General features: G+C 39.1%; 2 long non-coding RNA genes across 5 annotated transcripts; one reads left to right on the forward strand and one right to left on the reverse strand.

Moving 5' to 3' along the window:
- Positions 1-23,146: 23,146 nt before the first annotated feature.
- On the reverse strand, positions 23,147-48,954 carry Gm36488. Of its 4 annotated transcripts, XR_001784252.2 has the most exons (7): positions 48,502-48,954; positions 46,033-46,240; positions 45,858-45,945; positions 35,248-35,349; positions 31,992-32,130; positions 31,313-31,393; positions 23,147-24,162 (listed from the first exon to the last, which is right to left on the reverse strand). It is a non-coding gene; the product is annotated as a predicted gene, 36488 (long non-coding RNA). The 4 variants fall into 4 exon arrangements; XR_001784253.2 differs by lacking the exon at positions 23,147-24,162 and having other exon boundaries at positions 30,364-31,393; positions 31,992-32,126; XR_001784250.2 differs by lacking the exon at positions 23,147-24,162 and having other exon boundaries at positions 30,364-31,393.
- Gm36438 lies at positions 47,522-57,686 on the forward strand. The gene is made up of 4 exons (XR_881134.1): positions 47,522-47,683; positions 48,523-48,646; positions 54,105-54,222; positions 57,114-57,686. It is a non-coding gene; the product is annotated as a predicted gene, 36438 (long non-coding RNA).
- Positions 57,687-72,089: the final 14,403 nt, after the last annotated feature.

Below are 72,089 nucleotides of genomic sequence, written 5' to 3' on the forward strand. Positions count from 1 at the left end.
ACCAGGGTCCTATTTTTCAGTACCCATTATTTTTTTGTCCACTGTACTAGCTTCAAAGGCTTCACTGTCATGTTGGTGACAGTTGGCCAGAGTTCCAATTGCCCACACTTTGAGTTCATCAACAGTGGGTAGGTGAGGTGGCACTAATTTTCAAGGCTCTGTTAACCACACAGGCTTTTGCTTTAAATGATGCCTGGGGTAAGTTTGGGAAGAATGAGATACAAAACTGCAAACACAGAATGTAGATAATCAGTGTTTGTTAAATGTCTCATCAATGTGGATGAACAGGTAATAGAAGGAAGTGAAGGAAGGAAAGATTTATTTGGGAGTCACCATTTGCTAGGATGTGGAAGACTTGCTGGGTGACTGGAGCAGGAGGCACCTGGTCACATTGTACCCACAGCCAGAAATCTGAGAAAGATGAGAACTGGTCCCCACCCTCTTGCCTTTCATCAGTCCAGAATCCTTGCTTAAGGGACAGATCACCTACATTGAGGATCAGTGCCCTTCAGTTAAAGGTCTCTGAAAGCATCTTCACAAACCTTTCAGGGGTCCACTTCCCTAGAGTCTAGACCCCATCACATTTACCATGAGGATTACCCATCACAGTGACTGAAAAAGAACAAAACTAGCCAGCAAAAGTTAGAGCATACAGTTAAGGTTTCCCTGTGTTTGTTTCATTATGTAACTGGTGTTAATTTGGTGTGTCTTTCTTATACACTAGCCTAGAAATGGTTTTGACAACTAAACTACAATAATAAAATATATGAGTTATCCTTTTTATAGCCACATCAAGGCTTACTATGGGCTTGAAATAAACTCTGAACCAATATAATTTTAGTGTAGAAAGAATTGTCTTACGGAGTAATAAGCTGAGATTTCATGTGCCAACCTGGCTATGTCCACAGCCTACAGAGAGGAAAGTCAGACATCTTTGATCTTAAGTTCCATAATGAAGTGATATGCTGATGCCAAATGCATTGTTTCCTGAATTCTAGATGTTCTTCTGAGAGGAGCTTAAAATCTACATCTACATATATTTCGTATGACTACGTAAGTCTATATGTATGACTTGGGGTGTGGTTTAATGCTTGCCTACTGGTTTAATAACAAATGAAGTGCAAATGATGTATATTCCTCTCACTTTTCTGGTCCATCCATCCTTACAGGTTGTTTGGCTTGGTGCATGCAAAACAACACAACAGAGTAGAACCAATTAAGGCTACAAGGCTAAAACCTGGACCATAAATCAGACAGTTAAATGAATCTGCCATTTAGGAAACTTTCACAGAACCACACAGGATTATTCAAGCTGTGCCCCTTCCAGTAAGTGGATCTGCTGCATGCTCTATTCATCAGAATGAATCTTTGCCCTCATTTTTTTTAAAAGGCCACCTTTCAAACAGCACTTTCCATAACCTGGTAGATAGGACTGTGGCATATTAGAAATTCACAACTATTCGACTTGATAATGTAGTTAAATCAGTAACAATTTCACAATCACCCTTAGAACAACAAAAGGCATACTAAAGTTAAAATTCTGTGAGGTTCTGGTAGAATAAGATAACAACTAGAGATGGTAATTTCCTGCCTTTCAGTCAATCCAATGTAGTTTGTGACTTTTGTCTAGCATACCCTATTCCTCAAGCCAGCATTGTGGCACACTGATTTTTAATAGGCACATACTTCTTTAGCTTTAGTTCAGAATAATGGATGTAAAATTTAAAAACTAATTAATCCTAAAGTTATTAATGAAATCATTACTATTATTTTTGTGGCATATGTATCTACATTGTTCACCCCACCTTGAGACAAGAGGAAACTTTTGGAGCTAACGTGACAAAATAAATATACTAATAAATTCTAAATGAAGAGATTTGGAAAGCAAAATTCAAATCAAAAACGTTTACTTCTCTTTTGCTGCAGAGAACACCCACATCACTGTCTACATCTTTCTATACATGAATTTTAAGTGATTAAGAGATGTCAAATGTTATTCTGAGGTGCTAGTAACACAGGATATGAAAATATGATTCCAGGCTCCCAATAACATTACACCTAGTGAAGTTAGACCTGCTTGTCAGAAGGGGACTAACCCACCCTGTTGTGGGGGCTAGAGCAGTCTACAGGAAGGCCTTACTGCAGGAAAGGGACTGAGCAGGAGCACTCTCTGGAGGAAGCTGTGTCAGCTAAGGTCTGAAAGGTGTACTCATGTTAACAAATGTGGGAGGGTTTTGCTACAGGTCCAGGGGAGTTAAAGTCATTGTTGAGGCACCAAGAGGAAGTGAAGTTGGAAGAGTAAGCAGAACCTAGTCTGAAGGAAGTCAACATTGCCCTAAGGTGTTTGGATTTTCACCCTGAATAATGACTCTGGAAACAGAGTAGAGTAAGGTTGGTTTAAACTGTGAAATGTAAGAGCAGTTACAGATTGAGAAAAACATAAACAAATACAAGCTGTGGCATTGGGAAGGTGTAGGAGATGAAATTAAGGGATTATAGCTGATAGAACTGGGTAGACATAGTTCATTCCTCTTTGCCTGTTTCCAGGAGATAATCTCCTCCTTTAACTTGCCCTATCACATTAACTCCAGCAAAATTGGATGATATATAGTTTATAGAGTTATCATTGACTATAATGTAATACTTAAAAGTATATTTAAACACTTGTCAAAGGGCTGTGTATGTAGGTCAGTTTGTAGACTAAGGCTAGATGTTCAGATTCTTAGCACCACATAAGAACAAGAAGTAGATGTCTCACACCTGTAATCCCAGTCCTTTTAGAGGGAGCCAATCAGAAATCAAAGTCATCCTTCATTCTTGATTAGACAATAAGTTTGAGACTGGCTTTGACTGCAAAATATCTTGTCAAAAATAAAGTGGAATAAAATAAAACCCACTGGTCAAACATGTGAAATGGGACAGAGATGCAAAAAGGACACAGAAACACATGCATTTTGAGTAATGCAATTGCATTATACAACTGAAGGTGAAGTTCTATGGACCTGTGCAATGGACCATCACTTGAGCTCAAGCGACTAGAACAACAAGAAGGTATTATCAGGCCTTTGTTTTTCAATTATCATCTCTGCAGAACTTCATTTTAGTGTCTATAGCTGCCACTCAAACTTCAAAATAAAGTTGGGCAATCAAGACAAATGAAGGAAAGTTTGTTCTATATGTTCAACATCACTGTGATTCTGCAGAAGCTAACTACAAGGAAAGTCTTTGAATTTCATTCCAACAATGTTACAATTATCCTGCTGCTTCCAGAATGAACATATGATTACTATTAAACTTTATTCTCCTGGAAAAATAATTCTCTTCAATCATGTAAATGTTCTTGACTTATAGCCAAAAGAATATGTTTCAGTAGTTTCTTACAATGCATATTTCATTATGTATTAATGAATCAAACCAATCAATGTTCTAATAAAACATTAGCTGACTTTTCATAGATCCATTCATCCTTCTAAACATGCAATAAACTGAAGCCAGATCCACATAATGACTAGAGATTAAAAACATCACAACTCATAAGTTCAGCCAGATGTCATTTTAACATGTTTCAGTAAGTATGCGTACCGAAAGGATGTTGATAAAGTTCCTAAAGTCCTGCACCTATGGTGCTATCCTATGAACTTCCGCTGACATTCCATCTTTGTTGTAACAAAGTGATGACATCAGGCCAAATGGTAAATTAACCACATACTTGGAAAACGATGTGGAAGGAGCCAAGTAAAAAGGAAATATGTATTCTTAATCTTTAGTTCATAGCTACCTTTTTATATGTGGAACATTCTCTTAGTAAACTGTAGCAAGTGAATAGAGACGAAGGAATGGCCATGTGAGACAGATGTGGAGGCGCACACTCTAAACCGAGCACTGATGAACCTGAGACCAGAGCACGATGACTTCAAGGCCATCTAGAGTGACATAGTAAGCGCAAAACAACTTCAGCTACATAGTTAGGCTTGTTGTCTCAAAATACAGAAGAACATTTTTAATTTATGAAACAGTTTTGAAAAATTAATTTACGTATTCACTTTACATTCTGCTCACTGCATTATCCCAGTCATTTCCTCTAACAATTCCTCTCCCCATCCCCTACCCCTTCTCCTCTGAGTGAGTGGGTATCCCCCACCCTGACACTTCAAGTATCTGTGAGGATAGGTGCTTCTTCTTCCAACTGAGGCCAGACAAGGCAGTCAGGCTAGAAGAACATAAGCCATGTACAAGCGAAGTTTTGAGATAGCCCCCCTCCAGTTGTTTGTCACCCACATGAAGAGAAAGCTGCCCTTCTGCTACATATGTACCAGGAGGTCTAGGTCCTTCCCCTGTACACACAATTTTTTTAATGGCACCCAGTTCAAGTAAAGAAAAATTTACAACAGACACCTGAGGCTGACTTTTCCCAGCCTTGAAAAATTAATATAGAAACCACATTAAGTAGGTTTTAAATTGTACCATGTACTGGAAATGAAACGTATATTTATCAAAAATCCCTTTGCAAAATCCCATTTTTATTATAATATTTAAAATGCACCCAACTTGATCAAATGATTTACTGCCTTCTGAAATCCAGTTTTATTTTAAACAGTCAATGTTTGTATACAGAAGGTTTCTCTGACATGATATGCTTCAATCATGAAAGTCCAGCCTTCTGATCTCCTTTCCAGACCTTCCAAAGGCTCTCTCTGCCTTTCTAAAGGCTGGCTCTACCCTCACCCAGAGTCTACTGTAACAGTTGCATGGACCCTCTTAAGCAGGCCAATTTGGGTGTCAGCAGCAGCTCTTTTCTGGCACTTGTTCATCTTTAGAGCAGGACACAGAGGAATGAAGAAAACCCTCACTGAACAGGTGAAAATGGCTTGGTTAGAAAATGAAAAGAAAGGGAATCTAAGGGAAAATATAACTGTCCGACAAATTGATAAACATCCCATGTCCTTTTTATTTCTCATGAATAAACATTTCTTTCTTCTACTATAATAATGACAACTCTTAGCTCTCTGAGCTCACAAGAGCCCCTGGAACACAAGAGCTGTTTAATGAAGTAGCTCCCTTTGTTATAAATCATTCATGGGTAAGAGACTCTTAGAGGACTGACGGTGTTATTCACTTTGATAAATCTCATAGAGATACAGATTGAACAACAGGCTCATAAAAAAAAAATGTACATGATGAAGTACAAAAGCCCAGAACTACTTGTCTAGATTGCCACAGTATGTCCAAGATGGAGACTGAACAACAGTGAAGGCTGATTAAATGTGCCAATGATTCCACTGGGTAGACCCAGTGGCTCTCCTCAAAAGAGAAAGTGGGTTTCTATATAGACTATAGACTTAAGGGCTTCAGGACAAGGTCATACTCAGAGAAAGTCTAAGATCAAAACTGTATAATCTATTCCACTCATTTTCCTTCCAAGAAAGTAAATGCAGGTCTCTAAGCAGGAATTCTGCAAAGGAAAGGACTAGTCACAATGAAAGCTAAACCAAAGCATTGCTGGAATGTTCATCACGTTACAAGGACATTGTTAAGACTTTGAGTTATGTCATTTGATTCTCAAAATAACTCTCTGAGATATGCATTACTACCCATCTCAGGGGCTAATTAACCTGCTGAAAGATTTACAATAATAAGTTGTAGAAGTGGCTCTCAACTCAACATCACTGACAAGAGGACCCCATGTTCTATATCTCCCTTTTATCCTGTCCTCAGATGGCTCCAGGGAGACCTTTTACTCCTTGCAAACTATAGGGAAAACCTATAATGTGAATCCTTCTACTAGGAACTTTTCTTTTATTCTTATTAAATAATGTATCTGTTTAACCATAAAGGTTAACTCTTAGAATTAAGTTAATACTTAACACAATCAAGAAATTTCATAAGGTTCATGAAAGATGAAACTGCTTTAAATCACATTCTCAATGTCACACTCTAGAAACTTGAAGGTCTAAACAATTCAAGTAGTCTAATATAATTTGTTTCGTACTCCCATGTGCATGCATATGCTCATGTCCAGGTGTCTCGGTGTCTGCATACACACATGTGCCTGCAGAGGTCAAAGGGCAACCTCAGGTATGGCTCCTTGGATGCTCATCTCTTGGTCTTTGGAAGACAATTCATTTCACTAGCTTGGAACTTACGGATTATGCTAAGCTTTCTGGCCAGCAGGCCTCATGGATCTTCCTGCATCCATATCCCTCACATTGGAAATAGAAGTCCACACTATCATGCTCAGCTTTTTAAAAAAAATGTGGGCTTTGGGGGGGAACTAAGCTCAGGTCAGGTACTCATGTTTGTAAAGTACACACTTTACCATCTGAGCTGTTGCCCCAGGGTTCAGGTTCTTTTCAATGGACTTGAAACTTCACCAGAAGTACCAGCTGTACCCATGGCCATCCACCTTGTTTCAAGTATTTAACAAAAGAATCTAAATATCTGATCTGTCATTTCATCTTCAATATTGTTCTGTAATTTTCTGCTTTTCACTGGATGGAGAATCTTCATGCACAGGAGTTGTGTAACTTATTCAATGGCTAGCAGGTGGCAGGGCTAGAATTCAAATATTTGTCTGTCTTCTCATGTATCATCTGTGTAATGATGGGATATTTCTGCCTTAGATGACAATTAATCAACTCTTTCATTTTAATTAATTAGCGAAATAAAAATCATATTTCCCCCTATCATTGGTCCCTAAAAATACTGCTCTTGATTTAAGTAAATAGAAAATACTAAAATGAAGTTTGGATTTCTAAAGAAGAATAAAATACTTTTAAGGAAATTTTTTTTAGTTCTTCTCTTTAAGAAAGAAAGAAAGAAAGAAAGAAAGAAAGAAAGAAAGAAAGAAAGAAAGAAAGAAAGAAAGAAAGAAAGAAAATTAGAGAGATGCCATAGTGCCTGTGTGGCAGAAGATGCTGCTCACGGCCAACTGGTTCTAGCCACAGATGCATTTCAGAGAAAAGCCAGCACTTGGGTAAAACATTTTTCATCAGATCACAGCCAAGCATCTCATTTTTTTTTCAAGAAAACCGAGTGCAAACTGTGTTTGTTTTTGAAATTATGATCTCTACTTTAGCAGTGAAATTCCACACACCAAAGTGTGAGCTTATTTTGATAAAACCACATTTCAGATTCCACATGTAGCTGGGTATGAAATCGGGACATGTGGTATGGGGTTTTCATAAAAGTCAAAATCTGATAATTAGCACCAAAACTGTTCTTTGAAATCTGAATGTATTAGAGATAATAGAAATAAAACCTTGTGGAGATGCCAAGAATTCCTGGTCTTAAATAATCCGATTAATTACCAAAAAGCAGTGAAGTGATACACAATTGAAAATCTACTAACCCTACTGGTTAATAGGAAATGAAATTGTGACATAACCAGACAAGGCTTCCAATGCAGGGATTAGAACACCAACCCAGCCACAAAAACTACAACCTACAATTTGTCCTGCCTGCAAGGTGTGCTGAGGTAAAGGAGGCACAGAACTTATGAGAGTGGCCAACCAATTATTAGTCCAACTTGAGACCCAAGCCACAAGAGAGAGCCCAATCCTGACACTGCCTAGAGGCCAAGAAACCAGAATGTAGACCTAGGATAGAAATGTACACAACCAGAAAAAAAAGTCAATGAAATGATTCCTAATGCTATTCTGCTGTGCTTAAAGATTGGTATTCCCCATAATTGTCATCAGAGAGGCTTCATCCAGAGACTGATAGGAGCAGATGCAGAGACCCCCCCCCCAGCCAAATATTATGCATAGCTAGAGGAATCCTGCATAATAGCGGAAGGAAAGGTTATAGAAACTAGAGGGGTCGAGGACACCACAAGAACTTGCCCCAAAGAATCAACTAGCCAAGTCTCACAGGGGCTCACAGAGACTGAACAGCCAACCAGGGAGCCTGCATGGGACTGACCTACATCCTCTACATACATTATGGTTATGTAGCTTAGTGTTCTTGTGGGACTCTTAACAGTGGGAATGTGCATATTGGAGTGTCTTTTGCCTGCTTTTGAGACCCTTTTCTTCCTACTGTATTGCCTTGAGCAGACTTGATATGAGAGTTTGTGCCTTATTTCATTGAGTCTTGTTATGCCATGTTCAGTTTGTATCCCTGGGAAGCCTGCTTTTTTTCTGAAAGGAAATGGAGGAGGAGAGGGTCTGGGGAAGGGGGCAGGAGGGACTGGGAGGAGAGGAGGAAGGGAAGACTGGCATTGTGCTGTGTTGTGTGAGAGAAGAATAGAAAAACAAGTCTGAGTTCTCTATGTGGGAATCAAAGCCAGGGTCACATACACTCCAGACCAGCACTGTACCATTCACCCCTCAGTGTGACACTATTTAAGTTTGGTATTACTTTGTGGACAGCTCTTGGCTTTTCCTAAATTGTTTACTTTTTTAATTGTGCGATTTTGAAGTTGATCATTACCTACTTGCAAACAATAGAGCTAAGCCCTTTTGCGTTGATGAAAGTTCCACTGCATCTCAGTAGGTATCACAATAGCAAGATACAGGATGTGGTCTAAAGACACAGGACGGGATGCATAAGGAGAAGCTAAAATTCAAAGTTACCTGACCTTCTATGATGAGTGGTTTTGTTCCACAGTTTGACAGCATTTAAAACTGCCTAGGACACACACCTCTGGGAACATCTGTGACACCCACTTCCAGAAAGGATTGACAGGGACAGAAGACCTGCTTCTAAGTGCCTTCTTGCCTTTGGTTCTTCCTCCTGAGTGAGGTTATCTGTTGCTGCTGACACCACCCTCCATGGACATCAGACTCCAGTTGTTTTGGCAATATAACACTGACTTACTACCAGCAATTCTCCAGGGAGCTCCAGGCCATCAGCGTGCTGGACTGGAAGTGCTGAGGCAGCCACCTGCACAGACTTGAGAAGTTTCCCGGTTCTCAGCCCCTCCTGTGTGCAGAATGCCATGGTTGCACTATAAGGCCCCTTATCATGCTCTAAGACAATCTAAAATAAACTTCTTTTGATGTGTGTGTGTGTGTGTGTGTGTGTGTGTGTGTGTGTGTGTGTTCCTTTAAAGAACCCTGCTGAATATACTCTCTAGCTGGGATGTGTTTGTGTCTTTATTTTTAGGGTTTGACTGCTTGAGTGTATGTTTATATCTTAATTCTGTCAGCTTTAACAGTAGTAAAAAAATAAATAAATAAAACAAAAATCTACCTTGGCAAGTTTCCAGGCCAAATTGGTAACTGGATGCTGGATTCTGTTGATTTCAATAGCTGCATCACCCCCTGTTCTCCAGCGCACCCCAAGCCTGCATTATTATTTAGTAGAGGAGTTGTAGGGTTTAATGCTTTACGAATTGGCAGCAGATTGCACCAGCAGTCCCTAAACAGCAGCATGCTGTATTTATTTGTATACTGCATTTCTTCAAATGTATGTAATTTTATCTTGAAATTCAACATTTGTTGGAGATTACATAGGGAATGATTCTGTTTAAGTCAAAACAGCAGTCAAAACAGGAACAATGCTATATTATAGCTCAGATGTGAACTAAATAGCTGATACAGATTTTTTGGAAAACAACCAAAGTCTCGTGTTTCAAATATTACACCCTATTTTTATAGAAAGTAAGTCAAACCTTTAGTTATGTAGGAAAAACCCCTTCAAATAATTTTATAATGAAATATCTCAAAACAGTTTCTTAAATCATAGCACTGCCAATGAAGTTAAGAGTGATGAAATATTAATAGTCTAACATATGCATGAGGTATATTTAAATAACTGACTTTTTAAGACATTGAACATGAATGTATATGTGTGCACATTCACATATACATATAGAGTCACACATGGCTTAATTATAAGAATATAATAAGAGAAATGCATATTAAGTAATATGTTAGAACCACATAGAGTATACTTATATAAATATAGATAGAACAGCTTATGGACAGTTAAGTGATATGGACAACCACCTTGCACGGGGGCTATCATTGAATGAACATTGGTATGTGGCTCATATGACAAATTTATGCATTGTGTGTATAAGGAGAAGACATCAGATTTTGTTAGGTTGCAAGTTGTTAGATACCAGTCTGGACAGATGTCTCACTGAGTAAGGATGCTTGCCACAAAATCTGATGCCCTGGCTGCAGTCCCTGGAACCCCTGGATGAAGAAAACCCACCCCATCAAGTTATGTCCTAGCTTCCATGTACATTCTATGACACCTGTATGTATGTACATAAATAAATAGATAGATAATTTTTTTAAATCTTAAAAAATTAAAGACCTTTTAACACCTAAAAGTTTAGTTTTTTTAAGTTACTTATAAATGAATTATAAAAACACAACTGGTTTACTTTTAGCTTTTGAAAGGCAATAGAGTTAGATTTCACTAATTAAAGGAACATAGAATATCTATGTACAGGTTCCAAATTATGTTTCCCTCCCAGATTACATCATTCCATATTTTTCATAGCAAGTTTGGACAGAATCATTTAGCTGGGCACAGTGCACAGGAAATTATGCTAAGCTGCCATCTGGGACTATGAGAACAGAATGTGGAGAGCCAAAGACCACTAGCCAAATGGTGGTCCCACTGCCCAAACATCTTACCGTGTCTCCAAGTGGCCTTGTAAGCTCACTGCACTCCTCTGGGTGAGCCATACAACAGAGTGAACAAATGGTCAATGGTAAATAAAGAAATGGATAGATAAATAAGTAAATAAATAAGAGCTGGCTTTTGAGCTTTTTCAGCAGAGAAGGGGGTCATTGGCACTTCCTATCATGGAAACCTGTGCTAATAACTTCACCATCTGCTCTGTCTCATTATCCCTAAAATAAATACGTTGTTCTCTAGATGGTCTTCAGCTGAGTTTTGTTCATGAAGTGTTTCTTATCACCCATTACATCAGGTTTTAGAAGAGCTGAGATGAAGAAGACATAGCCCTATCCTGCCAGAATTTACGGCCTAAAGGAGAAGGGATACATAAATAGATCAGTTTGAGATAAAGTAAGGTCAAGACGCACACAAACACTTACAAGGCTGTACAGAAATCTATCATTTAGTTTATGAATCTTGGCGATCATTGGTTCTTAATACTCGTTTTCCCTCAATAAAAGAGATTCTGTGTACTGACCTCAGGGAGGATGAGGTATGTTAAGATGAGCCAGGGAAAGGAGATGGGACAGAATCCATGGTTTCTGCTTCCAAGAGACAAGGAGGAAAAAAAAAAAAAAAAAAAAACAGGAAAGGGAAGCCAAGAAACCTCACATTTAAATGACTTAATTATCTCTACGGGCTTGTGCAATGCTGACGCGATTTATCTGTCCAAGTAGCCTCCAAGGAAGCCCTCTGTCCCCTTCCTAATACATATTCTTTTGCTCTCAACAAATGATTGGATAAGTTTGATATTCATAAAAGTGGTCAAAGAACTGAAAAGGAGTGTGTGACCTTATCCCAGTCAAAATAATCAATTTATTGATGAGTTTGTATGCATAATAAGTTTTTTGTCTGCTAACCATTTCATTTGGAAAATGCTAATGTCCTTTAAATTAAAATACTAGTAACATGAGATTTTTTTTACATTCTATATTTTAAAAAAGACTGCTGCTTATGACCTATTTGCTTTGTAAAATTGAAAATAACTGTGAAGAGCCCCCTGTGTGGTGACATAGCTGTATGCTTTTGCGTCTTTGGATTACTCTGAACAGTGATACACACACTGATAATTTATGCTGCCAAGATTTTGAAGGCAAAATAATACTTTAAATATGAAGATTGGAGGTTTTCCTGCGAATAGGTTGGGATATAGCTGATATGATTCCAATACTCTTCTTCTGCAGTGTGTTTGGTTCAGTGCTTTAAAGTGGAAAATATATATATATCTAAGAGTCAAGGGGAAAAAGTCCTTGCCAAGCAGATGTTGGTAAATTGCCAGCTGAAACAAAGTTGTGATGCTTGGTGACAACAAGATTGGTTTCTAGAGGATATTTAGAAAACAAAGGGCCTGGCTTCACTATCGTTTCCCCCGAAGAAGAGCCTGGCTGACGTGCTCTAGTGCATTACCAGCTCGTATCTTGCTTCTGAACATCTGTATTCCTAGTCTCATCCATTTAAAAATGATTTACTCATTGTACTTTGTGGTTTGCAGAGATCTCGGCCAAGACAGAACACCTTCAGCTACCTGTGTTTCTGGTGTCCTGTTCTGAGCTTGCTCTGCCATAGACCTTTAAAAGAATCCAAGGAGTCTCACCTCTAAATTCCTTTTTCTTTGTACAAACAAATTCTGTATTTAAATTTCTTCTAGTTGCTTTTATAGTCTATCCTTATCTAATCAAGGGTAAAAGGAAATGCTGACGAATGTGTCTAAAGCAATGAATGTTTTCACCTCAGTTACTCAGATAGTTGAAAGCAAAATATATTTAGGGCTTATAGTGTGCAAAAATTGATTTACATCTCACATCATTGCATTGGGACAGAACAGTGGCTCACAACTAAATGTTTACATCAAAGTCATTTGGGAAATTTTTCTGAATACATGATCAAGCTCCAATGCTGTGAAAGCAGATGGAACACGGGAAAGGTTATTTTGAAAAGGGCCTTAATCCTAATTATTAAAAGAAACATTGGTCTAGAATTGTTGAAACAAGTGAATGTAATGGCATTACCAAGTATACTCTTAGTATATGAGATGTCATGTATTTTCCTAAATACTAGCCATGAAGACTGAGTATGAGAGTGCATATATATATATATATATATATATATATATATATATATATATTACTAGATACACAAATTAATGATTCAACTCAAAGGTAAGAGAGAAACTATAAAACATTAGCTAGTGAAGCTAGTGAAAGATTCATATTTAGAAACTTGGTGATTCAGTTCTGGAAAAATACCAATTTTCTCCAATTTGATAAATATAATCCAAAATATTTCAAAATATATTTTGTTTGTTCGTGATTTCTGTGATCTCTCAAGCTGTTTATAAAATATCCAAGAGAAGCCAGACCCCCCTTTGAGGGAGAATCACTCTTCTGCTCTCCTGATTAAACCTGACTACTATCAGGTTCTGAGAACACAGACTAGGACCTCTCAGCACTGAGGAGTCAGAAGACTCATGGCCAATCAGCAAAGCTATTCATGTAGTAAAACTTCAGGCCAATGAGCAAGAACACATCTTCCTTCCATGATGAGGTTCTGGAAGTTATGTAGCAGCTGTTAGAAATACATCATTGTCTCAGAGGGTGTGACCCCAGCAAGACTGCATAATATAAATCCTCTACTATCCACACGTTCCATGGCATACTGAATTAAAAACCGGCTACATTTGAGCATATCAGTGCAGTGTTACAAGAGTTTCAGAATACCATCAGAGAAAAAAATAGATATATTAAATATAAATAAAACCTATCTATTGTACCTTGCCATCCTGCTCAGAGGAGCAAGGCTGGGCATCAAAAGGAGCATCTACATCTGCTCCTCTGTGATCCTCTCTCAGGGTAAAGAGGAAAAATTAGAGGACTTCACTTCTTTATCTCTTGGGAAGAATGACTAAGGAGTTTATCTCCCTTGACCCTACCAAGATACATAGAAGATCAGCATACATAAGTAGCTCGAGAAAGCTAATAACAAAGAAGAGAGGTGGGGATTCCCCAAAGCAGTAGTCAAAACTCAATAAAGGAAAATGTATTTTTGGTAGTTAATCTTGATGTTCAATTTGACAGTATATAGAATCCTCTAGGAAACACTCCCAAGAATATTTGTGAGAGTGTTCCAAGAGAGGATTAGCTAAAGGAGGAAGACTCACCTTGAATTTCAGTGGCATTGTCCTATGAGTCGTAGTTTAAGATCAAATACAAATAACAAGTCAAAAGGAGCACAATGGTCATCTCTCTTTCTGCTTCCTGACTGCCAATACAGTGTTCCTGGCTGCCTCCCCATGCCTCCCCACCATGCCTTCCCCTCATAATGGCCTGTCTTAAAACACGAGCTGGATAAAAATCATCTTCATTCAATTTCCTTTAGGTCTGGTAGTCATAACAATTAAGAAAATAATATTTTTAAATGGTATCAAAGATTAGGGCTCTTTTTATGATAAGTCTGACAGGACTTGCAAGAGTAGGGTTTGCAGAACTTTGGAACTGGTTTTGAGAGGAGATAGTTTGTAGCTATGGACGAGAAAAGGCCTAAAGTGCTATACTCAGAGCTTAAAATTATAGTAGGCATAATGATGACTACTTTGCTAATAACGATGCAAATAGTGAAGACTATCCTCATGAAGTTTCATCAGGGAATAAGCACTCCCACAAATGAGAGTAGCATTGCAAGAAGGAAACTCATATGAGGAACTACCTTCCTCAGATAATTCTAGGAGTATCTGTGGGGCATTTTCTTATTTATTGACTGATACCTGAGGGCCCAGAAGACCTGGAACTGTATCCATAGCCTGGGTTGCATATTAAAGCAAGCTTAATAAGCCATAAAGATCAAACCAGCAAGCAGCAGTTTTCTGTGGTCTCTACTTCAGTTTCTGCTTCCAGGCTCCTGCTTTGTGACCCTGCCATGGCTTTCCTGGATGACAGAATGTAACCTATAAACTATTAGATATTTAAAGAAACTTTGAACTGTCTCTCCAATATATCTGTTGGTCAATGTTTATCACAGAAACAGAAAACAAAGAAGGAAAGAACTTGGTGCTACTGGTGTAAATATTGGACCTGAACATATTTATAGAAGTTTGTGGAAGAATCTTAGAGTTTTGAGCTAGAAAAGGTCTCCAAGCTTAATGCACAGAGCTAAGTGAGTTGTTATGGGAGGTTGGGACACAGAGATTTTTGAGAGAAACACAGACAATGTGTTCCTGATTTGAAAAGTTTCAGAGGGAAGCAATGACTATGACTTCATTGAGAATGTTCATGTGATGTTTGAAATTGTGAATCTGTAAGAGTGAGAGCTTCATTTTGCTGAGGCAGTGGATGCTGGTGTGTTGAGATGGAAAAATCAGTTATGATTGATAAGAGATTAGCATCATTAAGGTGAAGTCCTCTGGGAAATACTCCCTCAGCATCAGTGCACAGATGCAGACCAGAAAGGGGCCAGACTGCATCTCAAAATGGCAACTGGTCTTGCAATAAATTTTCCACTGGTTTTGAAAGCATGAAAGTTATAGGTTTGAAAGTTCCATGGACAGAAGTTGAGACTTGGCACTAGAATAGGCTAGAGGCCATTGATGGAAGGTGCTGTGAGAACTACAGGTTGAAAGGGGCCAAGGAGAAGAACTGAGGCTCAGCACCATGTGGCAGCGTCAGAGTTCCTGAGGAGACGCCAGGGGTCAATTGGTGAAAGAGCAGCTTCAAGTACAGTGGAGATCGAGTCTTACCAGTGATGTCAGGATTATGGAATAACCACCAAGCACAGCAGCAGATGTGGAATGAAGCCAGCTTGAGCCAGTGAGACAGGATGTATGGTGCATATGGCAAAGAAAGAAAAGTGGAGGTGCCTAGACTTTTGGAGCCCTGAAGATCAGGAAATGAGTCCCAGATGTCAGACAATGAGCTGTAAGATTTGAAGATAGTCTTTGGCTTTGCTTAGATATGATTATTCTTTATGTCTTAGCACTGAAACATCCACATTTTGGTCTTCCTTCTTCTTAGAGTGCATATAGTCTGTGAATTGAATCTTGAGTACTCTGAAATTTTAGGCCAATATCCACTTATCAGTGACTACACACTATGTTTTCTTTTGTGACTGGGTTACCTTACTCAGGATGATATTTTCCAGTTCCATCCATTTGTCTGCAAATTTCATGAAGTCATTGTTTTTAATAGCTGCATAGAGGTCCAGTGTGTAAATGTACTACATTTTTTGTATCCATTCCTCTGTTGAGGGACATCTTGGTTGTTTCTCGTTTCTTGCTATTATAAATATGGCTGCTATGAACATAGCAGAGCATGTGTCCTTATTATATGTTTGAGCATCTTATGCCCAAGAGTGGTTTAGCTGGGTCCTCAGGTAGTACTATGTCCAAATTTCTGAGGAACCAACAGACTGATTTCCAGAGGGGTTTTACCAGTAATGGAGGAGTGTTCCTCTTCCTCCACATCCTCTCCCCAGCATCTGCTGTCAGATGAGTTTTTGATCTTAGCCATTTTGATTGGTGGAATCTCAGAGTTGTTTTGATTTGCTTTTCCCTGATGGCTAAGGATGTTAAACATTTCTTTAGGTGCTTCTCTGCTTTTCGAGTTTCCTCAATTGAGAATTCTCTGTTTAGCTTTGTTCCCCATTTTTAATAGGGTTATTTGGTTCTCTGGAGTCTAACTTCTTGAGTTCTTTGTATATATTGGATATTAGCCCTCTATCAACCAATCTGTTGGCTGCCATTTTGTCCTATTAAAAGTTTCCTTTGCCTTACAAAAGCGTTGCAAATTTGTGAGGTTCCATTTGTCAATTCTTGATCTCAGAGCATAAGCCATTAGTGTTCTGTTCAGGAACTTTTCTCCTGTGCCCATGTATTTGAGACTTTTCCCCCACTTTCTCCATTAGATTCAGTGTATCTGTTTGTATATGAAGGTCCTTGATCCACTTGGACTTGAGCTATGTACAGGGAGATAAGAATGGATCAATTTGCATTCTTCTACATGTTGACTGCCAGTTGAACAGTACCATTTGTTGAAAATGCTTTCTTTTTTCCACTGGATGGTTTTAGCTCCTTTGTCAAAGATCAAGTGATCATACGAATGTGGGTTCATTTCTGGGTCTTCAATTATATTCCATTGGTCTACCTTCCTGTAACTGTACCAATACCATGCAGTTTTTAATCACAATTGCTCTGTAGTACAGCTTGAGATCAGGGATGGTTATTCCCCCAGAATTTCTTTTATTGTTGAGAACAGTTTTCTCTATCCTGGGTTTTTTGTTATTCCAAATAGATTTGAGAATTTCTTTTTCTAACTCTATGAGGAATTGAGTTAGAATTTTGATGTGAATTGCATTGACTCTGTAGATTGCTTTCAGCAAGATGGCCATTTTTACTATATTAATCTGCCAATCCAAGAGCATGGGAGACATATAGATCTTTCACTTGCTTTGTTAGAGTCACACCAAGATACTTTAAAATATCTGTGACTATTGGAAAGGGTATCATTCCCCTCAACCTGTTTATCCTTTGAGTGGAGGAAGGATATTGATTTGTTTGAGTTAATTTTATATCAAGCCATTTTGCTGAAGTTGTTTATCAGCTATAGGAGTTCTCTGGTAGAGTTTTTTTGGGTCACTTAAGTATATTATCATCTCATCTGCAAATAGTGATAGTTTGATTTCTTCCTTTCCAATTTGTATCTCTTTTACCTCCTTTTGTTGTCTAATTGCTCTAGCTAGAATTTCAAGTACTATATTAAATAGATATGGAGAGAGAAGGCAGCCTTGCCTAGTCCCTGATTTTAGTAGGATTGCTTCAAGTGTCTCTCCATTTAGTTTGATATTGGCTACTAGCTTGCTGTAGATTGCTTTTACTGTGGTCAGGTATGAGCCTCAAATTTCTGATCTTTCCAAGACTTTTACCATGAAGGGATGTTGAATTTTGTCAAAGGATTTTTCAGCATCTAATGAAATTATTACATGTTTTTTTTTCTTTGAGTTTGTTTATGTAGTAGATTGCATTGATGGATTTCCATATATTGAACCATCCCTTCATCCCTGGGATGATGCCTACTTGATCATGCTGAAGGATCATTTTGATGTGTTCTTGGATTCTGTTTGTGAGAATTTTATTGAGTATTTTTGCATCAATATTCATAAGGGAAATTTGTCTGAAGTTCTCTTTCTTTGTTGGACCTTTGTGAGGTTTTGGTATCAGCGTAACTGTGGCTTCATAGAATGAATTTGGCAGTGTTACTTCTGTTTCTAATTTTTGGAATAGTTTGAAAAGTATTGGTATTAGGTCTTCTTTGAAGGTCTGATAGAACTCTGCACTAAACCCATCTGGTCCTGGGCTGAGTTTTGGCTGAGAAAATTTATGATTGCTTCTATTTCTTTAGGGGTTATGGAACTGTTTAGATGGTTTATCTGATCCTGGTTTTACTTTGGTATTTGGTATCTGTCTAGAAAATTGTCCATTTCATCCAAACTTTCCAATTTTGTTGAGTGTAGGCTTTTGTAGTAGGATTTGATGATTTTTTAAATTTTCCTCAGTTTCTGTTATTATATCTTCCTTTTTATTTCTAATTTTGTTAATTTGGATACTGTCTCTGTGCCCTCTGGTTAGTCTATCATGTTGACTTTCTCAAAGAGTAACCTCCTGGTTTTGTTGTCTCTTTGTATAGTTCTTTTTGTTTCTACTTGGTTGGTTTCAGCCCTGAGTTTAATTATTTCTTGCCATCTTCTCCTCTTGTGTGTATTTGCTTCTTGTTGTTCTAGAGCTTTCAGGTGTGCTGTCAAGCTGTCAGTGTATGCTCTCTCCATTGTCTTTTTGGAGACACTCAGCACTATGAGTTTTCCTCTTAGCACTGCTTACATTGTGCCCCAAAATTTTGGATATGTTGTGCCTTCATTTTCATTGAATTCTAAAAAGTCTTTAATTTCTTTCTTTATTTCTTCCTTGACTAAGTTATTATTGAGTAGAGCATTGTTCAGCTTCCATGTATACTTGGGCTCTCTGTTGTTTTTATTGCTATTGAAGACCAGCCTTAATCCATAGTGATCTGTTGGGATGCATGGGATTATTTCAATCTTCTTATATCGGTTGAGGTCTGATTTATGACTGACTATATAGTCAATTTTGGAGAAAGTACCATGAGGTGCTGAGAAGAAGGTATATTCTTTTGATTTAGGGTGAAATGTTCTATAGATATCTGTAAAATCAATTTGGTCCATAACTTTTGATAGCTTCACTGTGTTTCTATTTAGTTTGTGTTTCTATGATCTGTCAGATGATGAGAGTGGTGTGTTGAATTCTCCCACTGTTATTGTGTGAGGTGCAATGTGGCTTTGAGCTTTAGTAAAGTTCCTTTCATGAATATGGGTGCCCTTGCATTTGGAGCTTAGATGTTCAGAATTGAGAGTTCTTCTTGGTAGATTTTTCCTTTGATGACTATAAAGTATCCTTTCTCATTCATTTTGATAACTTTTGGTTGAAAGTTGATTTTATCCAATATTAGAATGGCTATTCCAGCTGCTTCTTGAGATCACTTGCTTGGAAAAAATTTTTCCAGCCCATTACTCTGAGATAGTGTGTGTCTTTGACACTGAGGTGCATTTCCTGTATGCAGCAAAATGCTGGGTTGAGTATATATATATTCATTCTGTTATTCTATGTCTTTTTATTTGGGGAATTTTGTCCATTGATGTTAAGAGATAATAAGGAATAGTGATTGTTGCTTCCTGTTTTGTTTTGTTTTTTTTGTTGTTGTTTTTTTTTTGTTTTTTCCTTTCTGTTATTTTTATGTTTATGTGGCTATCTTCTTTTGGGTTTGTTGAAAGAAGATTACTTTCTTGCTTTTTCTAGGGGGTAGTTTCCCTCCCTACTTTTAAAAGACTTTTCCATATATTATCCTTTGTAGGACTGGATTTATGGAAAGATATTATGTAAATCTGGTTTTTTATCATGGAATATCTTGGTTTCTCCATCTGTGTTAATTGAGAGTTTTGCTGGGTATAGTAGTGTGAGCTGGCATTTGTGTTCTCTTAGGGTCTATATAACATCTGTAAAGTTTTATCTAGCTTTCATAGTCTTTGATGAGAAGTCTGGTGTAAATCTGATAGGTCCGACTTTATATATTACTGGAACATTTTTTCCTTGCTGTGGTGTTTTGACTATTATGTGTCAGGAGAAATTTCTTGTCTGGTCCAATCTATTTGGAGTTCTGTAGGCTTCTTTTTTGTTTATTGGCATCTCTTTCTTTAGGTTAAGGAAGTTATCTTCTATAATTTTGTTGAAGATATTTACTGGCCCTTTAAGTTGGGAATGTTTACTCCCTTTTATACCTATTATCCTTAGGTTTGGTCTTTTCATTGTGTCCTGGATTTCCTGAATGTTTTGGGTTAGGAGCTTTTTGCATTTTGCATTCTTTGACTATTGTGTCAATGCTTTCTATGGTATCTTCTGCCCTTGAGATTCTCTCTTCTATCTCTTGTATTCTGTTGGTGATGCTTACACCTATGACTCCTAATCTCTTTCCAAGGTTTTCTATCTCCAGAGTTGTCTCCCTATGTGATTTATTGTTTCTATTTCCATTTTTAGATCCTGGGTCGTTTTGTTCAATTCATTCACCTGTTTGGTTGTGATTTTCTGTAATTCTTTAAGGGATATTTGTTTTTCCTCTTTAAGGGCTTCTACCTGTTTACCTGTATTCTCCTGCATTTCTTTAAGGGAGTTATTTATGTCCTTCTCAAAGTCCTCTATCATCATCCTGTGATGTGATTTTATATCAAAGTCTTCCTTTCCTGGTGTGATGGGGTATCCAGGGTTCACTGTGGTGGGAGAACTGGGTTCTGAAAATGCCAAGTAAGTAGCCTTGGTTTCTGTTGCTTATGTTCTTGCCCTTGCCTTTTGCAGTCTCATTATCTTTGGTGTTACTCGATCTTGCTGTCTCTGACTGTGGCTTGTTGGTCCTACAAACTTGTGTGTCTGGGATGAATTTGGGTATCTCCCTGTGGTACAGGGTCAGCTCCAGGTTGCAGTCAGAAACCAGAAGGAAAATGTTCCTGTCTGTTCCTTGGTTCCTGTGTCCTGAAGGCTCTGGAAGGGTCCCTCTTAGGCCAGCAATTTGAAAAGAAGTGATGGTCTTGCCTGTGCTCACAGGTGTGTTGCCATTCCTGGGAGACCAGCTTTCTGGGAAGCATTTGAGCATGCAGGATCAGCTATGGAAGCTGTGGCACAGGATCAGATCTGGGTGCAGAGGGAAGCTGCAAGGCTCCTGTCCCAGGCCATTCATCAGTACCTATCTCCTGAGAGTTCTGGGCAAGTCCCTCTGAGCAGAAGAGGTGCTAGTATCTGTGCTCACTGGCTTGTCCACACTCCTGGGAAATCAGCTCTCTTCTGGTAGTATTTGGGTATGGAGCACTGTGTCACAGGATCAGCTCTCTGGTGTCTAATTTCTTAAGTTTTTATATATTTTGGATATCAGCCTTTTGCTGTATATAAGATTGGTGAAGATCTTTTCCCATTTTGTCTTATTGACAGCATCCTTCACCTTACAGAAGCTTTTCAGTTTCATGAGTTTCCATTTATTAATTGTTTATCTTATGGGCAGAGCTGTTTGTGTTCTTTTCAGGAAATTGTGCTTATGCATTCATTCAAGGCTATTCCCCACCTTTTCTTCTATCACATTTACCTGATGTCCCTCATTTCAACAATGGGAAAAAAAGTGGTATATTTACACAATGCAGTATTACTTAGCTATTAAAAACAGAGACATTATAAAATATTCAGAGAAATTGATAGAACTAGAAAAGATCATTCAGAATGAGGTAACCTAACCCCCACAAAGACAATCATGGTAGCTCATTTATAAGTGGACATTAGCCATAAAGTACAGGATAACCTTACTACAGTAATATTTCCAAAGAAGCTAAGGAGGACCTAAGGGAGGATGCTTGAATCTTACTGAGAAGGGAAATGAAATAGACATAGGGACATGGAAAAAGAAAGGTAACTGGGTGGGACAGCAGGTGGGGAGAGGAATAGAAGGGATTGAAAACTGGGATTGTGAGTGCATCTCTAGGATGAACTAGAAACCTAGGAAAAGAGAAAGTCCCAGAAATCTATGAGGGTCAGCTGAGCTAAGACACCTAGCAATAGAGGTGGGATGTGGAACCTGAAACAGTCTCCTCCTGTAACCAGATAAGACTTTCAATGGAAAGCTAGGGAGATAAACTCACCCAGAAACTTATCAACACATAATTTATCCTGCCTAGAAAATGTACAGAAATAAAGAGGGAACAAAAGTTGAGGGAATAGCCAACAAATGACTGGCCAAAGTTGAAACCCATGCTATGAGAAAGAACCCACCCAGACTAAATAATATACTTGCTGACAGGAACCTAGAATAACTGTCCTCTGAGAAGCATCACATAAAACTTATAAAAACAGATATAGACATCCACAGCCAAACACTAAGAAGACTCAGGGAATCTAGTAGAAGAGGGCAAGGGAGAATGGAAGGAAGCAGAGGGATCAAGGGCACCAAAAGAAAATCTCCAGAATCAACCAACTTGAGCCCATATGGGAATCACAGAGACTGAACCACCAACCAAAGAGTATACATTGGATAGACCTACGTCTCTTACACATATGTAACAGATGTGCAGCTTGGCCTGCATGTGGGATCCCCAACACCTAGAGGAGGGGCTGTCTCTGACTCTGTTGCCTGCCTTTCCCCTAACTTGGCTGCCTTGTCTATACTCAATAGGAGATGTGTTGTGCCTAGTCCTACTACAATTTGATATGCTAAGGCAGTTTGATGTACATGGGAGACCTCATTTCTCTGAGGAGCATGAAAGGGGGACATGGTTAGAGAGAGGACCTTGGAGGAGAGAAGGTAAGAGAAGCTGCAATTGAGATGTAAAGTAAATAAATTGTTTAATAATAAATAATTTAAAAGAAAGTTTCTTGAAAAAAATTTGGAAAACTCTTACATATAAATGAAATGCTTTTGTGCTATGAGTGCTCTTGAGACTTTAGAACCTAAGGTAAAACACTATACTTCAAAATTAAGACATGCGGGTGTCATATTGACAAGAATTGGACTTGAGAGAGTCAGTCTTGATTGTTAACTTGACAGGATTCAGAATTGTCCATAGCTACAGCTTTGAGAGTTATCTGTGAATGTATTTTCAGAGAAACTTAATGAAGAAGGAAGACATACTCTGAATAGCTCCATCCCAATTGACTAGGATCCTCGAGTGGGTAAAAGGAGACAAATGAGTAGAGAAATAGCATTCATCTCTCCCTCCTTCCTGACAGCATATGACCAGCCACCTGACATCTTCTTTAATAAGCCTCCCTATCATAATGGGCTAAATCCATAATGTACTGAAATAATAGACTAAAAACTTTAGTATGTTAAAGTAGATTTGGACCTCAAATATATGCAGTACAAAGTGGCCAAATAGGTCAAATTCAAAGATTTCATCAAGACATATATACAATGAACTTTTTTTAAATCAAATATATGAAATTTTTAGTGCAGCAAACATCAAAAGAACCAGATACCAAGAACAAAAGGGATGTAAGGTTAGTTCAATACAGTCAGATCAACCAACATGATATACCACACCAACAGAATGGAAGACAGTAAATTATGATCATTTCAGTAAATGCATAGTAGAAACACAAAAACTGTCTTCTTTTTATGGTTTAAAAAGCTAGACAGATTCAGAAAGAAAGGACAGAAGTACAATAAAAGCTTCATATGTCAAGAAAACAGACAATACACTCAACAGATTTTATTAAAAGGGGGAGTTTTAGAAATTCCATTCTTCTAAATTCTTTTGACCATAGATTTGGAAGTCTTAGCTGGAATAATTAGACAAGGAAAGAAAATGAAAGCAATTACATAAAAAAGGGAAAAATAAAATTGTTTCAAAGTACAGTGCTTATTTAAAATTTTATGAGAAAGAGCATTTTAACTGTCTGAAATGTCATAAAAACTCCAGACAGACTTTGTCCAGAGGGATCTGGACAGACCTGCATACCTGGGAGGTTCTTAAAACTTATTTCATCAATATTTTATTCAACTCTGCAACAGCATACCCAGGAGATACAATTTCAAAGGAGGAAGAACAGTTTTAGTTCACTGTTTCAGAGGGTTCAGTCAAAGGTTACCTGGCTATGACCTTTGTATTCTGAACAATACAGAATATCTGTTACCAGGAATGCATGTGTCTTAGGGTTTTATTGCTGTGAACAGATACCATGACCAAGGGAACTCTCAGAAGTTCAGTCCATTATCATCAAGGCAGAAGCATGACAGTGTCCAGGTAGACATGATACAGGAGGAGCTAAGAGTTCTACATCTTCATCTGAAGTCTGCTCGGAGAAGACTGGTTCCTACATGGCTAGAAGGTGGGTCTCATTGTGACATGCTTCCTCCAACAAAGCCACACTTCCTAATAGTGCCACTCCAGAGGCCAAGAATATTCAAACCATGGCAACTTGATGGAGAAGACTGTTTATTTCTTTGTAACAGAGATGGGGGAGAGGGGGGAGAAGAGAGGAGAACAGAACAGAAGATAAACAGAAAAAAGATTTCACCTTCAAAAGCATTTCCTCATTGTTGTTAGGTGGACCAAGCTTCTTACATGAGTTTTTTGCAGGGATATTTTCTATCTAAACCATAGCAACCAGAGAGGATATGGGTCCTCCCACTCCTTCCTACATACCTGTTATCTTCAATTCTCACATATCTGTACATCTATACTCCTGCTAAAAGGTTCTTCATATGAAACTAGTAAATGGAAAATATGTTTCCCTACCTTTTGTAAGGCATTCTAAGAAGTTAATTGAACTAGAGTGAGACAGTTGCAGACTCTGTAACCAATCAGTCATAAGACATTACAGGCCATTCCTGTTCAAAGTGGGAGTACTCCTACTTAGTTTTTGCTTGTGAGATTTGATTCTATCTCCAAATAGTTGGGGTTAGAAGAGAATTGAGTTAGATGATCAAAAGCGTTGCTGAGTCTGTAGAGAGCCCAGCCCACCCCAGTAGCACTCCTACCATATCTACTATAACCAAAGAATGAGCATGTGAAAGTAGAGTACAAATGCGCATTATTTGACCCTATCACATTCACTCTCCTTAGCCAGCAGCAGTTCTGACGCCAGCATTTATGAACACTAGTCCCAGCTCTGACCCTTACTCACTAGTTCTGGACACCGTCTTGGTACCCCTCTCTTTCACTGAGTTAGGAGCCCAGGGGTCACACAAAATGAACCTCCGCAGGTAAGCCAAGTTCTCACAACTGCAACTGACACAAAACTGCTATTCCATAAAAATTAACTATTGTCATTTTTCATCTGCAAATGTGTATTAAAAGGAACTTACTTGTTAGGAAGTAGGATACATTAGTGAGCAAGACAAAGGCCATCATTGACTTTGTGGGGATTTCAGTGCAGGAGACTGGGCAAATACACAAACAAAATACATTGTATTTTGTTCATTGTATTTTGATCACTCTAGGGTTTTGTTTTAATTGGGAAGCTGTTTGTTCTTCTGATTCCTAGAAAATACCTAACCTGGCAACCAGGCAGGGCTCATGTAAGATACTATGCTCCCTAGCCTGCAGTGCTGAGAAAAAGTGACAACTAGGAAGAGTAAATTGCTTTTCTCTTCTATTCCATTTATTTGTTCTGTATTATTGTGAACAATATATGCAAGAGCCAAATATAATGGAAGGTTGTTTCTAGGACAAGCAGAAAAGGAAGCAAAAAAAAGGTCATCTAGAATTGAACCAGAATATTTATGACATCTTTTTTTGTTTTCTTTTGTTTTTAATTATAAAACTAAATAGATCTTTTTAAAAAATCTGAAAATGACTTTAAGCTGCATGCCTCATTCTTCTTTCCAAGGAAGAGTCAGAATGGAATGTTTCTACAGATATGCAGTGAGATAGAAATGTACTAGGTTTTAAGACAATGCTCCAGCAGAATATCAAGAACTAACCAGTGTGGGGATGAGAGGACAGTCAGGCATGGAAGGTAGATTACTTTGGGAATCCAGTGTTCTTACACCAAGTGTATCATGGTGAGAAAAGAAACACGCATTCACACTAGTCATTTACTTGTTTCTGTGTTTTGATGTGTTTGTGGAAATACCTGGCAGTTCCACCTTTAGCCAGTTATGTTTTCAGGGGTGGAAAAAACAAAATCCCCATGGAAAAGATGGAAAGTGCCGGCAACCTGGTGGTTCTAAGATGTACTGAACATTCATTCGAACGGTTTAATTTAAGGAAAATTTCTTTAAAATGAGGCCAGCGATTCAGTTGGCCCTCTTCACTGTGAGAGATTTTGAGATTTAAAAGGCAATTAGAGAGTCTCTTTTATGTCCCTATCAATGTCCTATCACCAAATTGGGATACCACAGAGAACCTTGTACCTGCCTGGAAAGAACTTGTTTCTGGGGCGTGGTCATAATAATGAAATAAGAAACTTAGTCAAATGGTATAAGGACTTGATAGAGTCCCTTCTTGTACAACAAACTTGTTTCATTCATCCACAAATGTAGAATGTCAGCACACTGTTAAATATTAAATAATTCAGTTTGAGGGAACAAAGATATAATAATAGAAACAGGATAATCGTATTTATAAAAAGATAAAGGAGACAAGGAATATGTTTCGGTGAAGGTGTAGTCAGGTATGGGGAAAGGAGATGCATCCACAGGCCCATGCTGAGGCATCCCTTCCTCCTGAGGGAACAGCCACACAACAGAATATTATAAAATAGAGTTTATTCAGGGTATGGGGAGGGAAGTGAAGAAGGTAGTAGAGACAGAGAAAGGGAGGGAGGGAGGGAGGGAGGGAGGGAGGGAGGGAGGGAGGGAGGGAGGGAGAGAGAGAGAGAGGAAGAAGGAGGAAGAGGAGGAGGAGGAGGAGGAGGAGGAGGAGGAGGAGGAGGAGGAGGAGAGGCCTGCCCTGAATACATGGAGAGAACAGAGCAGGAGAAGGCCAGAGGCCAGAGCAAGAGAGAGAGGAGAGGGCAAGTAGCCCCTTTTATAGTGAGTCAGGCACACCTGGCTGTTGCCAGGCAACTGTGGGGCGGAGCTTAGACAAAAATCCTAACAATAATGACTCAAATTGCTTCCTAATTTCTACAAAGCTGCTTGTTTAAACCAGAAAATGTTTCTGGTTTTAGCATTTTTTTTTTTAACTTGGAGCATACAATCTATGTATCTGTATGGTATGTGGCATACTGCTGAAGTCTGGGTCTTTGTCTTAGTTTTTTGTTGTTGTTGTTGTTGTTGTTGTTTTGTTTTGTTTGTTTGTTTTTGCTTTGTTTCGTTTTCAAGAAGTCCAGTTAACTTTTGTCTGATATTGTTTGTTGCTCATTGTTTTGCTTCTCAGTTATAATCAACAACACCTACTCATCTACTCGGAGGCTCACTCTTTTTATTCTGAACCAGTAGTACTCCTGGACTCTCCAGGACAAAATGTAATTCGGACACATTTAATGCATTGGTGGTGTTTCTTCTCATGGGTTTCCAGCATTCAAATCGTATTAGGCATTCTCACAGCACCTACTTACATAGTAGCCCTACTCAAGCTTAAAACCGGCTGCAACTCTTTCTTACAAAAGATGGAAAGTGGCTTGCGGTTATTCCCATTTTACAGATGAACAATCTCAAGGCTCAGCGAGACTTCAAATGGCTCCCTAACTAATTGTAGATAGGGCTTTGACATGCCTGGCTCCAAGCCTACTTTCTTCAGAGATTTACTTATTATGCCCTTCTTTTCATAAAAAGCTTGACCTTAACACACAGCACAATGACAGTTAAAATTCCTCTAAATTTATACCCAAACGGGAAGCTGCTCTTGGTTTCGCCTTCTTTTATAGCGGCTCCCCAGAGGGTTTATTTCAGCTGCTCTGACAATACAATGAGCGTACAGACAGGCATTATCTGCTCTTGGCGCCTCGCACCGGGACCTTGAGTTTCCTCATTGCCTTGCGCATCACACTCTTCTCTTTGAAGGGAATCCCATTTTCCCACCTGCATCCATCATTCATCTGTCATCCCATTCAACTGGTGAGGTTTTTAACTAGATGATATTTTTTTTAATCTTTCTTGGCTAACCTTGTCGCTCAAGGTCTTTGCCCTGACTACAATTTTAAAGCTTGCTCATTTTCTTGTCCCCAGCTCACCCCCCTGAGAGTAGCAATTAACATAGGCACCTGTTTTGTTGAGTTTTGCTTTTTACATATTAAAGGGCAGAGGCAGCCTGCTTTGGGTTGGTCTGAGCTTCCCTTTGATCTGGCAGGAAGCACGCAACAGTGTCTGCACAACCTGAGCAGAGTGATTGAAGATTGGCTTTAGGAGGACATTTCCAGGGATCATTGATGCAGGTCAAAGTGGGACTCATTACAACGAACGTGTAACCCTTTCTTGGCTACTCTGCCGAATTCTCGAATTCTCAACTTCCTCTTCTGATGCAGGGGATGAAAGAGCCTCTGAAGAAAACAAAGATTGGAGCTCTCCTGAAGCTTAGCATGCCCTATTGCGTTTGAATTGAGGATATTGCTCTTCCACTTTTGCTTAACATCACACAAAATGTAATTACACGGACACCTTTTACCTGGGAAGCAAATGCTAATGCCGCCCGCCTGCGGCGGCGGGAGAGAAGCAAGCTGAATGGTGAAGAGACAGTCTCCTTGAATCCAGCATCCTGCCTGCTTCCCTCAAAGGAGCTGTGTGCCTTTTTGTGCAGCTCCAGAATCCCACAGTCGCTCCATATGGGAGCGCATGTGTGTTTATTTTATAGTGTTGGGGTTCACGGACTCACTGTTCTTCTGCCTCCCTTTTTCCTAGTCTGTTAGAAGCCTTGTAAATACCCATGTTTTATCTACAAATATAACTTGATTTTAGGTTAGCTTCATTTTATTTTCAATTCTTAAAAGTTGATCCATAATTTTATAAATTTATGAAGTGCAGCTCGAAGTTTCAGGACATGTGTACGATGTGTGATAATCAAGCCAGTGTAAATTGCATTTGTATTACCTCATATAATTATTATTTGTAATGAAGGCACTCAGAAAGCTCCCTTCATCCAAAGAAGGTGGTACAGTCCAGTCATCTAACTCAGCATCCGAATGTTGAGCTAGATAGAAGTTATTCTGAAGCCAGCCAGGGCTTTTTGGTGGGTTCAAGGCCAATGAGGGCTGCAGAATGAGAGACTCTCTCAAATTCTGAGCTGAGGATATAACTCCATGGTACTTGCCTAACATACCAAGATCCTGTATTTGACCCTCAACACCAGAAAAAGAAAAGAAAAGCTACCTGTCATCTGGCTATTTTGATATTGCTAATGAATGGTTGAAGGCTAGTGAATCAAATACTATCTGTTGAACTTAAACGAAGGCTCATTCTTTTGCTTAGTGTCCAGAGGCTGGTGCACCATGCCTCCAGTGTTCTTTAGACGTTTCAGAACAGAACGAAAAGCTACCTAGGAGGTTTGACTAAAGCAGGACTTGGAGTAAAGAGGTAATATTCTTTGGCAACTGGCATGGTCATCTTAATAGCCATAGCTTCAGGTATGTGACATAGAGAAAAGTCTGACATTCATGTTTCATGTTCTTTAAAAATTAAGCAAAGAAAAACTTTTCCTTGAAATTGGCAAATGGGTAAGATCAAAGGAAAGAATAAAGGTAAGAAAGAGGAGGGAACTTGAGTATGAGGAAGAATATGCTTAAAATATACTGTGTATATACACATGGGAAAAATGGCCTTATTTAACCCTGGTAAAATTATATTAAAAAAAAAATAGAGTAGTTGGCAGAGGGATCAAGAAAATGGTGGATAAAAAGAATAAGAATACTAAGCAAAATCAATGACAAAATTAAAGTTTTATTTTTAAGAATAGAAGTGATATAATTCTCCAGGGAAGTATTTTTCTACAACAAAGTATAATTTAAAATTTCTAATACTAAAAAGAGGTGCTAGAAGCTAGCAAAACACAGGAAGACTTGAAAGAAGTAAGATAATTATGCCTTGACTCTCATTTGTAAATAATATTTGCATTAGAATAATAGTGAATACTAAACAGTGAAGAATGGCTTTCTCAGAATTGCAATATACTACATTAGGAAGATGGGGAAAGCAGAGTGGTCAGTGCATGAAAATGAAATTCAGAAAATCAACAGTAAATATAACAAACAAATACGGCAGCATAAACACACAATTCACAAATGTGTAAATGCCAAAGAAATAGCTTTAAAAGGTGACAGAGTTCACCAATGGAAGGGATCTTGCTAGTAATAGAATGTAGAGATTGCTAGAGTCTGTTATTAGATCTGTCGTGATGCTTTGTTTTTAAAATCACACAGGTATTCTAAGTTGGTTATTTTTAGTTTATTTAAACAGCCCAATTTTATTCATCAAGAATACACTGTCTAATATGTAACAGACCTTTATGAAATAATGACTAAAGGTTACAAATGAGAGAGAGAGAGAGAGAGAGGAAGAGGAAGAGAGAAAGGAAGAAAGAAAGAAAGAAAGAAAGAAAGAAAGAAAGAAAGAAAGAAAGAAGAAAGAAAGAAAGAAGGAAAGAAGGAAAGAAGGAAAGGAGGGAGGGAGGAAGGAAGGAAGGAAGAAGCAAGCAAGGGGGGAAGGAGGGAGGGAGAGAGAGGAAGAAAGAAAGGAAAGAAGGAAGAACCAAAGAGAGAGAGAGAAAGAAAGAAAGAAAGAAAGAAAGAAAGAAAGAAAGAAAGAAAGAAAGAAAGAAAGAAAGAAAGAAAGAAAGGTCTTAATCATGGAGGTTCCTTGTGTGAAATGTATGCAGTGCAGAGCAGACCCTGACAGGAGCCTGTGACTGGCTATTACCACAGTTGGATCTGCCGATAAAGCTGAACCCTGTCTCTGCCTTCTCCAGCTCAAAACCATTACCTGTATGAGGCAACGACTGCTGGGTAGAAGATATGGTGGTTACAAGGATCTCAAAAATCACCTTACCTGGATCAAACCCTTGATGGCAGTGGAGAAACGGGTATGTTAGGGAAAGGTAAACTGTCCAGTAAATCATGCTTATGACTAAAAACATCAGTTTCTAGTGTTATTTATCTATAAAGGGCATTTCACTTTTCCTTGCTTGAGAACTCTCAACTTTAGAATAATAACAGGTTCAGCTTCATATCAGTTCTTTTAAAAAAAAAGTTAGAGAAAAACTATATTTAAATACTTTAGTATAGAGTAGATGTTCATCATAGCTAGAATAGAATAAATGTCTCAGAGGCAGGGAAATTTGGCTAGATTTTGCTGTTGTTGTTGCTGCTGCTGCTACTGCTTTTTTGGTATTTTGTTTGTTTGTTTGTTTGTTTTGGCTTTTGGTTTTGATTTTGTTTTGTGTTGCTTTGTTTTCAGAACTGGGGAAGGCACTTGGAGTGACCAAGGCAGTCAACATAGAGTAGATGACCACAGGAATGAAAGGTCATTTCAAATGGAAAGAACAAACAAACAAATAAACAAACAAACAAACCAGCCAACATTTACTTTAGAGGCCAGTTTCTCTTGAGTACACGGTCCATTCAGCTTTGCTATTCTTTAATGAAGCTATGAGACAAGCACTGTTTGGAGGGAATCTATTTCCTCAGTGAGTAACAGTATCAACTAGAGAGAAGTACCTTGTTTAAGCTTAGGATGCCCCACCCGGAATGTTCAGCCAGCTTGGAGAGTCCACAGCTTCTATCATGATGAATGCTAGGCTGTAATAAAAAGATCACAGAATTCTATATTAGTCATATTATAACACAGCCTGGCATTTTGATGTTGTTTTAGTTTTAGTTAATTTCCAAATAAATTATTTTGACCAGTTTTAATTATCATTTCTTGGTAAAAAAAAAAAACAGTTATCACTAATATTAAATATTTAAGCAAACTGTATTTCATTTAATCTAAGCATTTTTTTTGTCATCGTGAAATAAATTATTCTTTCTTTAGGTTACATGTATCAAACAAGGAAAACTTCTTAACAAAGAGAAAAAAGTTCAGAATATCTGAGAACCTTTTGATGAAAAGCTTTTTACTCTGCAACAGTAACTTTACCCTACTGGAAAATCAGATTGTCATATTAAGGGAAAGGCAGAGAGACCCAGCTACTTTTTAAAACTCCTTTGCCTTGTTTGTATTTCTTCCTTTTAACATCTCCTTTCTGCGTTTCATGCCTATCTGGAGAACATAACTGTTTTAGAGGGCTGCCACTGAGAATCCCTTAACTGAGCCATGACAGAGTAAGCTGTTCAAAACCACACCGATGCCCCATCATACCCACCATCATACCCACCATCATACCCACCATCATACCCACAATCCTACGGAGAGACTCAGAGTTCGAGCTTTCCAGGGAGGAGTTTCCCTTCTGCAGGAAGTACATGTCTGTTCTCTCGTTTTCTCATTTCCAGGATTTTTCATTCGTGCTGGACAACACATGGCTGGCATCTGTCTATGAGCAACCATTCGTCATTGTGTAAAACATCTATGAAATGTTCTGTAAATAGAAAGTTCTGCAAACCAACACAACCAACACAGGCTATGCCTTTTTTTTTTCTTTCTTTTTTTTTTTTTTTTTTATGGAACTGTTATTCTGAGCCAAGTAGTGGGAGCAGCAGGGATGTTAACATAGAGGAGATGTGTATCCTGATTACAGCAAAGATGGACATGCACATTTCAGATAAACCTAAGCAGTGATATAACTGTCTCCATTTTTATGTTGTCTACTGTAGCTCAGAACATGGATTCTTAAGCAGCCTATCGTCACATTCTCAGTGTGACCTTCAGCTTGGAGTGTTATTATTCCATTTTGAGAAGTGGCAGCCCAGAAAGGTTGAAGTAAATGTTTCTATAATGAAGCTGTTTTAGATCTAAGACTGTTTTCTATTATTCTTAAAGTTATATGAGGTGAAGAATGGTGTACACCTGCAATCCTGGCAGTTAGAAGGCTGAAGAGAAAGGCTCACACATTTGCTCTCAGTCTATCTAGGAAAGTTGTGTCTCAAAAGGAAAGAGCAAGGGGCCAGGAGGGAAAGAACACGGGAAAAGAAAAAATAAAAGGAAGAAAGGAAAAGGAAAGAAACACATGCCCTCAAGTAAAATAAAAATTATATTAATCATTTTTCTATTAATTCATTCACTCCACAAACATTTGCTTTTTAATGAATGATGATAATGAAATCACTTTGTATTAAGGCTTTTTATAAGTTGCACCATCAGCAAATGAATTTCCTTTGTATTTTATGCTTGGTCATTCTCAAGTATAAAAGTAATTAGTTGCAAATACCTCTTTTAATGAAATATATTAGTATAATTTTCTTATCTTGATTCAAGGGAATGTCTTATTAGGAGAGATGCACAGTGACTCAGCTTCACTCACAATTCTTTTTCTTTTACTTTACTTGGTATTTGATGCTAAATACTTCATCACTATATGAGATGCTGTGATATGTCCAGATGAAAAGAATCAACCTAGCTCTTCTCCGTGAGGGAATTATTGGAATCCACTGTAAAAGTTAGACATACATGAACAATAAAAGCACATATTCTGAAATCCAAAGACAAAGTCATCAGACCTGACATGGAAGCCACCATCTTCCTAAGAAACAGAGTGGAGAATCACACCCAAAATGACTCATATTGGCTGATTAGAGTTTTACCTGTACAATAAGGAGGAGGGAGGGGTACTATAGAATAGGAGAATGTATAAATGTATACAGAGAAGTCTGATATGGGAGACAGAGTGAGATCTCTGGTGGAAGCAAAGGTGTTAGAAGGACTACAGAATGTGACTCTGGAGAGATTACACAGAGCTATTTTCTAAGACAAGAAGTTTGTATGGTCCTAGGAAAAGCAGAGAGCCCTAGGAAGAAGAAAACGAGGTGGGGGATACATCATCAAATGTATCTTTTCAACCCTGTTACCTGATGCCAGACAAAACAAACTGAAGGCACAGGAAATGGCTACAATGAAGAAGCAGGCATGACCTAAGAGATGCCCTTAGAAAACAATGCTGACTGGAGTTAGAGCCTTAGGAGTCATGGTCACAGACACAAACAGCACATTATTGATGCTCAACGTTTGCTGTGATTATGTTATTCATATTAACAGAGAAAAATAAACCAGCAAATGAACACCATTCCTGGGGAAATTCATGGTTATTACCTGAGAGCCATTTGTCACCTCTTCATTATTTATTGTTAGCTGTGTATTTTAAAGTCATATAGATGATGACAATGATGATAACAATAAACAGGTAGAAGATAGATATATGAGAGGTAGATGATAAATAGATAAATAGATGATAAATGTAGATATATAGATACATAGATGAGAGATAGATAGACAAATAGATGATAAATGATAGATATAGATAGATTATACATAGATTATAGATAGATACATAGATAAAATATTCATAGATAATGACTGACAGACAAATGATTGATAGATTGATAGGCACGTAGATTCTTGATGGATAGATAAATAATAGATGAATAAACTATGGAAATGCATTAAAAATAGATGACAGATAAACAGATGATGACAGATTATAGATAAAATGCATGATAGAGAGAGAGTTAGAGAGAAAGAGATAGATTATAGATACTTGACAGATACATATATAGCTAAATGATTGATGCTACATAGATAGGTGATAGATAGACAGGCAGACAAACAGATGGATGGATGGGTGGATGGATAGATGATTCATAAGCACTGAAAGGTCATTGGAGCTGTGGTTTTTCCATATGAAGCTCATCTGACGTAGGTTTTAGGGGGGGGTGTTTTTGTTTGTTTTTTTGTTTGGGTTTTTGTTTGTTCGTTTGTTTTTCGAGACAGAGTTTCTCTGTATAGCCCTGGCTGTCTTGGAACTCACTTTGTAGACCAGGCTGGCCTCAAACTCAGATATCCGCCAGCCTCTGCCTCTCGACGAGTGCTGGGATCAAAGGCGTGCGCCACCACACCTGGCTCTGACATAGGTTTTATCTGGACAGCATATGACCACATTCCTGGGTTTAAAGCAACACTAGTTAGACTTTCAGCACTATGCCTGGTGGCCATTTAATAAACAATAATGTCACCAGCAAAAATCTGCATAAAATGCCAAAAGATATATGATGCTAAATGTGCTTTATGAGAGCTGAAAACAAAAATGTGAGAGCAAAGCCTTCTCGGGTCTCAGCAGAGAATATCCAATATGACTGTCTCTCACTGTTTGATGCAGGTAATATGATAAATTCTGAGAGCGTCATGACTATTAACCTGGTGGTTCCAAAGAAATTCTAGTAAATAAGCTTGCAAATATGAAAGTAGCAAATAATGAGAACAAACAACTGTCCATCATTCAAGAGGAGTGGGAAAACAATCTTTAAAAACTGTAATTATACACAAAATAAATATCTAGAGGACTGTAAGGAGAGGAGCTGGCAAGGGGGTAAAAGCAACAGAGATTGATGACAGAGGCTTGGAGGCCAAGGATACAAGTGGAATATTTCCAGTAATGGACAGTGCTACAGAAAGCATGAAGCAGTCAGAAAATTGTAGGTTTCTATCATCTCATACACACCTTAGTAAGAAATTACTTCAGTTGTGCAGACAGTGCCAATGGAGTCCTTCAACAGTTCCAGTGACAGTGGCCATCATAAGAAACTTGAAAGACTTTCTGATTCTGGTGGAATTAGGAAAAAGAGAGTCATTCAATTACTATTTACTGAGCACTGTTATGCGTCAGACATTAGCTAAGCATTAAAGGCAAATAATCCACATGTTAGACAAAGCCTTTGTCTGCATGGAGTACTGATTCTAGTGTGGGAGTCATTCAATATATTAACAAAGAGAAATAACACAATATATATTGCTTTTATCACTGCTGTGGCAGCTACCTAATAAATAACCCAAGGAAGGAGAAATTTACTCAACCCACATTGGGAGCCTTATATATCATGACAAGATCCACAAGAGAGCACCAGGGCACTTTAACAGGTCTGGGCAGGTGAGGAAGCAGAGATGAGACAGGAAGTAGTGCTGAACTGTAAACCTTGATGCATATTCCACCTTCACTCCCTACCCTACTTCAGTGACAAGTCCTACCTCCTAAAGGTTGTATGACATTTAAAAACCAGTGCCACCAGTTAGAAATTAGTATTTAAACACATTCACCTGTGAGGAACATTTTATATCCAACCTGAAATATCCTACCTCTCACACGATTGATCCATTTTAATGCCATGATTCTAAAATACATCCAATTACATTTCAAAGGTTCCCATAATCTAATAGTTCAAACACTGTTCAAAGGTCTAGTGTCTAAAGTCTCATTTAGGATTTAGGACAAATTCATAATCATGAACCCTGGTATAAACAAACAAACAAACAAACAAAACCTTCAATTCCAACACATGTTACAGGGTGAATATTTCCATTCTGAAAGGGAGGAGAGGGAGATGGAATGAATGATAGAGTCAAAGCAACAATGAAGCCCAGCAGGTCAAACACCAGGTCCTGCAGCTGTGTCTGCCATCTGACTCCTAATGGGTTGCTTCACCCACTGAGCACTACTGTTTGCTGAACATGGCCACATTGGGAGGCTAGTGCTACCTGGTGCCTGCGACTTTCCCAGGTGAACGTCTGTCCTTCTAGCATTCCCTATACCCTGAGTTTCAGCTGCTACGTATGTCTTACCTTCATAGCTTCATACAAAATCTATGTCAGAGTTCGAAGCAAACAATTTGACCCTTTTTGGCTTTCCGGAGATGTGATACCAGCTTCCATGGCCTCTTGACTCCTTTATTTCACATGACTACAAAGCCAACACCAAGTCCAGGTGGAAGATGGCAGACTCTGATGCGGCCTGGAGATGTAGCCTGCACGCGTTAAGCCATAGCTGTTGCTGCTTATATGTGCCTTTTTGAATTAGCCTGATTAAACACTTTCTAGGTGATTATTTCTACCAGGCTCCGTCTGAGCAGGTGTTCTCTTTCTTATGACTTAATGCTCTTGATAGTGTTGTATTGCCCTCAGTGTACCTAGTCTATTGTCCCAGTACAAATAGTATTTTCTGTCAATCACAATAATTTCTTTAACTATTATAGTTACTTTTGTTCATATCTATCCTGTAGCTTTCACCGGGTTCATGCTCCTTTCCAAACAACTTATCTTTCATATGTTTCTGCTGTACTATTGTCTGTGTGAGCGTGTGTGTACCTGTGTCTCTGTGCCTGTCTGGCTCTGCTTCCTCATCCATGTGGGGTGTGTGTGTGTGTGTGTGTGTGTGTGTGTGTGTGTGTGTGTGAATCTGTTTGAGTGTATCTGCTTTAGCTGTGCTACACCCTACATGCTATGATTTGCTATCTTGAAATTGACTTCACCAAATCACATGATTGTTTTTCTTCTGCATCCAGACTCTAGGATTCAGGACATAGACAGATCCAGATCACAGCCGGATTCTTTGTCAGTTTATAACATGGGTGACCTCCAGTCACGCTCTTTTTTTTCTTTCCTCTGAACACCTGTGGGACATCATCTTTACTGTCTGCATTTCTATTAGCATTCTGGTCTTCTAAACTTCCAACTTCCACAAAAATGCCCCATTAAGCTTTGCCAAGAGCACTCCAGGACTTCTCTGACCCATGGCTTCAAACTCTTCAACACTCCTCCGATAAGAATGTTCCTAAGGCCTAAATGTTCCAGGGTCAAAGCTATCACAGCAAATGCAACAATGCTACTTCTTGATAACAATTTTCTTTCTTTCTTTCTTTTTTTTTTTTTTGGTGTTTTTGAGATAGGGTTTCTCTGTGTAGTCCTGGCTGTCCTGGAACTCACTTTGTAGACCAGGCTAGCCTCGAACTCAGAAATCCGCCTGCCTCTGCCTCCCGAGCGCTGGGATTAAAGGCGTGCGCCACCACGCCGGGCTACAATTTTCTATACTAGTTACTTTTCTTGTTGCTACTGTAAAGGATCTGACTAGAGCAGCTTAGGAGAAGGGGAGTTATTTGGGCTCATGGTTTGAAGACACATTCCACCAGAGCAAAGAGGCCATGGTGGCAGGAATGGTTTTCCCTATGGCAGGGAGAGCGGAGTGCTGTTCTCTCATACATGTTGGTGGACTGAGAAGCAGGGAGGAAAAGATGCTGATGCCCATCTGATTTTATCCTCCCCACTCTCTCTTATTCAGTAAGGGGCATTAGCCTGAGGAATGGTACTATCATATTCAAGGCAGATCTTAGTCCTCAGTTAATTCTGTTTGGAGAAGATATAACCAAAAGTGTGCCTCGTTAACACTCTCCATAGTTATTTCTTAATCCAATCAGTTGACAATAGAAATTAACCATCACAGAATATAAATGCTGAGAGTGTAGAGACCAAATGACATGAAAAGAAATATATTGAAGGAAATTTAGCATATTTAAAATGATTAGGGATAAAATTTGGAAGAGATATAAAAGGAATACAGGGGTGGGTCAAAGGCATATCTCAAGAATCAGTGGCCTGGGCAGAGAGGTCAAAGAGTACAATTACTTTCTCCAATTAAGCAGTTTGCTTAGTGTATTCCAAAATGATCTTAGCCACCACAGTGGCTGAAAGAATGAATCAAGAACAAAAGAGATAAGAGTGACAATCAAGTGACCATGTCTGCAGTCATCTATGTGACCATATCTCGCCATCTGAGGTAGCACAGGAAATGAGTGGTAATAGGATTTGCGGAAGTGAGAAATCACTCATAACTAGTATGGCTTGGAAGGCCTGGGAGATCAATCTATATCTAAGACAAGATATAGAAGAGAGGGGCAAGGTGTGTGTGTAGGAATGAAGAGGGTCAGTGAATTCTGTCTGTCTCAAAGGAAAATATGAGCAGGCAAAGGTTGAGCATGAAAAATGCTTTTACAATGTGGCTGCCTGGAACACCATACAAGGGTGACTGAGAGGTGAACGTCAGAGACAGAGCCGTCTCAAATAGGAGCCATTGAAGGCCAACCTAACTCCAGCCAGGAAAGCAGCTGGGTGCTCGTATGTTAGACAATAAGGCATCTTAGAAAGTTGAATTTTACAATGAATGGAAGAGAAGAAAGTCAGAAGCAGTTTGATGGTCAACATGCTGAGATTTAGAATCACCATGAAAACAAGTCTGTGGGCATGCCTGTGGTGGTTAGCTAGTTCATGTCAACTGAGTCACAAAGACCCACCCTAAGATAATGGAATAAAGTGGAGAAAGACTAGCACATTCATATCTCCTTGCTTCCTTACTGTGGATGCAGTGTATCCAGCCACCTCCTTAAGCTCCTATTGCCACGACTTTCTGTATTGTGATGGACTGTACTTTTGAAGTGTGAGCCCAAACTACCCCTAGTTTCCATAAGATGCTCTTGTCGAGTATTTAATCACAGCAGAGAAGAAAAGTAACTAATGTCCTAACTACTGGAGGAGAAAGATAGATACACACATTGTGATAAGACATTGTGCAATGTTGAAAGACTTGAGAGTGTACAAGAATGGTAGAGAGGCTGAGCCCTACCCTTACTGACAGAAGTCACAAAAATTGCAGAGAAATGTTGGTGTCAGGAGTGAGTGAGACAATGATTGGAAACAGGACATTAGACGAAGATGCTCCACAGACAATTGAAGGCAGAGGAAACAGAGTATGAATTAGAGCATACCCTTGGGATAAAACCCTGGTCTGCTTGCCTTTGAATAACTCCCACACCAAGCATATCAATGGAATTTCTGTTAAGTGATTGCTGCATAGATTTAAAAATCAGGTATGTCATGAGATTGTGTGACTCTAAGACATTAAAACACAGGTGAAGTACGGAACCTTCAAATGTAACATTATCTAGTAGACAAAACAAACCAATAAACAAAGGAGCAAGAGGCTGGAAGCTTAACAAAACTGTGCGATGTTCACTTTTAGGGAAGAGCCTAATGGAATCCCAAGGCTTAGAAATGCAGAGGCTATAAATACTGTGGTGAAGGAATAAAGCCCAGGTCTCACAGGCACCATGTCACCAAGTCAGTCGCTCTGGAGAGAAGACCCACAGTTTTATTGTTCAGATGAAAAGGGTGGTTCATTCCTTGTGGAGCACATCTCTAAACGGCATCAGAATGGCAAGCTTTCAGCTGCCTCCTCGAGGACCACAGGGGAAGTGTTCAATGGCTCTTACACAGCTTTCTGTGGGACTGGAGGAGAGCCAACTGTCTACTGTGCAAGTTCACATTTTAGCACATGATGGAAATTCACACATTCTGTCTGAGTTCATCCTGAAAATTAGTCCTCACTGTGGTACTTTAGGGGAAAAAAAACAAAACAAAACAAAATGAATGGATAAATAAATAAATAAATAAATAAATGCCTTCCAGGACAAACATGCTTTCCAGAGAGGCAACGATTTTCAAAACAAACAAGCCAGACAGCCAGAAAATGGATCTTTGTTTTAAGTGTTTACCAGAGGAAGATGTCTGTTGGAAAGCTGAAGAGCAGCCATCAGTATCACTCCCCATACTGTGCCACTCCCTAACTTTGGTTTATTTTTCTGGATCAAGAGAAAACAAACAAACAAACAAACAAAGAAAACCTATGGTCCCTGACATTTTCTTGTAGTTAGAGTAGAGGCCTAACTTGCTACTCACAACCTATAATTGAAGAACTCAGACCCTTTGACCTGGGATATGACTCTTACAGTAAAGTGTTTGCTTCCCAAACATAAGGCGCTGAGCCTGGAACCCTAGCACCCAAGAGCCAGATGACCTTCCTGCAATACCCATGCTGGGCGGGCAGATGTAAGATAATTGCTGGGGTTCATGGCGAGGTCATCTGGCCAAATGGTAAGCTCCAAGACCAAGGAGAGACCCTGGCTCAAAAGCTAAGGAGGAGAACAACAGAGGAAGACACCAGACATCAGCCCTGATTTTCACATGGACACAAGTGTGTGTATACCCACAGACACAGGCGCACACATGTGTGAGCACATAAATAAAACACACACAAACACACACACACAGAGACACACAAAAGGAAGATCCAATTTTTTAAAAAATAAATCACTATTTAATCTTGAAGAGAAACTTTGAAAACATCTTGAGAACCCAACATGAGTCTGGGACTGGGAAAGTGGTGGTCCTGTGACCTTTAACTTACAATGAGCCCCACTTAGCTTTATAATGATTGTGATGCCTGCCATAAGCCTTGAGATGGACACAAACATTAAGTGAGAGGCTGCCATTGCCATCTACAAAAGAAAGATATTGTTAGCATCCAACTGAAAGCAGACAGCAACTCTACCACCCACACTCATTCAAATCTCTGCTAGGCACTTACTAGTATCTAATATGTGCTTACTGCCTCACCTATCATTGTTGCCCAAGCAGGTTCTAATATCTAAGAGAATAAGGATACCGCTTCACGTACTCATCCACCTTCAGAACACATAACAGTGACTGGAAGGTAGTAACTACTCAATAAATATACATCGAAAAGGTACATCACGTCGTGCTTCACTACATAGGTTTCCCCTATGGGCTAAACTAATGTGGAAAGTATATTTTCTCCATCTACAACTATGCCTGTCTTTTCAGAAAGGGGCCCTTATATACCTGGCAATCACACTGGAAATCCATGAATTGCTGCTCTTGCAGTCAGCATTGAATCTACTCTCTTACCTTTCCATTGTGTATGGCTAGAGTTGCTATGGCGATTCCCTCTCCATTTTTATTACATGAGCTAATACACGCATTCAGCATGAAGCAGGCCTGCGAATGTTGCTAAAACACTAATTTTCCTTCCATCATATGTACTCTTCATCTCATAATACAGTTTGCATTAGAAAAAAGAAGTGAAAAAAAAAAAAAACCACTCAGAGGAATCTCACGAAACCAGAACACTCGGCTGGACTTTGGGGTGGCTGCCTGATTTCACTAAGCAGGGCCTAACTTCTTTCAGTTCCTAGGAAATTACCATCTATCTCCTTAGCACTTCCCATGAACTTTATGCCCATCTAAGAAAAGCACCACACAGTTCTCTGGCAGATTCTGTAAGTCTCCGAGAGGACAGCTCAGAATATTGAATTCAAACTACTCCAATGTTTCCCTAAAACTCTGGTTTGTTTGGAAGCAAGCAGGCATTTATAGACTCTCATCCAACGGGAAAAAAAAATCTCAACACTACATAATTTAAAGGTCTTTTTCTTTTACTAAAACTCAACTTAGCTTTTAAAAATTATTCTTGTCCTAATTTTCATGTACCACACTGAACCATGAATCAGTTTGAGTACTTTTACAAGAGTCTCCCTTTCTTCTCATGTAACTATTCTCTAGCTTCACAAAACAAGTTCATACTCCCTTGAGCAAATTAAGACAAAGATAGAGAAGATAATTAAACATCAACAAAAATTGTTCACCATTGCATTTCTACTTTCATTTTATGTGGTATTTAGAGTTTAGTTTTATTTCATTGTATTTTTAAATGAGATCAAGAAGAGTGGTGGATAACCACTCACTGCCTGGGAAACATTATAAAGATAGTTCTAGATAAGTGTATGGCTCTGTCTGAGGGCGTGAGATCTAACCAGTGACAACAAGGAGATGAGCTTGTTGCTGGATCCTTCTATCAGTAACTGGAATTGTTTTCTCATCTACAAAATGAGTTATGTTGATGGTCACTAAGCCTCCTGGACTGTCTGTATAAATATACACTAGAGACATTTTTAAAAAATAGACCATCACTTGAGTTGCAAATTGATCTGCAATAATCACGGGTAACTAGGCCATTTTGTCAACAAGAGGTGTTGGCAGAAATTTGCAGAATGTTAAAGTACACTGTGAAAGTGCTGAGAGTTTCCTGTAATCAAAATTAATTGTTATTTATTAAAAATAGAGGCAAAAAGATGGGTGGTAGTGATGGTACATACCTTTAATCTTGGCATTGGTGAGGCAGAGGCAGGCCTTGAACTCAAAGAATTAAAGGCCAGCCGGTCTACAGAGTGAGTTCCAGGACAGCCAGAACTACACAGAGAAACCCTGTCTTGAAAAAAAAGACTAACAACAACAACAACAACAACAAATAGATATAGGAATTTGAGAGGCCACTTTAAAGTTAACCATTTCCCAACAATCTTATATGCTAGCTTAGATCTATTTACAACTCTATGCTTTCGAATTATTTTCTCCTCTTCAGTAAGATTGCAAAACTATTTTAATGATGATGTAAAGTCACATGGACTCTGAGCTCTTCCAATTCTGACTATTTAGAACAATTCACCTTTTTAAACAGCGTACATGAAATAAAAAAGAATAGATTAGCCACAGATTCATTTGAATAACAATATATGATGGTATACTTGAAGGACTGTTTCAAAGTTTGGTGTAAACAAAATCTGTCATCATTGTTTCTCAGTAGCACTGAAAGCGTTATAGCATTCTCTGAAGTTGAAAAATGATGGCAAAAATTACCAATATATATCCTTAGACAGGAGAGCACTTAGAGGTTCCATTTGTGACACAGGCCTGTGCCTCTCTCATATGCTTAAAGAGCAGAGTCAAGTCTGTCTCCTGCTTTCATTCCATTCCCCAGGAATATGTGCAGGCTACAAACAAATCTTGCCTCAAATATTGTTTTAAATTCATTCTTTTCTGAGCAAAGTTGCTGACCAAAAGTATACTGGAGTCAAATAGCCATACAGAAATACTGTGCTCTTCACAAAGACTCGAGGTGTGAGATGGGAAGACATTGCTCTACTTGCTATGGATAGTTAGATGAGAAGCATAAAATAGGAAGACCACTTTAATAAATAGAAATCTAAATATCACTAATTTACTGTTACAACAATATTGGCAAGGTCCTTGCTTCACAGTTAATACTTAGAAAGAGTCTGATGGTGACTTGCTCATGAAAAAATTGCACCATCAGGCTTATCTTTTTGGAAGAATTTGTTATGGGATCCTTAAATATTAGTAAGTACAAAATTAAAATGTATACAAAGTGTGATGTTAGCAAGACTCATAAAAGACCATACATTGTTGAGGTTTCTCCTTTTAAAAGATTTGATTTATTTCCAATAATGAATGTGATGTGTGGGCAGGTCTGTGCACATGAATGCAGGTACCCACAGAGGACCAACACGTGGGATCGCAGGGAGCCGGAGTAAGAGGCAGCCACCTGACATGAGCATGGGACCTGAATATGGCTTCCAAAATGAGCTCTTAACTTCTGAGACATCTCTCCAGCTGCTGTTCTTGCATTTTTCTATTTAATAAGGCCAGATTTTCAGATTTTTAGCATGGCTATTTCTATGAAAGTATGTAATTACCCATGATGATACCAATCATTTCAAAAAGTAAAAAGTCAGAACTCATGTTTTATTAATTTTAATGAATCTTCCCACTGAAATTCCTATTCTCTCTCTCTCTCTCTCTTTCTCTCTCTCTCTGTGTGTGTGTGTGTGTGTGTGTGTGTGTGTGCGTGTGCGTGTGTGTATATGTATGTATGTGTGTTTAGTACTAGTAATAGAATACCTTTAATGTTTTTAAACCAAAGAGCTTTTCCTTGATAATAAAACAAGTAAACCTACATTTAAGTTTTGTTAAAAATAAAGCAACGTGTAAACAATAAAACAGAAAGTCTATAGTCTCATTTCCCTTAGAAACAGCATTTCAGAATGAGTTCTTGCCTTTTCTCTATGTTTCATCTTTTAGTCTTCCTGTCAGCTTATGTTCTGATTACTCTCTTATCTATCCATGGCTTCATACGTGTGATCACACTGTATATGTAATTGTGTGTGCTGCATTGTATCCAACACTGCTGATTAGTAAAACATTTTTTGTCTCATTAAAAGACTCTTCATTTTTAATTATTACATTAATATTCTATCGTGCAACTATTCCATAATTTACTTCCTGTAATTCAGGATACTTAAAGAGGTTTGACTTTTCACTGCATAAGTAATACTGTGGTGCACATTCTTGCCTCCAATTTTTTCTTGCATTTCTAATTATTTGCTAATGCTAGATTCCTAGAAGTGGAATTAATGGATAGAAGGCACAAATACTTTAAAGCCTTTCAAACAAACTGTGGTATCTGTCCAATTATATAATTAAATATAAAGGGAAATATTGATTACAATATTTAACATAAAATTTAAAAGGTTAAATAGTAATAGATGTCATTTATTAAATTGTTGCTAAAGAATCTCAAAACAAGTGACTTCTGAACATTTCCAAATGTTCTGTGAGTTATTGTCCCAAGGAAACGTACCCTGTGAGTGACTGCTTCCTCCACAGTGCATCAACATACTGAAATCCAGAGTGACTCAACATAGCCACACCCAAGCACAAGTTCCCGAATAATCAAGAGAAAGTCTTCTCACCTTGGAACAATTGTGTTTTTATAAAAGCATCCTTCTTATCTTGAAAGAGAGATATATTACATATCACGTTCAGCCTTTCAAAGTCTCAGAAAGTATGGCTCTGTGCTTTACCTCAAGCAGCAGCAGTCTGAGGAAGGGCTGGAAGCGAAGATCCCCTCTACGTGCAGTTCAGCGAACAGCACTGCCGGGAAACTCAAACTGGGTATCCACCCAGGGACTACTAGAAATTTGGACAATAGGTTTTTTGTTGTTGTTATTGGTTTTTTGTTGTTGTTGTTGTTGTTGTTGTTGTTGTTGGTTTGGTTTGGTTTGGTTTTTTGGTTTTTTGGTTTTTTGGGAACAGGGTTTCTCTGTATAGCCCTGGCTGTCCTGGAACTCACTTTGTAGACCAGGCTGGCTTCGAACTCAGAAATCCGCCTGCCTCTGCCTCCCAAGTGCTGGGAATAAAGGAGTGTACCACCACCACCCGGCCCCAACAATAGTATATTTTTATCTATTTAAGAAAATGGGATTTATAAAACTTCACTCTTCCAGGAAATACCCTCTTAAAATTATATATGGTAATTTTAGATTTGCTTCGCTTTTCATGCTATGAAAATTTACCTCTTAATTAGATGTTTCAGCATTGTTTTCTTCAATAGTCAGTGCCTTGCACATTTTTTATATAGGCTTCTAAAGTTGAACCAACTGAGCTCAAATCACAAATCTGCCATTGACTACCCTAGCAGCACATAGAAAATCAGTTTCCTGTTCATGTCTACGTCTTAGGGTTAGCATGTGGTTATGTCAAGTTATGCTTGTGAATGCTAGACCTGTGGATTACCTGATGCACAGTGCTCACCGATCCTAGATACTGGCAAGAATCATCAAGTGCAGGATCCCAGGAACAGGAGGACACTGATACACAGAACCTGAATGCAAAAAGAGAAAGCTATGTGATCACTCAGGATGGCATGCATTAGATGTGAAGAGAATGTAAAGAAAATGACAAGACTTACATGAAAGACGTAGTTATTGAAGGATGATTTTCATGGCTGGTTTCCTCACTGTGAAGGTGAGGCTTCAGACCCGTGCTAAAGAATGCTGAAGGAAAGCTGGCCATGGTGACACCAGCTGTAGTCCCAGTACTCAGGAGGCAGAGGAAAGCTGATCCTTTTGAGTTTGAGGACAGCTCGGCCTACACAGTGAAATCTAGAATAGCCAGGGCTGCATAGAGATACCCATTTTCAAAAATCACACACACACACACACACACACACACACACACACACACAAATGAGACACACACAAAAATGAGACACACACACACAGAGGGGGAGAGAGACAGACAGACAGAGAGAGAGAGAGAGAGAGAGAGAAATTTGTCACAAAATTTGAGAAGCAATTAAACAATGGAAAAGCAGAGAGGGGCTATTGTTGGGAAAAGTGACTACATCAGTTGGCCCAACAAAAAATGGTCATCTTTAAAGAAACTATATCATGAAGAGTTATACAGAGTAAACCAAGGCAGGGAAGACAGTGATGGGGGATCGGGGAGATGAATCTCCTCTAGAATAAACTGCTTAGGAGATTATTAACTCGGGGTTCAGAGAGGAAGTCTCACTCTATATTCCAAAGTATCCTCAACCTTGCGGTCATTCTACCCCTGTCTCCGACACACTGAGATTGCAGTCATGTGGGACCTACCCAGGTCAGACTGAGAGATCATAAAAATGAGACAAAAACTGATTTAAGTTCTGAAGCTATAAACTATTTCAGAATCAATTCTGAGATGTTTCCTTCCAATAATTATATAGTTAATTTGTGTTTTCCTCCGCTGATGATTATCTCATTTTTACCTACAGGCCAGGGAGACCACCACCACCACCACCACCACCATCACCACCACCACCACCACCACCACCACCACCACCACTACCAACAACAACGACAACAACAAAACAAACACAAGAACACACAAACAAACAAAAAGCTTTATCCAAACTAGACTAGTCAAATAAACTTGGTTTTAAGTCTTTTGTCTTTAAAAAATTGTTAATAACATTTATTTATTTGGTGTGGAAGGCAAGAGGTACCCATATGGAAGTGAGAAGAAAATTTGCAGGAGTCAATTCTCCCACAATTTGAAGATTGAGCCGAGACAGCCTTGGTTGCAAACACCCTTATCTACTGAGCCCTTTTGTCAAATCTCATGTCTTTTTTGAGAGAACTCTGCAAAGTTGACAAAATTCACTTCAAATATTATTCATCCAAGAAAAAAATTTAAGGGGATATATATATGTATATATGTAATAAATTATATATAAAATATGCAAAATATAATATATAAATATATTTTATAAAACAGATACGATATTTGTGTGTATGTATATATATGTATATATATGCATATATACATATATATATATATACACACACACACAAAGGCTTATAAACTATTATACGTGTAGTTAAATGTCTTGTATCCTAAACATTGAGCCTGAATGTGTAGTAGTGATTTATTCCAGATAAACTGAGCAGACTACTTGATTAGCAGATGGCCCACTGTGCTAAGATTGGGGAACTTGATTACAAGCTTTCAGGCATCCTTGAGAATTTCCAGGAAAAGCTCACAGACTTACCCATAACCCAGAGGCAACTCTAAGAAAGGTAATGGAACATTTCTCTTTTGAAATCTTGAGATAAGTCTTTTTCATTTTTTTTTTTATTATATTTGTTAACATATAAAGTACGGGATTGGACTATGACATGGTTCCTCCTGTATCCTCTATACGTCCTCTGTTCTTGTTCATCCCCACTCCTAGCCCCTGACACTTCCCTCCTCCCTTCCCCTGCCCAGCTCCATCTTCCCTTCCCATCCCCAGTGTACAAAGGATTTGGTACTTGGGTGTGGTTCTCTAAGACAACTCTAAAAATAATACAAGCCAATGGCTTTTCAGAATCAGTATAATTATAAACATGAGAAAATTAGTTGATATACAAATATATATATATATATATATATATATATATATATATATGTTTTGCTTGTTCTAAAGGTTTTTAGTAGAATTTTCTTTTGTGTTATGATATCTTCTTCCCTGTAAAGTCTATTACCTTATAAGTATAATGAGGCTGGCACAAGGAAGCAGAGACATGTCTATTTTTCAATTCAAAAATAAGCCTTGTGGGTATAATTCACTCTGTAAGTGGGTCTGACAGCTATTTTTAAATCCTTCTGTTATTGTGCTTACCTGATATTATGAAGCTTTGCTGTTCAATTACTGTTGACCTTAGCAAGTCTCTCTAAGTCACTGAACCTCAGTTTCCTGATTTATAGAAGGTTCGAGAAAAAAAACAACAAAACAACAGAAAGCCAGCAGGAAAATGAGGTGGACACATTTTATCAAATGCTCATAAAGCTTTGTGCTAAATATTAAATGTGGGTAACCACTTTTCTAGCAAGAGTTGCTTCACAGTAAACTTACATGGCTTGCTCCATCCTTTAGGAATGCTCATGTCCAGAGGGATTCTCTTACTTGGATGCATTGCGTGGTAGAACAGCCTTCCCAGCTTCAACGTGCAGTGTGAACTCCAATGACTGTCCTATTACTGTGGCATTTCTCCTCCAAGGTGAGCCTACCCTGACTACAATAACAACGGCCTAATAACTTCTGCTCTCAGAGAATTAATTTATGCTTTAGTAACATCAGTGGTTCCGGAAGGAGCTACGGAGGGCAGGCACTGATCGTGTGTAAAGAGCTTCTTTGTTCTTTGGCGTTGTCCTTTCTCCCATCACTCTTTTCGACCACTCCCTAGTGCTCCCTAGACTCACACAGACGAACACCACGCCCCCGCATTTCCTCTTGATAAAAATCCGTTAGCCCAACCTTGCTCTACATTTTCAGTCTGCCATTTGCTAACATATTACATGACCAGCTGAGCCACCAAGCTAGAATAAACAGAGTGCACTTTAGCATACAGGGATATTTTGCAAGAGATATATTCTCAAGTCTTGGAAACTTCACTGTGTGTTACCATATTGTCTTCCTTCTGTTCCTTCTGTTTCTTAATTTCACACATTACTCCTTTCTTTGAAGAAATTTTCCTCCAATGTGTTAAGAAACTGAGTCATGTCCTAAATTCTTCGGAAAAACTCAAGAGAACGGGAGGAGATGGTACTCCGCAACGTGATCTCGTCTCCCAGTCAGTTCATCTGTTTGGCCGCTGCACCTGAGTTAATACAGACCAAATGGCTCTGAAAATTCTTGTTCCGTGTACAAGTAAACATTATCCCGGGATTCTTTCTCAGCTGTGAGCCACAGTGCAGTCACACGCCAATCATTTTATAGGCACTAGGCTTGTTTCAGGCAGAGTGGTTTTCCAGACGCTCTAAAGCTGGAGGCACCTCAGCTGTGAGAGAACACACCTTGTTCTTGGAGCGGTGGTGAGTGAGGGCCTCACCTGTGGGGAGATAACCTGTATGAACTGTCCCACCGCAGGAGTTGCAGAGAGATAGCCCTCTATTCCGCGGCTCACGCAACCAACACCGACTTCTCAGCCAGATCAAATGTTAACATCTATTTGTTTATCCTAGATGGGTTCCTCTCAGCAAATTGTGTGCTGTGTTGGCCTTTCAGGCTAATTCTGTCACTAAAACATTTCTCTTTAAGTTATGGAGCCTCTCCCTTCTCAGAAATAAGGAGCTGAACTATAACTACAAATGTTATTGAAGCGGTATTTTTTTCACCTTCGTAACTCGGTTTCTAGGCTCTGTTCTGTGCTGTCCTGACATATGTTAATCAATGCGTTTGTTACCACACAGCTTGACGATTGCATTTCTCTGGTGGCTGGCTTATCATCATCTGTAATTATTTCGACTCCAATTAATTCTGAACTTCTTTGCAAGGTTATTTACTGGCTTTAAGCAATAAGACAACATGGAACCTCTTTGATTTCTGAGCAGCTGGTCAACTGCAAATTGAATTCAGTGCCCAGTCTTCTGCCTGGAAGTCTCTTTCAAACTAGTCGTCACTGGCCTGTTTGATGAGGGAGGAAAACGTTTCTAGAAAGATAAGCATTCTCACAATGACATTGTTTTGCTTTATTTGTTTTAGTTTTGAGTTTAGCTTCAGTTTAGATTACTTAGTTTTAGTTTTAGACAGGTATCACATAGCCTGAGCTGGCCTCAAGCCCCTTATTGCAGTAGAGGCTGACTTCATGCTTCTGCGATCTTCCTATTTCCACCACCAAAGGGCTGAGAACACAGGCATGTGACACCCATGATGACTTTCTTGAAGAGAAACACTGAAAGGAGTGTTTGAACTGGTAAGAGGAGCAGAGGAACAGCAGAGTTTGAGGTACGTCCATTGATAAGCACAAGAGACTCTGCCACTCTCTCTGGGGACACAGAGAAAGAAAAGCAACCTGCCCAGGCTCGGGTCCAGCACAGGATCTCTGACACCCTCAGGTCCTCTCATCATAATGGCAGTTATTGTGGGTAAAGCTTGTTATCTCTTATAACATAGATAGAGGGAGTCCCAGGGAGGGTAAGCAAAGACTACTAGTGACATCAGAGAGGTCAGAGGCACCAGCCAAACTGAGATTCAGTCTTCTGGCTCATACAACTAACTTAAGGGTTAGTAGATGAAAGTTGATGCAGTTTTAGGCTGGGGATGTAGGTCAGTGGTAGACTGCTTGCCTTGGATATACAAGTTCCCAGGATCCATGTCAGCATTGCAAAAAAATTAATAATAATAACGATAATTTTAAAAATAATTTTACATATTCCCATGTACAAGCAAGGGAGAATAATGATGCTTAAGTATGCAAAAAAAAATCAGAATGAAGGATACAGAGCCAAAACCTACATGAAAGACATTCAGTAGCTAAGAGACAAGAGTAAGCTATGGCCACGGAAACTCATATACCTTCTCTCCTCTCTTTAGAGTATTTAGAGATACTGTCTGTAGTAAATTCTCAACTGCTTTCTCATGTTGTAAAAGCAGAATGTGATGGTTGTGCTCTAGGAAAAAACATACAATATTTATAGAAACAAGATAGCCCTGAGCTCATTTGCATCCGAATTTCCACATATAGGGTGACCCCATGCCTTACAGATTGTTTGGAGTAAAGGAAGCTGAGTTGTGTTTTGTTTAATGGGGCAGGGATGCTTGTGTGTGTGCATGCACCTCTGTGCACATGTATATGGTTGCCAAACCTCAACCTTAGTGTCATTTCTTTAGATGCTATCCACCTTGGGTTTGGTTTGATTTTGTCTCTTAGACAGTATCTCTTATTGTTTTAGAGTTAGCACAGTAGACTAGGTTAGCTAACCACTGAGACCAACAATCCATTGATCTCTCCCTCCCCAGTACTGGGGTTACAAGCAATATGTCACTATATCTGACTGTTTTATGTGTGTCCTGGGAATTCTGCGAATTCTGGGAATTCTGGGTCCTCAAGCTTGTGTAGCAGGTACTTAACCTACACAGCATTTGCTATTATTGTCGTAATCATCCCAACCATAAGAGTTCAGGGAGGGCAGGGAAGCTAAGTGCCTGCAAAGATCTTGGGGCAGACTTATCTCTGAACACATCCACAGCAGAAATTTCTGACCTTAAGTGGCATCTGCATCGAGAAACACTTGCTTTGGCAAAGATAAACAGCATGTGTGTTACAAATCAAGACATTTCCATTCTGACACCCAGAAAATCAGCAATAGCATATGCAGAGAATCAAGACTTTTTAGAAAGAGCTATTGAAGTAAGGACAATGAATCTGTAAGTATAGTTTCTCTACCCTGGTATGCTGAATAAGCATCTTGATGTCTCTCCCACACCTTAGCTTTCATCAATAAATAAGAACCATTCTTAGAATTGGGAACAAAACACCCATGGAAGGAGTGACAGAGACAAAGTTTGGAGCTGAGATGAAAGGATGGACCATCTAGAGACTGCTGCACTCGGGGATCCATCCCATAATCAGCCTCCAAACACAGATACCATCACATACACCAGCAAGATTTTGCTGAAAGGACCCTGATATAGTTGTCTCTTGTGAGACTATGCCAGGGCCTACCAAAACCAAACACAGAAGTGGATGCTCACAGTGAGCTATTGGATGGAACACAGGGCCCCCAATGGAGGAGCTGGAGGAAGTACCCAGGGAGCTGGGGGGATCTGCAACCCTATAGGTGGAACAACAATATGAACTAACCAGTACCCCCCGCCCCCGCCAGAGCTCGTGTCTCTAGCTGCATATGTATCAGAAGATAGCCTGGGAAAGAGAGGCCCCTTGGTCTTGCAAACTTTGTACGCCTCAGTACGGGGGAATGCCAGGGCCAAGAGGTGGGAGTGGGAGGGTGGGGGAGTGGGTGTGGGAGGGTGGGGAGGACTTTTGGGATAGCATTGGAAATGTAAATAAAGAAAATACCTAATAAAAATATTAAAAAAAATACACAAGCTATTTCCCCAGTAAATCATGCACCAAATAGTCTCTTAAGTGATGCATAAAAAAGAAAGAAAAAAAAAGAAAGAGAGCCACCTTCCACTGAACACACTGCTGTAATGATTTCAAGAGTATTTGAAGTGCTTACAGGGCAAGGAGCTGTAGACCTGTAGTATCTAATACAACAAGACCACATATATAGCTAGAAATGGTCTACTTGGCAACCCGTGTTTGAAGGGACAGAGCCATAACCAAATGGCTCAGTAGGTAAAGGTACGTGCCACCAAACCTAACACCCAGTTTGATTTTTCCAGAACCCACATGTTGTAGAAAGAGAATAAATCAGCCTCTAAAAGTTGTCCTTGAACCTTCACATATGGGCCATAGTACATGTATACACACATACATACATACACAAAATATATACATATATATGTATATATATACACATAGATAGATAGATAGATAGATAGATGTGCATGTATGTTTCTTTAGAGATAAAAGAAAGTGGAAAAATATCTTGCTTATTCTAGTAAATATAAAAACCTATCATGGGGACTGGAGAGAGAGCTCAGCAGTTAACAGTGCTTGTTGCTCTTGCAAAGGACTCAGATTCTGTCCCAGAACCCGCATGGTGTCTTATAACTATCCAGTTCACAACTGACATCTTCTTCTGACCTCCATGGGCACCAGGTACTCCCCTAGTACACAGAAATGCATACAGGCCAAAGTATCATACACACAAAATAAATCTTACTCATTTTTATTCTATCACATTAACATGCGATAACTGTTCAAAATAACCAGTGAGGTATTCTGTGTCCTTTTTCTAGTATGTGTTTTCTCCTTCCTCTAGATCTCAATTCAGGCCAGTGGGATTTTCAGCACCCAACAGCCATAAGTAGCTGATGTCATAGTTTCTGGACAAAGAATGTAGGTGTAGACCTCAAACTAAACCATGTTCTCTTCATTTCCTCAGGTGCAAACAGCTTACTAGTCAGCCTGCCGTTCCTCCTGCCATCGGCCCTTCAATCATGCAGACCCCTGACACGTGCAGAACGGGGTCTCGCAACCACACTCCAGTCCCAGTTATATTGCATTCCCTGACTACACTGTCCGGATTTAACTGAATTCGAAATTAACTGTACTTTATTTTTACACTAAAAGCCTTGTTGTCTAAGAAACAAACACAGCAAGAAGACAGGTATTTTGGTTGCATCTCTCTAGCAACTTCTGTATGGAGCATTTTCTAATAGCTATGCAATAAATTCTGATTACCCAGGAGATCTAGTTATATTAATATATTCCTCCTTATAAGGAAATACTTTGAAGAAGCCCAGCATAAGAGCCCAGCACAGTCACACAACTGATAGAAAACGATTAAGCTCTGTTGGTGGCCATTGGTGCTTATGATTAATGTAGGTTTAATCATTAGCGTACCATAAGAATTCAGATCTTCCAATTTGCTTTTCTCCCCCTCAGCTGAAACAAATGAATTCTCTTCTCTGTTAGTGTTTTGAATCTTGCCAGTCAAAGAAAGTTTTGAAAGGAATATACACGTGTGAGATGTCATAATGAAATACATCATTTTGTACAGTTAATTCATACTAATAACTATGTGGAATGTTAAATATTTTTAAAGGGTGTGCAGCTGAAGACAACGATGCCTTACATTTGTAATGCTAAAGCACAGAAGGCTGAGGCAAGAGGATTCCCTGAGCTTCATCGTGGGTGCAGAGCCTGTGCTGCACGGAGAGGCGGTGAGAGAAAGGAACAAGGTCTATCTATGTGTGACGATTGTTCCCTATTCTTTAGTGTGTATAGCAAAAGGTGTAAACCTGGGTGATATGCTGCACGTCTTTCTCTAATTCTTTTGAGCTGAGTTCACAGAGAATTCATATAAGTACATCTCTAGATCTCAGGACTGTGGAGACACCGAAGTCAGTGTCTCTCATTAAGGCAGATACTCTCTGGGTGGCTTCTGTCTGCAGGATCTAAGCCCACTGAATAAAGGCAGCTCTCCTTGGAGACAGGCAGGTCTTTGAGGGGAGCACCAGCAGTTTGTGGGGAATGCAATAATGTCTGATTTAGTTTTCCAATTTAGAAAAAAAAAAAGGCAAAACAAAATAAACAACAACAGCAAAAACCACTGCCTTCTCAGGAGAGCTGCCTATTTTGTGTGGTTAGTTGGTGTTTAAGAAAGGTCAGCGTAAAGACGTCTTCTACCCTAAAACATGTATCTAGACAATAGTGGTTGTGCCAATTGATACAATGGAGTCAGACTCTTGCACCCTCCTTAAATGTCACCCACAACTTTCTGTCCCCACCTCACACACACACACACACACACACACACACCATCGCATCACGTCTACCCAACAACTATTGGCTAGGACCCGGAAAACAAACATTTTTCTGAACAATGTACTTTGGGGCAGGACCTAGAAATATTGATCTATTTAAAGTCAGGAGAGGCTAATGAATTTCAATTCATCTGGCCTCCTAATGGGGGTCTTGCAGAGGCTGGACCACCTATTGATTAACCTGTTTAGTATCTTAAAGCCAGTGATTCAACATGGATAACACCCACCCCATCACCTACCCTGAAGAATAATGACATTGTTTGTTTTACACACACCAGGAAGAAATATCTGCTGATTCCCTGGGTGGCAAAGGTACAGCAAGGGTTCTCCCTCTTGCTCTCCTGTAACAAGAAAGCCAGTCCTCCTGATGATAGGGTCCGCCCCCTTCCTGCAGGTAACTGTCAGTCAGGGGGGGTGTGAGGTATGATAATTCCATCTGTGCCCTTCGGACTGTCAGCAGCATTGTTCTGCGCGGTGTGCTATGGATTGTGAAAAACAACCAGAACGGATGATTTTGCGTAATTGCTCTGACAGAGACTGATTACTACAGCAACAACAGTCAGTTATAGCTAAGGAGTGGCCTCAGCATGGTGTACATTTGATGTGGGGAGATGAGTGGGGGTAGAGGAAGGGGAAAAGCTTTAAAATTTTACAGATTGCTTTATGTTTTCTGATGGGTGAGTTTTCTCTTCCGTCACTCGATTTGGAAAATATCACCAACAGAACCATGAAGAAATCTAAATATTGCTTCAGAGAGAGGAAGTCAGAGCATATTTAACTGCTATTAAGATAAGCCATGAAATGATTAGAGTCCGGAAGGCCGATAATTATTCATTGCCACACCATTTATTGTTCTGTGTATTGGGGTTTGTTTTCAAGTTTCTGCATTTAGCCCTCACCTTTGTGAGACGCTGCCTCTGAGCTGATTGCACAAAGCCACTGCATCTGCTTTGAGAGAAGAAGCAGAAATTTTCAGTGACTTCCAGGCTAAGGAGTGTGACTTTTCACCCAGGAAAAATACCTTAACAAATGAGGCAATTTAAACATCTTTTCTAATATACTGTATGTTCTGTGTTCAATATACTGAAGCTAAATGGGAAAATAATAAAAACACACAGAAAATCTAATTTTACACACACACACCTAACCACGTATCTTAAATTTGAAAGGACTCCAGCTTGGTAGGTATAGGCACAAAATAATAGATTTTATTCTAGTTACGCTTTTAAATTTTATACTATTCTTATTGTTAATTTTTCTTACAATATCTCAAGAAGTGGCCCATGAGATTACATGGAGGGAAAGGAACTTGTAAAGCCCCTTCAAGGATAATTGAAATGATAGTGATTTTTAAAAAATAAGTGGTAATGCTCTCAATAAAATAAATTAAATACCAGATAAATAGGAAAGTCTCAGGAATAAAAATTAGGGTAATAATTTAACACTGTGGAAAGTGAGCATGATAGAGCACTTCTGAAGGACATTAATTACTTATATGTGTGTGCGCTATTGTGGGGTGCACAATGGCTGATCCATTTGCCAGCATGTGCAGGCTGCCCCCAGTATTTTAACACATTCCTTTGTAAACCTCTTCCATGATACCTTGAGAGCCAGAGGCATGATATCAAACCTACATCTGTTTGATATCAATTAGGGTTAAGCAAAATCATTTTCAGCATTTTGTTTCTTAAGCAAGGGGAAGTCCTGGGCTACTGTATGTTCTGATATGATTGGCCTCAGAAAGAGTCAGAGAATTACCGACAGGGTTAGACGCATTGCTTTCATTTCCAAGTGAGGACCCAAGAAGCGCTGTGACAGAGCTGCTCAGACCACTCAGCCTCAGAAGTTGTTTCCTTCTTCTTTTTTAAAATTAATTTATTCTCTCATATATTACATCAACTCAAGAGTTTTCCCCTTCCTCCTCCATATCCCCTCAGAAAAGGGCAGGCCTTTCAGGGATATCAACCAAGCATGACATATCAAGGTGCAATAAGACTAGGCATCTTCCCCCACATAAAGACTGGCTGAAGCAACCCAGTATGAGGACAAGAGTCCCAAAAGCTCAAAAGGGTCAACAGCTGCTCCCATTGTTGGGAGTCTCACAAGCACATCAAGGTAGACAACTGTAACATATGTAGAAAGGGTCTAGGTTAGACCCATGCAGGCCCCCTAACTGTCAGATCAGTCTCAGTGAGCCCTCATGAGTCCAGGACTGTTGCTTTTGCGAGTTTTCTTGTGGTATCCTTGACCCGCTGGCTCCTACAATCCTTCCTTCCCTTCTTTTGCAGGAGTCACTGCGTTCGGCCTAATGTTGGCAGTGGGTATCTACATCTGTTTCCCTCAGTTTCTGGATGGAGGCACTCTGCTGGTACTTATGCCATGCTCAGAAAGACAAACAGAAGTTATTTTCATGCACTTAGAAAATTCAAGTCTCAGGAACATTGTAGGTATCGAGAGCCTTTTTTTTTTGTTTTGTTTTGTTTTTTTTTACTGATTCGGGTCATGACCTGCTGGTGAAGAAATCTAAGTCTCATTGCTTCCTGATCTTCCCACTGTTGCAAGCCATCCATACTAAATAAAATTCTCTACTGGGAAAACTGGCAATTATTCAGGAACACTGGAAATTGGTTCTGAATAGCACAGTGGCTTCAGATTTCTTAGTTTCTGAAAAATCGTTTTCTCAAATATGCTTTCCATGCACCAAACATTTCTCTGCTTCAAAGAGCTGTTTACACCTTTAGTCGAATAAGCAAGTTGGTCATAATTAATTCAAATTAAAATGTCTTCTCTCTCGACTCTGAATATTTTTTTAGCTGTGATATGACACTGTTTTTTAATCTAATGAAAAATTACTTAATAAAAGATGAACTAAACATATTCATACTGTGAACTGGCTGGATTTAAAATTTGACGTTTTGTTGGGGTATTGAAGCAAGTTGTACAACTCCAATCTTATAGCTTATTTTTAAATGGAAAAAAAACCCTGTTAACATTCTGAAAGTAAAATTTTATCATTGTTTTTCATTTCCTGACTTCTCATAACTGGACAAAATGAGAATTGCGTTACTCGGCTCATGTATTGTAATCTCATCTCAAGACCTTAAACACCCATCTATGTTTATAGGACATATTTAAGAATTTAAAGCATTCTGGAATTCTTCCAATTCTGCCTTTGCTTACTAAGTTCTTCAGTTTTTAAAACTATTACTTGCACTTTTGTTTTTATATACAATAAGTCATAGTGACATGCAATAAGTTTCTCATGTGTTTTTCTAAGAGATTTATAATTTTTTCTCTTGCATTTAGAACTTATTTTGAATTAACCTCATCTACGGTGCAACTTCAGCTTTTTGCAACTAAATACAGCATTTTCCTAACACCATTTCTTAATAAGACTGTCCTTATATGGTGGCAGTACAAATGGTTATGTAGAAATACACACACACACACACACACACACACACACACACACACAAACACACACACACATTTCTTCATTCTTCGGTCTTACTAGAATGTCTTTACAGAAATGATAGATAAATTTCCCAGAAAGAAGTTTCCAGTATGTTTAAAGTTTACACTTCAAATATTTGTCTCATTGCTGCAGCTCTACTTTCTGTTGATTGAAGCAAACCTAGTGAGCATCTCTGAATTGAGAGGTGAGGGACTGGTACCAACCTTGATGGGACCCGGAATGAACTCTGAAGAGAGGAGGAGGGAGAGGGGGGGAGGGGAGGGAGAGGGAGATCACTGAATGGCAGCCATCTTTAACAACTATCTCCTTTAAAAGTGTCTATTTGTCAAAGGTGGATTAAGCATTCCATCGGGGGGGGGGGGGGCATTGGTGCTTGCTGTAGAGAATGGTGAAGTACGGCAATGCCTATATAGCATAGATTATTTTGATCTATTAAGTCATTAACCACATATACATATGGCTTATATAGGCCAGGCTAGCCTGAAAGTCACAGAGACCCACTTGCCTCTCTCTCCCAACTGCTTTTGGCACACAGCCCCATTTCCACAGTGGAAACTGTATTTGATAAATATTTCACTCTCACCTTTACAAGTATTTATACTTTGTGAAGTGTAAATGCTTATCTCTGAGAATGATGCTTAACAATTTTTTTCCTCAAAGGAGCTAGGACAAAAACACTGCGTTTAACATTACAAAAAAGAAAAATATAAAAAGGTTTAGGTCCGGCCTTTTGAAAGAATATTCTCTTTCTAAGCAGCTGAACAGCAATTACAGGCAAGGTTTCTCTTTTGGATTCTTTCAAGATCAGCATCCAAAAAAAGTTTATCATGTTGTGAGATGCATTACTCTCTGAGACCATTCATTGCAAGCAGCGAAAATAGCAGAATCCATTTGTTTCATAACAACACAGTTGGCTTTACTCTGCTCTCATGGCTCAAAACTGTAAGCACCAAAAACATTATTATTCTGGCTAAGGACTTTCAGTGGTGTCATAGAACCTTCTTCCAAGTTAGGCTCAAATCATTTCTAAATACATTAATGGGTAAATTGTTTTAAGGTTAACCTCTAGAACAATGTTTGATGCTTTCCCCAACCAAGGAAGCACTACAACAGGATATTTGCCACCAGGCAGACATGAGTTTAAACCCCTCTTTCTACTGGTAACATAGCATATGGCCTTTAATAGTGCGTTTAACAGTAAGTCATTGTCTGTTCATTTCTAGAATAGGAATGAGCTCATTTACCACATAGGGATGTGGGAAGGATGAAATATTAATAGATGCATGAATTTCTAGGCTCAGGCATGTGATGGGACAGAGCACTCAGCAAATAGGTTGCTCTTACTTTAAATTTTCTAAGCAGTTTTGAGTAAATGGCCTATTTTAAACTTATTTGCTTATCAAATATATAGATGTTAAATGGTGTTTTAATACTTTTAAGCCTCAGGAAGGTAGATTTTATTAATTTTATTTTTTCTTAGAATCAACATGTCCATGGTTCATTACTCATACAAAAATGGTTCTTGAAAGGAAATTTAATAGATAAATATATTTAGAAGATATTATACATTCAATTCCCTTACAAAACTTATAATGTTGTTGAAGGCCTTGACATACTATGAAAAAATATTTTTAATGTATTTAATTTAGTATGTCTCAAATACTGAGAATATATAAATGCATAACAGTCCAAATTAACCATGAAATCAAAACCAGACTACTTTGTAGTCTACACACATTGATTTTTTTATATCATAAACAAAACAGCACTATTTAAAGGAATTTTCACACCCCTCAAAACTTTAACTTAATAACCATTTGTCTTATATATTTTTAAAACTTCATCACAATTCTAGGTCTTTATTTAGATCACTTGTATATATATATATATATATATATATATATATATACATACATATATATATATAATTCAAACGTATCTTAATTCATGAATTAAGATATTAATTCATGATGTTTCCCCTTTAGTTAAATTGTCCAAAACTTTGAGAAGTGGATTCTGTCAATTGTGCCCAGCAGGTGCCTCACCTAAAGGCAGAATGGACAGATGAAGAGAAGAAACGATGAAGGGAAAGAGAAAAGGAGAGATAAATGACAGACGGAAGGTGGAAAGGAGCAGCCCATGGGCTCCCAGCTGCTCTAAAGGAATCCTAAGAACTCATAATAAATTACCCACATGCCATTTGAACTGAGAACCAACAAATCCTGTCATGTAGACTGATGAATAGAGACAGTGACTAAAGAATTAAAATGTTCAAATAAGGAGGTTATCTGTTCCTTTCCCAACTCTTCATTACCAGGGTCAATGTCTTAACACAGTAACTCCACAAAGGCTGAGCTTTTAAATATATCACTTACACTAGAGGTCCCACTAACTTTGGATTATAAAATGCATAATCTCTATCTCCAAAATACCTTTGTCCAGCAATCAAAAGCAAACAAACAAAGAAAGGAGATATTCTCAGTAGACATTTCTACTATATTCAGATGCCCAGGGACAATTCTTGTGTCTTGCTTTCAGCACTATGCGGGCTTTTCTGGTTGGAGCACAGTCACTACAGGGCAAGGGCCTTAACAGAGATTCTCAAATTTTCTGACAATTTGCTCCCAGGAGCAAACAAACTTTCCTTTCAGTGTGACAGAAGACATCAGTGTTAAGGAAATATTTGGGTGAAACGTTTCACCCATTTGGCTATAGAAAAATAGTTACCCACAAGCACACACATCAATTTATGCTTTGGGAGACGTTTATCTGACACAGGTTAAGTCAGAGGAAGTCAGTGAGCGAAAGGACATACATTTGAATGGCAAATACAGACTGCACATCATCTTGTTGAGATTTTCTCATAAGAATAGCAATTTTCAAGTGCTACAGTAGCCCCCTTTACAGGGGGAAAAAAAAGACATGTACTTTGCAAACTTTGCATGTTAATTTTACAATCTTTCTGAGGCATGAAGCAAAATCTGCATTCGAGTGTCGAATTTAAGATTGTAAGAAAGGAAAGTAACAGAGAGAGATTCTTATCATTCCAACTTCTTTTTGAAAGGTTACATTTCTAGAGCATTGTCCTCCCCAAACAACAAGATAGTACAAAATATTTAAAATAGTACAACTTAGCTAACGGAGAGAAGCAAGAGGAATGCAGCTGAGAATTCTGTGACCCAAAAGGTGGCAGAGAGTGACAAAAAAAAATCATCCATAGTGTATTAGTTATGAGTTAAGCCCCCTTAACTGATTTATTTTGCCACTTTTTTGTTCAAGTAACCTATTTAAAAATGCATCCCTACACAGAGCACCCCTATTATTAATAGTCAATGCACAGTTCAACCTGTCAAGTTTTCCCAGCCTCACTTTTGCAGGGCTTTTTTTTTTTTTAAGGAAAAAATTTAAAAAGCAAAGGCATTTCGCAGGGCACCCGCTGCCAGACACCCAGCATTTATCTTATCTCACTTGATGACTTTCCTTTTATCCTGAAATGATTTGACAATGACTCTATGATTTCCTGTACAAATTACCCTTTGAAAGTGGCGGTGGCGCTTGGCAGCGATCTTCACTTAATTACTGAGTGGATTATTAGCATACGGCTCCCCCCCTCTTCATTTCTTTATATCTTCTAGATTGCGTTGACAGTTCCCTTTCATTGCCTGCTTTAACTCACTGAATACTAAACATTATGCAGATTGCAGCTGAGAAGTGCCCAGGCTACTCCAAAGCCCTAGTCTGTACCAAGACCTTTTTGATGGAAAGTAATTTACAGGTCAGAAATCAATAGTGAGTCTGGAAAGTGCATCTGTGGGTTCTCTGAATTTAGATTGGGGTTGAGGTGGATCAGAGCACTAATGTTCAAAAGTGAATATCCCTTCTCAATTTTTCCATTTAAAAAAAAAAACTACAATAAAACAATTAGTTTTGTTGCTTCCTTTAATAGCCTCTCTCCGTCTTTAAATAGTCTAAGATAGTGAGCTTCTATTTTCTTTTCAGCTCCTTATGTTGCCACCCAAGTTGATGGGAGGGGGTTAATGAGTCCCTGTTTTCAGAAATGATCCTTCTTCAGTCCATCAAGCTAGGGGGCTAGTAAGTTGACCTCCTTGGTCTGTGCAGAGTGTGATTGTTTGCTGAGGTAAAACAAATGTGAGTGATAAATTGCAAAGCTCTCTCCAGCATGCTCAGAAGGAGCCTTCTTTCTCGTCTGTCTTGGCTCCCATCTTTTGGCAGAAATTTGCACATATGTCAGACATTCTCTCTCCAGATCTTTATGCTCTCCTCCCCCCAACTGCATGCAAAAGCATCGTCCACATTTCTTAGGCTGTAGTAGGGACATGAACCCCCTTCCCATCTCAACCTTATGGTATGGTTTAGAGTTGGTTTTTTTTGTTTGTTTGTTTTGTTTTGTTTTGTTTTCCATCTCTTTTTGGGAGGAGAATACAATACATGAGTAATCTCGGGGCTTGGTAGAAGTGACACCAAAGCTATAGGAGTCAGCACGGTGGGGGAGAACAGCTGGGTGCTGACTATGTCATCTCCATTCCAGGACTATCAACCACCAGCTTTATTCTTCTAGTGTTACATCTGCTATGAAATTTGGGTCTTCCAGGTGGCAGCCCAACATGCTGTCCAGTGCGATCAGGCCATTTAAATGCTTTGAGCTAATGCTGCAGATCCATTTTCTAAACAAGTTAGCAGATACCATATGCAGCAATTAAAGTTTTATTGAGTGGTGCCTGCTTACCATACTGAATTTGGATTGGCTACCATCTGTCGGAAAGCCTGTGGTACCATCCCCATTGCTTGAGAGAGCATTTGTAAGGATAGAAGATTTTTCTCAACTTCAGAAGAAGCTACTCAGATTTTTTTTTAACACGCAAACCTACAAAAGTAGGATTTTCTCAAATTAAGAGAACCAGACCTCTAGATGTTAGCACAGAATGTGCTATTAAACATAATGTCCAGGAGTGTGGAGTCTTGTAACATCTGCCCTGATTTGTTTTTAATATATTGTTCCCTCCACAATTCTCAGAAACACTTTCCATAGATAACACAGTAAACCCAAATTAGAATTAGGCAAAAATATAAGCACTGTTTCTGTCAACATTAACATAGTATCCTTCTTGTATAATAATAATAATAATAATAATAATAATAATAATAATAAGAAGAAGAAGAAGAAGAAGAAGAAGAAAGTTATCTAAAACTCTGGTAACTGAAGCTAGAGGAAGATAAAGCTATGTAATACCAATTGCCTGGACAAACAAGTTTGAATAAAGCATTTATTACATGTAAATAATGTTTGAATACTCAAGGTGTGATGTATACTAATATGTTGTTAATACATGAGGGGTTCTCAGACAACAGACAACAGATCCTTTGTGAAGGATCAAAGGGAAAGACATATTATACAAGTGGTTCTCAACCTTCCAGTGCTGCAACACCTTAATACAGTTCCTCGTGTTGTGGTGACGCCCAACCATAAAATTATTTTCGTTGCTACTTCATAATTGTAATTTTACTACTGTTTTGGATTGTAATGCAAATAAATATGGGTGTTTTCCAATGACCTTTGGGTGTCACAACCCACAGGTTGAGAAGCACTGAATTATAGTCAAACCCAAAGCCCTATTAGAATTATGAGAGAAGAAAGAATCCATTATTAGTAGTATAGAACATGCTGGTATTTTGTGCACCCCTTTCTTTAAGAGAAAAAGGCATGTGATCTTGCTTCTTTTAGTTCTAATTTAAGAATTTCTAGGCTAAATGTTTAACTTTCAAGAACATTTAGAATAAGACATCAATCCAGTTTCATTCTGTTGGCTCCCTTAGAATATCCAGCAGCATTCACTGGGGTTTTCTTACGCGTTAGGTATTACGGGGCACTGTCAAATTCATGTAAATAACAAGTCCACAGAATGTAAAATCAAGGTCAGAAAACCTCAGAACTCTTCCTCCATGACTAGCAAAGACACTCATTTATGCAACTCCTTTTCTGACCTCCTCCCCCTCTCTATGCAGTAGTTTATCTGTCTTGTTATTGCACAAGTCTTGTCCGTGCAATCAAAGCTTGTGTGAATTTGTGTGAAATAGCCATGTCATGCACAGAAAACACTGCGATCATTTACTGCCCCAGCTTGTGCAATTTATCTGCCTCGTCTCCTTAAGCCTTGGGAGGAAAAAGTTGAATATGCTTTCATCCCTTATTCTCTGCAATTGACCAACTGAGGGTCTCTGTGTAAAATTGCCACCTACTGCAAAAAAGAAGACTCACTGATAAAGTTGAGAGATTTACTTCTCTATAAGTGTAGCAATAAGCCATTAGGAGTTGATTTAATGCTATCTACTTAGAGGGTTAGTAGTAGGGCCTATGAACTACTCAGCCATGGGATCATAATCTCATTAGTCCCAAGAGGGATGAGCTTCATCTTGTGAGAAAGTGGCAAGTTCATATGATTGACAGTGACCATACCTTGCCAGGTCAGTTGCTACTGTAGGTCACATGCTCCACAGCTGGATAAGACTGTTAATAACTTTTCACCCTTAGTAGTACATATAGCACCTTCCAGTACTATGGCTAGCCTGCAGCAAGGAAACTTCTAAATAAGTACCAGCTGGATTTCTCCATATTCTATGACTCAAGTATGGGTGCACAATAAACTGTAAGATTCATTTCTTCATAGACTAATTCTGACTCTTGGGAAGTTCTGCAATTTCAAAAAGTCTAAAATTGTGAGACTTTAAAAGCTACAGACATAACTCCATATTCTTAAAAATAAAAGAAAGCTAATGTCAAACTGGGATCCAAGTACATTGTGAACTAACTACCTAAGTTTAGACATATGGAGCCTTCATTTAACTAGCCAGTCTTAACTGAGTGCCTACTGGGGACCAGGCAGTGTTGCAGACCTAGTAGGTAAAATTCAGAATAATGGTTGGTACCTAGCAATGAAAGCTTCCTGTGTTGTGGGAATACACATATTTTCTCCCTTCTGGTAGGTATCCCTTCAGTTCTACCACAGTCATTTTTATAAAGGACATGGTCTGTCGAGTAACCAACTTTGCATCCATTCAGCATGCCTTTCAGACTCTCAGGTTGATTTCTCTTTACTCGTTAAGATATTAGAATATCTCTGTTTAAAGAATGTGGTGAAGCGAGACTACCATATCCAGAGATCCATCCCATAATCAGCCTCCAAACGCTGACACCATTGCATACACTAGCAAGATTTTGCTGTAAGGACCCTGATATAGCTGTCTCTTGTGAGACTATGCCAGGTCCTAGCAAACACAGAAGTGGATGCTCACAGTCAGCTATTGGATGGATCACAGGGCCCCCAATGGAGGAGCTAGAGAAAGTACCCAAGGCGCTAAGGGGATCTGCAACCCTATAGGTGGAACAACATTATGAACTAACCAGTACCCGGAGCTCATGACTCTAGCTGCATATGTATCAAAAGATGGCCTAGTTGGCCATCACTGGAAAGAGAGGCCCATTGGACACGCAAACTTTATATGCCCCAGTACAGGGGAACACCAGGGCCAAAAAGTGGGAGTGGGTGGGTAGGGGAGTGGGGGGGAGGGTATGGGGGACTTTTGGGATAACATTGGAAATGTAAATGAGGAAAATACCTAATTAAAAAAAAAAAAGAATGTGGTGAAGGACACTTGCTCATCTATGTCCATAGCAGCTTTGTTCCTAAGAGCCAGAAATGGGAAGCAATACATCCTCAATTGAAGGATGGATAAAGAAAATGTGATTCATTTACACAACAGAATACTACTCAGCTACTAAAAGCAAGGGCATCATGAAGTTTGCAGATAAATTGATGGAATTAGAAAGTATAATCCTTAGTGAGGTAATGCAGACCTAAAAGGACATAAACAGTATATACTCATGGATGAGTGGATATTAGCCATAAAATGTAGGATCCTTATGCTACAAAACATAGACCCAAGAAAATAAATAATGAGGACCCAAGGGAGGATGCATGGATCTCACACAGAAGGAGAAATAAAAAAGACATCAGAAGTCTTTTTCAAGGAGGGAGGGAACTTGGTGGGAGAGGGGATCAGGAAGGAAATGGAATGTGCATAGTCCTGCAATGACTTGGTGTGCCAGTGTGGGTTGGTAGCCAGTGGGCCTCTCCCTTCTCAGAGGGAAGAAGGATGGGGGAGGGTCTGTGTGAGGAGGGAACTGGGAATAAGGTGTGATCAGGATGTAAGGTAAATACATGGATGAATTAATGGAGAAAAGAATGTGATGAAATATAAGGCATTTTTGCTCATATGCAAATGGTCAATGAAAGGAAATATATATATATATATCACTTATTGTTAGGAATTATCCTAAACATGCCACGTGCATCCTCATCCTCGCATTTAATTTTATATGAGAAACATCAACATTTTCTTCCAAATGAGCAGAGACACAGAAAACTCAAGCTGATTTCCCTCTTCAAGAGAACAAGAGAAGGTAGAATGATTGGCTGGCATGGGCAAAGCCCTAGGTTGAGTCTTCAAAATGAGACAGAGAGAGGGGAGAAACGGAAAGAGCAAAACGGTAGCAAGCAGAACATTGGACACCTATTGAAATAATTTTCAGCATTGTAGGTTATATCATTGACATATTCCTTTTTTTCTGTATTAAAACTGACAAATTTCTCACCAGTGTCATTGGAATTATAGACACATTAGTCCCAGGAAGTTCTTTCCAAAGAATCAAAATACCTGATGAAGATCCTTTGGCTTAATTAAAGAATTTTCTTTTTCCTGGCTGAAAGGTCAGTAGAATCAGCTAGGAATGGTAGTTTTAATTATTTATTGATGCCAAGATGCACTTCCTTCATGTACAGTCATTCTCTAATTTCCTTCGCTGCAGACACCTGGGGCATGTTCTTTCTACAGTGGCACCAGGAGAAGGTCCATGTGCTGCTTTCTGTTTCCACAGGAAGTTTGATTTCTCAAAATATTTTCTCCTCACTTCTCCTCTTCCAAGTTCTCCCCACCAAGAAGCCTGTGAGTAAGTGGCCAAAAAGAATGCTTATATACGATATCAGATTATACATTTTGTGCAAGGTGTACCATCAAGGTCAAACCAGTGATTAGAGTTAGTTGCAGAGTTTGCTAGAGACCCTTGCTTGTGGTAACCTCATCTTTCTGAGATTTTCCATTATATGGATAGGTAAGTCTACAGAATGATCAATGAGCCACATACCTCCTTCCACTGACCGTTCTTATGGAGTAACAAACTGGTCATTTGGTTCATGCTCTAGTTTCTGCATGGCTCAAGTTCTTTCTTTTGGCTCTTCCTCTGTTTGCTCGGGTCTCAAGAGTTAGAAAGTTCATCAATAATGGAGTATGGCTACTAGAGCAATCTGCCAAGAGTGAAAACAATCTGAGGATAATACACACCTTGTTTTGTTTTATCCTGTCAGCTGAGGCCACTGAGTGCTGTGTGCTTTGCCAACAGGGCTCTCCAGGGAAAGGACACAGAAAAGATACATTTAGCAATTGCCATCTATGAACATATACATGTTTCTGAAAATTCACTTTGATAATACACATTCTCCTGAAAATCCTGCTTAAAAGTCACACTAGCGTTGAAAAGATTGTGTCACTCAGCAACAAAAGGAACATTCTCTGACCCTTTGGAAGGTCAGGTTCTTCTAGGTAACCACTGTAATTCAAAGGGAGACATTGATACAATGTCCAGAGCCCTCCGCATCCTAGATATGAAGGAGGAGGATGTTTTCAGGTTCCTTGTGGTGGTACATTCTGGAGACCACACTGTTTTCTACATGAAAATGTGTATCCACAAAAGGAAAAGTGATAATCTTGCATTTCAGATCTGAAGAGGACCTGAGGGAAGCGTCTGTGGACAGTTGGTAGTTGTTGATAATCTTGCTGCTCACCAGAGCCCTTCCAAGTGCTGCCTGTCTCACTCCTGTGACCTTCAGTACCCCGATGCAGGGAGCACCCCTGAAGCTGCATCTTCAGGTCATAACTAACACAATGCTTCTCACAAAAGCACCAACCTGCCTTCATCTCTCCGGGTCACACTGATCCTTCTCTATGTTGTGTGGACACTGCCATGTTACACTGAAAAGGAGTCCACTCAATGGGTCTGATATGGTATGTGCTGGCCTGAGACGTTCTGCACATATGGTATTTACTCCCTGTCAACATCAATAGGACGCTCTAGCCTGGCCTTTGCCATAGAGATTCTGAGGATACTGAGAAGGAAGTAAAAATGGCTGGTGAAAAGGCCATGAAGAAGGAGACATTTCTGGACAAAAGGACCACACCAGGTCCTGAGTTCATGTCTGTCTTCATGGGGTAGCAGGCTGGTCCAACTGTATGCAAGGACCTACTAAAGACTACAGTGCTCAGCTGGCCACAGACGAATCATCGCCAGCTCCTAATGTGCAGGCCACCAAATGGAGCAAGCATCTAGGTGGCTGAAGCTTTTGTGCCATAGACACTTAAACAAAGCAGAAGTAAAATAAAGGAAAAATAAATACCAGTTTTCAAAAAACTAAAAAACAAAACAAAATAAAACAAAAAACTCTCCTGGAATGGTCTCACCATTCTGAGCTTGAGCATTTGGGAACTCCAGACTTTTTTTTTTTTTTTTCAATGAGCCTAGGACACCAGTCTTCAGCCAGAAATACATTCACCCCTGGGCTTCTGCATCCAGGCTTGGTCACTGGCTACAAATAGCTCTGTTTAGATCTGTTGTCAATATGATCCTGCCCTGGTAATCATTTTGCTTTCTTTGCTGTAGTTTTAGTTCACTTTTTATGGAATTTCATACTGTTCGAACAATTGGTACTATTCTAAACAATTGTTTTAGAAACAGCAAAACAACTCAAGATCAAAACCCTTAAACGTGCTCACTGACTAAACTCCACCGTCAATGCCGCCAGGCTTGCCTGGCATTAGTGGTTGTATAGGCTCCGTCAGTCACTTCCTTTTCCAGCTGGGGTTGCAATTTCTTCCTACCTATAACTCTCTCCATCACTCTGACTAACTCCCTCTAAGGCATGGTAAAATAAACATAAGTGGAACCTGAGTCTGACATAGGTTACTAGCTCACTCACAGCTGACAGCAAGGTTCGGAAGGACAGTGCCTGAGTCTATGTCTGTGTGAAGAGGGCACACAGGGGTTACTGACACCCTGTCCAGGTGGGGTCAGGTGACAAACTGGCCTGTCTTCCTGTCCTCCTGTCCGATGACCTCAGTCCTTCCAAATGAATATCTAGGAGATGGGTAAAAAGTGGACTTGGTTTCTTATTCATCTGTCATTCCTTTCAGTCTCACCTAGATTCTTTTACTATTACGTCTAGCACCCCCCACGTTTCTTTACATAGGCCACTTTTGTGAATCCAGATTGTACTTGATCATAGAAAACATTAAAGAAAAAGAAAAGATAGAAAAACCTTTCCCAAAAATGTAATTCTCTGGCCTGGGTAAGGCATGAATTCACCTGTAGAATTGCCAAAGAATTCTGCACTTCAGTTCCACCCTGTAGGTCATTTTCTCTCCCTTGACTCCTTCTTCCTAGACATCATTTGAAAACGTTGGAAAGAGTCCAGCCTAACCTTTCCCCACTATTTTCTACAACCAGCAAAGGGCAATAGGGTCCTTGTGGTGATAAATGCACATGCAATGGAACCTGCCTAAGTCCTCTCTGTTTGTCTATCCAGTCTTACTCTTATCATGGAAAGATAGTCTTCATTCACTTTTCCAAATCATAGATTTATTAGCTTTCATGAATTTTATACTGGTCCTATTAACTCTGCTTCCAAGACATTGTTGATGTGAATGTGTCTACTCCACACAGCTGCTGTGAGGGTGAAAACTCACCTTCCCTGATTTGATTTTCCTAGAACTTGAGTGTCTTTTCTCAAATATCCATTGTGCATTTGTCTTTATTGCTATCATACTTGTGACTAACATCCATTATTGCTTGGAAGGTAACCCGCAGAGTCACCCTGCAGCCAGCCTCACGTTGGACAACCTGTGTGTCTTAGGGTTTTACTGCTGTGAACAGACACCATAACCAAGGCAACTCTTAAAAGGACAATGTCTAATTGGGGCTGATTTACAGGTTCAGAGGCTCAGTCCATTATCACCAAGGTGGGAGGAAGCATGGCAGTGCCCAGACAGACATGGGGCTGGAGGAGCTGAGAGTGCCACCTCTTGTTCTGGAGGCAACTAAGGCAAGAGTCTTAAAGCAAATGCCCACAGTGACACACTTCCTCCAACAAAGCCATACCTCCAAATAGTGCCATTCCCTGAGCTAAGCATATTCAAGTTGCCACTACGTGTGTCCTGAGAACTCACAGCAACTGACCCAATTTCCTGTCTCCAAATTTTTTCCTCTTTTACAGGGTTCTTCCTTATCTTCCTGAGGTTGATCAGTCATTGTTCTAGGCCAGGTTAAAATATCACTGCTTTCATGAAATGTCCCCTGATCATTTCTGATAATGTATTTATTTCCTTTCTTTATGTACACTTTTTTCTCATTGTACTGTATGGCTCTATTGTCCATTTATAAGGCAAATGGAGTTGTACAAAAATAAGGTTGCCAGGTCTTCTTAGCAGTGACAATTTTAATGCAAGTACTCACGGTCAGAGGCTTGGCAATGGGATGGGTATGATGTGGCCAATATTTAAAGCCCACAGCACAGTGAGCTGTCTCTTCTAATAGGAATTAAGTTTTCTGCAGACAGTTATCTGCTCAGGAGCCAAGGTATTCTTTCTGGGAAGTGGAGCTATCTAGTAGTGAGTCAGAGAAATTCGGGTTTTCTCTGGCCGAGGTAAAATCACAAAGCATCTTTTGCTATTGATAGCCCACAAATCACTAGCATTTTATAGAGAAGTTAAGATTTCTTTGTATTTGAGTTTAAGATTCTGATTCATGGGCTCAGACAGTAGACACTAGTTATTGATGCTAGTAATAATTAGCACATTGAAATAATATAGCACCTCCATATGTGCCAGATACCGTATGGGATCTATAATTGCCATGGGAACCCTGTCCAGGTATGCATTCTTTACTTTAATGTCACAATAATGGAACTAAGACTAAATTCATCTTCCAAGCCAGTAACAAAGAGTGAATTACAGATGTGACTAGCTCCAAAGCCGTGTCCAAGCATACAACTGTGCCACTTGCCTGAACCAACAACTGCCAGCAGAAATTTACTTGTCTCTGGGGGTAAATATCTCCAAACACCTTTGTCTTCATGGCAGAGACCCAGTGACATGAGGAGAAGTCAGTGTAATTGTGTACGCTACTTACAATGTAAAACCAGGCACATACCAGACCGGGAGACAATCTCTGTAGTGTGTGTGCGTGTGCGTGTGCATGTGCGTGTGCTTGTGCGTGTGTGTGTAGGGGGGCAGGGTTGGAAGACAGAGGAGCTATTTGAAACAATCTCAATTTTATTTAACCATCGCATTCTTTGTATTATGTCAGACAATGAGAGTTTACAGTCACCATATCATTTTGGCGTTTATTAGTTAGATAGAGAACAATTACAAACTATAATCTCCAATCTTAATTGATTTGGGAGCATGAGGAGTATTTCCTGACTCACCATTTTATTATGGATTATTTCAATTACACTCAGCAGTAAGAGAATAACTACCCATGCTTCCATCCCTAGCTTGGGTAGCAGCATCTGCTTCCTGGGTCAGTCCCAACTGCCTTCCTTCAGCAAGTATCAGGTGTATTATTTCATTCATGGCCACTTCAAAATTATAAACTCTCTTCAAA

This window comes from Mus musculus, chromosome 4, assembly GCF_000001635.26.
Source record: "Mus musculus strain C57BL/6J chromosome 4, GRCm38.p6 C57BL/6J".
In the NCBI taxonomy this organism is placed as follows: Eukaryota; Metazoa; Chordata; class Mammalia; order Rodentia; family Muridae; genus Mus; species Mus musculus.